The sequence below is a fragment of the Convolutriloba macropyga genome, chromosome 6 (assembly GCF_964194025.1).
Source record: "Convolutriloba macropyga chromosome 6, txConMacr16.3, whole genome shotgun sequence".
NCBI lineage: Eukaryota > Metazoa > Xenacoelomorpha > Acoela > Convolutidae > Convolutriloba > Convolutriloba macropyga.
Genome location: NC_134473.1, coordinates 25,527,935 through 25,600,023, shown reverse-complemented (window position 1 = coordinate 25,600,023; position 72,089 = coordinate 25,527,935). Strand labels below are relative to the sequence as shown.

The 72,089-nt window shown below is 36.0% G+C and overlaps 1 protein-coding gene across 1 annotated transcript; it reads left to right on the top strand.

The window, feature by feature from the left end:
• The first annotated feature begins 29,117 nt into the window (after positions 1-29,117).
• On the top strand, positions 29,118-64,878 carry LOC142340889 (transient receptor potential cation channel subfamily M member 5-like). The gene is made up of 12 exons (XM_075391658.1): positions 29,118-29,668; positions 41,639-41,759; positions 47,950-48,165; positions 52,086-52,224; positions 54,065-54,211; positions 54,661-55,121; positions 58,084-58,212; positions 58,671-58,973; positions 59,346-59,579; positions 62,219-62,418; positions 62,789-63,170; positions 63,886-64,878. Exons 1-12 carry the CDS (start codon positions 29,567-29,569, stop codon positions 64,680-64,682), a joined length of 3,231 nt encoding a protein of 1,076 aa, XP_075247773.1. The 5' UTR covers positions 29,118-29,566; the 3' UTR covers positions 64,683-64,878.
• Positions 64,879-72,089: the final 7,211 nt, after the last annotated feature.

The following is a 72,089-nucleotide window of genomic DNA, read 5'->3' as shown; positions in this document are numbered from 1 at the left end:
ACTGTATGCTACATTATACCATGCAAACTCTCATTTAGTTCCAAACAAAAACCAACTCCTCATTGTTAATCAACTTGTCTGGCTTGGTTTGAGCGCAAAAAAATGACCTATATAGGTCAAGGCATCCATCGGTGTCTGGCAACGGTACTAATTCAATTTGCACACATTCCTAGTAAGGAGCAACCCAGGCTGAGGTCCCAGACCGAAAGCCGATATGTCCAGACCGAACTGAATGCACAAGGGGGTGTCATGCGTTTGTAGAATTTTGGTAATTTGCTTAGGCTGATTTGCTGGGGACCGACTAGCGCCCAAAACTCTTAACAAATAGAAAGGGGTGTTTTGATGGCTCTCGGACCTCTATCGGACGGTTATTTTGTCCCCACGCTGCTCTTGTCGGCTGTAGGAAACTCTAGTTAGAATAATGAATTGAGTTGACTAATCAAATAACATCAAATGAATAAACAAAAAAATGTAAAAGAAAACAAAATCAAATCAATAATCAACCAGAGCTTTATAATAATAAGATGGTTCCCAACTTTAACCAAATTCACCACTAAAGAGCTACTATTCTCTAACTCTACAAGCTCTCAATCAAGCCGCTTGATCTAGATGCGGTTGATTGTTGTTCTCAAGCGTTCTGATTTTCAAGCGCGCAAACCGGTGTTCAGAATTTATCAAGTCAATTCAATACCCTTAACAATGTTTTGTTATCACAACTTCTCTACAGGTCAACTCCTAAGCTACAGCTGTGTTTTGATACTGCTTTGGTAATGTTGTGGTTTTACTCCTTAGTAACTTATCAAGCAACAATGAACAAGAATGATCAAAACAAAAGAATCTGTTCATTTCACATTATAGATCACATTAGGTAAGCCTTTCTTACGTAAAGTTTGTTATGACTTCAAAAGGGCAATTGAATGACCTGAACACCTTCTTTATACATTGCTGACTTATATTCAAACTATTCAAACTAAAACAAAAGCAGTATCAGACTTATGACGCTACCAATTAATCAATCGGTCATCTTCATGTTCCAGCTCATTTCAAACTATACCTAAGAAATATTTTCTCAGCTCCTTTCTCCAAAAATTATAGTATCACAATGAAACTTGGCATATAATATCTATACATCACTCTCTAAAACCTTGCGGAACTAAAGTTGGGCAAAAGAAAAGGGAACTATGCACATTGTCTCATCTCAATGGTACGACTGCCGCTCTAGAAGTCGAAAATCAGATTTTCCGAAATCTACACTCCTCCCTTTTACACTATTATTCTCCCGAATAATTACTAAAGCTGGCATTTGACCTACATCTTAACCGACCCGAATCTTAAAAAAAGTGTTTGGCTTGTCTTATTGATACATCCAGTCTCCCTTATCAGTAGTTTTTGCTTCATGCATACCTTACTTTTCTTTATTAGTTCCAGAACACATCACAACAGACTTTTTCACCTAACGTAAACCTATTAGATCATTTTGTGAACCATCACTAACTACATATGAGTATTAGTAGTACATCAACGCATTACTTTAGAACAATAATCAAATTCACAGCAACTGAATTGGAATGAACAAATGTGGCTAAAACTACAAGAACGATTACGCAAATTAAAAACTTGTCTCCGTTTACAGATACAACACATATAACAACCAAAAAAAGAGGCAACTAAATACAACGTTCTGTCAAGACTTAATTACTCAATAACTGTTTAGTTGAACCATCTAGCCTTTGCATCATTTACCCCGGCCATCTCACCAAAAACTCTCCTTCAAACAATTTAGTTATATCAATCCAATTAAATTGGTTCAACTCACCTATCTATTACCATTTAAAGGTTCATTCTATAAACTATGCAACTATTAAGCCCTACTTAATATTCACAAACCAAGTTTCTGTGTTTAACCACTGATTGTTCATGCACCCTCTACCAGTTACAGTTTTGTAAGAAAAGTATTTACCAATTATTTCACCACATAAACAAACTTTGCACCATTAACCAATCCTTCGCACTAACGTTAGCACTTCAACGATCAATGATTAGGCACAGAAACTAATTTGAAACAGGAGTAGACACTAAAATGACAAGAGGCTATCGTGCTCAAGATTAAAAAAGCGACTTTACTTCCTCAAAAACATTTCTTTCTTCGATGCTTGAAGAGATGTCCTCCCATCTCCTCAGTGGACCGCCATCTCGCATCTGGAGGTCTCATCCTCCAGAAACATCTCCTCTTCAGCTTAAATCTGCTCCATCTCGCCTTCCGACTTGCCTGAAGCCACATTGTCCCTGATGACAACAGATCTCGACACACGTTGAAACAGAATCCTCCCTGACAAAACTGCTCCCTTCTGCTGTGGACATCGCCCTCAATCCCATCATCTCATAATGCAAATCGACTACTGACTGAGGTTCCCGTCTTCTGCTGTACACTACATCACTTGTGCTATCAACTTGTGGGTATCAGACAATAGGCATTGCCCGGACTTCTTCGCTTCTGCTTCCTAAGTCGGTTGAAGACCCCAAAGAAACGGGATAACTTTCTTTCCGAGGACCGTTGCCCTGATAAACACAATTATACGCCACTCCCATTCGGAACCACAGGTCATTGGAGTCTCTTTTAATCACCCACACATTGTTCTGCCTTATCTCTCCCTCATTAATTCTCTGCATTTCCTCTGTTCCCTCGACTCCTGTATTCAATTGGGGGTCCACATATCCGTCCTCCAATTTATCTGAGGAAATGCCATTAACATATCCTGATTGTTCCAAGGAACCTCCAGCTTCACTGTCAAGAGTAGACCGAAAGCCAAACTCCTCGGTTGTGATCACACACAACGCATTGGTTGTCAAGTCTGGTTGAGCCTCCTCTACATCTGTATTGTTAACCGATTCGTCAGTACTAGAGGTTTCCTTGCCTCTGCCTAGTTCAACCTGCTTTCTACTTCTTTCACTCAACTTCACGAACTTCCTCAAGTACCTCTTTGTATACCTTCAACCAAAACTCACACTTCGTCGTTTACTGAACTTCAAACTTGTTTCTCTTCCTGATGACATCTTTAGCAGAGGGGTTTTCTTTATTGCTAAAACCACTCAGTGACCCGCTTCAATCCTCAATTTTAACCGAAGCCTCTGATTGCTACATTCCAAACTGCTTGAAATTTCAAACCCATATTCACATCCCTGCATACTTTCACTACTGGAAGGAAAGTTTGATGTGTCAATCGCACTCTCTTGAACCAATTAACATTTTTCAGACCTTAAAACATAATTCTTAAACACTTGATTGAGCTTTTTAAAACCTGGTTCTTGTCTTAACTTGTCGGTTTCCACCAATGGACATCCTAAAATCTGCTCCTGCTGATCCCGGTTCTTCTGTTTTTCTGCTAAGATCTGTGAGTCATTGGATTTCTCAAACTTCCAAAAACTTTTCATGATACCAAACATTAGAACAAGCAAGAACTCTAACCAACTCAAAACGTTTTCAACCGATGTCCTGAAAACCGACAATTTATCGCAAGATTCCACACGCTTTTGCCTATCCGTGACATCACTGCTTCCTCCTCCTCCCAGATGAAATTGACTGAAAGTCTCTACTACTTGGTTATAGCTATGAAACTTGTCTGTCAACATAACGAGCGACCCAAAAACTGCATCCAACTGAAGGAAATCTGATGTAGCATCCCAATTCACATTGTTATCACGAGCTCTGCCTAGTAATTGAACCTTTTTCTTCAAATCAACTGTTTTAATTTTGTTTAAAGCTGTAGTGCTCTCCTCGCCTGAAACAACCAACGAAGCTTGCCCAAACTCCCATTCCTTCCTGATTGCTGGTGCCTTATGTTCAAACACTCTTTGAAAAATTCTCATTCTCGCCATCGAGAGCAGTTGAGGTCGATCTTATAATTCGTTATTGGTCCTCTTTGTAAATTCCCCTGCCGATTTGCAGTGGTCAAGATTGCAAATCCAATGAGCTTTCTCTTTTGTTGGCTTTGGTACCGTAAACACCTCAGCTTGGTCCCCCAAGACACAACTCCTTCGGAAGCTCTGGAAATCACCTCGAGTTTCTCTTCCTGTTTAATTGAAGTGCAATTGTCAAACAATCTTCCAAGTCAGCAGCTGACGTGCTTGTTCCGCTGTATCCCAGTACAGACATGCATCATAACACCTCGACAATAATTGAATCCTATCTCGTCTGTTCAAATGTTTGGGACTCTGGACTACGCTCCTATCATTTTGAAAGTCAACAACTGCCCGTTTACTAGTTTCTAACTCTGCCTCAAAGACCTGAACCACTGCATTACCTTGTGGATTAACAACTGCACACCCCTTTTAAGTCACACGGGTTGTCACTCCGCTGATCCTGTCTACAAATTTCTCCAGTCCTATTTGTTTGTGAGTCTGTACATCGCCAGTGTCCAGAACTGACGCTCGAGGGGCAAACGGAACCATTACTTTTCTCTGATTTTATTTTTGTTTCGAAAAGACTCCACTTCATCTCTACTTGATACACAACCCCTTCTCTCAACTACACACGGGACTTTTTCATTTACAGTGTCAATCTCTTCATTCCAAGTAGCTCTAAGATAGTCTTCAGCTAGGCTTTCTGCAAAAGGTCTTTGACTGGATTATCTCTCTCATATTGACTTCACTGCCTCCTACTAGAGACAAAACCTCAGGTGACAAGAGATCTAAGCAGTCGCTGTTCTTCTCCTGAGTACAAACAGCCAACTCATTCTTTTCAGAGCGAAACTCAACTTCCTCATCCTCACTGCCCCCATTTCTCTTCAAGAATTTTCCCCTATTCTCTTACTGTAGTCTTCTCGGTTCCTTGCTCTCTATATCAACAAGCATCAAAGTCTCACGGCGCTGCTTTTCCTCAATTTTCTTTGTATTTTGTTACTGTAACTCTCTATCCCCGAATTCTTTTTCTTCATCAAAATATTTGCATTCTTCAACTTCATATCCTCGACGCGCTTCTTCATCAAAACTTTCAGTTGACTCCTTTTTGAAATCTGTAGAAGCAACATTTGTCTCAAGCCATTCACTAGGGAGCAAAATTACTTCCTGTCCGGTTCTTTAATCGTATCGATACTTAATACCTACTTGCTCTTCTCCCAACATACTCAGACCTAATTGTTCTGCTTGCTCCTCACTCAACTGAAACAAATCCACCACGTTCTGGAACTTCCTCATTGTTTCATCTTGGCTACTACATTCTGTTCCCACTAAATCGGAAGCAACTTCACTAAGCTCTGAATTTTCGTCTGAGTTTTCGTTTAAGGAGTATTTTATCCTGCCTTCTGCTTGACTTTTCTCACTCTCCGCTTCTTCTTTCGTTACATTTCTTCCCCTACTTCTACTACTATCCGTATGATCACAGTTTTTCCCCTTTATTAAAGATAGTCTCCCGTCAATGACGTCAAAGTATTGTTCTAACGACATTACCACTTCACTAGTTTCCGAAAACCAGAATCTGAAAGGCAAATCCAAAACCGCTTGCAACGCCCATCCTCTCAATAGACCAAGCATTGATGACATAGCTAGATCCTCACTCATTTGTAACACGTCTGCAATGTCAAGGTAATACAACTTCCAGTCTTCCCACTTCGGAAACTTTTCCGACGAAAAATACTCTACAAACGGGAACGCACTCCAATCCATGTTTACTAAATAGTTATGTTTTTCTTTTTCCCCTCTCCGCTTGCTAATGGTGTTCCTCAACTTTACTCTTCTACTCTATCCAGCAGTCCTCTCTCTCTCTCTCTCTCTCTCTCTCTCTCTCTCTGAGAAGATCCCTTAGCCTCTCACTCTAAGCCCAGTTCTGAACCACTGCATTACCTTGTGGATTAACAACTGCACACCCCTTTTATGTTACACGGGTTGTCACTCCGCTGATCCTGTCTACAAATTTCTCCAGTCCTATTTGTTTGTGAGTCTGTACATCGCCAGTGTCCAGAACTGACGCTCGAGGGGCAAACGGAACCATTACTTTTCTCTGATTTTATTTTTGTTTCGAAAAGACTCCACTTCATCTCTACTTGATACACAACCCCTTCTCTCAACTACACACGGGACTTTTTCATTTACAGTGTCAATCTCTTCATTCCAAGTAGCTCTAAGATAGTCTTCAGCTAGGCTTTCTGCAAAAGTTCTTTGACTGGATTATCTCTCTCATATTGACTTCACTGCCTCCTACTAGAGACAAAACCTCAGGTGACAAGAGATCTAAGCAGTCGCTGTTCTTCTCCTGAGTACAAACAGCGAACTCATTCTGTTCTAAGCGAAACTCAACTTCCTCATCCTTACTGCCCCCATTTCTCTTCAAGAATTTTCCCCTATTCTCTTCCTGTAGTCTTCTCGGAACCTTGCTCTCTATATCAACTAGCATCAAGGTCTCACGGCGCTGCTTTTCCTCATTTTTCTTTGTATTTTGTGACTGTAACTCTCTATCCCCGAATTCTTTTTCTTCATCAAAATATTTGCATTCTTCAACTTCATATCCTCGACGCGCTTCTTCATCAAAACTTTCAGTTGACTCCTTTTTGAAATCTGTAGAAGCAACATTTGTCTCGAGCCATTCACTAGGGAGCACAATTATTTCCTGTCTGGTTCTTTAATCGTATCGATACTTAATACCTACTTGCTCTTCTCCCAACATACTCAGACCTAATTGTTTTTCTTGCTCCTCACTCAAATGAAACAAATCCACCACGTTCTGGAACTTCCTCATTGCTTCATCTTGGCTACTACATTCTGTTCCCACTAAATCGGAAGCAACTTCACTAAGCTCTGAATTTTCGTCTGAGTTTTCGTTTAAGGAGTATTTTATCCTGCCTTCTGCTTGGCTTTTCTCACTCTCCGCTTCTTCTTTCGTTACATTTCTTCCCCTACTTCTACTACTATCCGTATGATCACAGTTTTTCCCCTTTATTAAAGATAGTCTCCCGTCAATGACGTCAAAGTATTGTTCTAACGACATTACCACTTCACTAGTTTCCGAAAACCAGAATCTGAAAGGCAAATCCAAAACCGCTTGCAACGCCCATCCTCTCAATAGACCAAGCATTGATGACATAGCTAGATCCTCACTCATTTGTAACACGTCTGCAATGTCAAGGTAATACAACTTCCAGTCTTCCCACTTCGGAAACTTTTCCGACGAAAAATACTCTACAAACGGGAACGCACTCCATTCCATGTTTACTAAATAGTTATGTTTTTCTTTTTCCCCTCTCCGCTTGCTAGTGGTGTTCCTCAACTTTACTCTTCTACTCTATCCAGCAGTCCTCTCTCTCTCTCTCTATCTCTCTCTGAGAAAATCCCTTAGCCTCTCACTCTAAGCCCAGTTCTGAACCACTGCATTACCTTGTGGATTAACAACTGCACACCCCTTTTAAGTCACACGGGTTGTTACTCCGCTGATCGTGTCTACAAATTTCTCCAGTCCTAATTGTTTGTGAGTCTGTACATCGCCAGTGTCCAGAACTGACGCTCGAGGGGCAAACGGAACCATTACTTTTCTCTGATTTTATTTTTTTTTTCGAAAAGACTTCATCTCTACTTGATACACAACCCCTTCTCTCAACTACACACGGGACTTCTTCAATTACAGTGTCAATCTCTTCATTCCAAGTAGCTCTAAGATAGTCTTCAGCTACGCTTTCTGCAAAAGGTCTTTGACTGGATTATCTCTCTCATATTGACTTCACCGCCTCCTACTAGAGACAAAACCTCAGGTGACAAGAGATCTAAGCAGTCTGTTCTTCTCCTGAGTACAAACAGCCAACTCATTCTGTTCAGAGCGAAACTCAACTTCCTCATCCTCACTGCCCCCATTTCTCTTCAAGAATTTTCCCCTATTCTCTTCCTGTAGTCTTCTCGGCTCCTTGCTCTCTATATCAACTAGCATCAAAGTCTCACGGCGCTGCTTTTCCTCAATTTTCTTTGTATTTTGTGACTGTAACTCTCTATCCCCGAATTCTTTTTCTTCATCAAAATATTTGCTTTCTTCAACTTCATATCCTTGACGCGCTTCTTCATCAAAACTTTCAGTTGACTCCTTTTTGAAATCTGTAGAAGCAACATTTGTCTCAAGCCATTCACTAGGGAGCACAATTATTTCCTGTCCGGTTCTTTAATCGTATCGATACTTAATACCTACTTGCTCTTCTCCCAACATACTCAGACCTAAATGTTCTGCTCGCTCCTCTCTCAACTGAAACAAATCCACCACGTTCTGGAACTTCCTCATTGCTTCATCTTGGCTACTACATTCTGTTCCCACTAAATCGGAAGCAACTTCACTAAGCTCAGAATTTTCGTCTGAGTTTTCGTTTAAGGAGAATTTTATCCTGCCTTCTGCTTGACTTTTCTCACTCTCCGCTTCTTCTTTCGTTACATTTCTTCCCCTACTTCTACTACTATCCGTATGATCACATTTTTTCCCCTTTATTAAAGATAGTCTCCCGTCAATGACGTCAAAGTATTGTTCTAACGACATTACCACTTCACCAGTTTCCAAAAACCAGAATCTAAAAGGCAAATCCAAAACCGCTTGCAACGCCCATCCTCTCAATAGACCAAGCATTGATGACATAGCTAGATCCTCACTCATTTGTAACACGTCTGCAATGTCAAGGTAATACAACTTCCAGTCTTCCCACTTCGGAAACTTTTCCGACGAAAAATACTCTACAAACGGGAACGCACTCCAATCCATGTTTACTAAATAGCTATGTTTATCTTTTTCCCCTCTCCGCTTGCTAGTGGTGTTCCTCAACTTTACTCTTCTACTCTATCCAGCAGTCCTCTCTCTCTCTCTCTCTCTCTGAGAAGATCCCTTAGCCTCTCACTCTAAGCCCAGTTCCTCCTCTCCTATCAGTAACTACTGTTCCTCTAACCTGACTTAAACTGCTTTGCCAATCTTAACTGAAATCTTGCTGCTGTTGAACCAACACTGGCCTACTTTTCAAACTTCTTTTTGCTCTCTCCTTCAGAGTCAAACTCTCAAACTCGTGTTCCTCCAGTTTGAAAAGAAAACAAAAACCGCGTGGAAAACTTCTCTCCCTCAAATCTAATCTCTCTATACTCTACTCTATACTCGCCAAACCTTACACACGCAACTGTCACTTGTCAAATACTAGCTTAACAACTTCCTGTTTTAAGGTCTCGATACTCTGAACTGGCCCTCTTCTTCAAGAACAACCATTTACTAATATTGACAGTCTTGAATAACTTGCTCTCACTTAGCTTTTCTCTCTTCAGACTACCTCTATTTATCATTTCTCTCTCTTTACCTTGCCTCACAAATCTTTTGATCTTGGCTAAGGCCCTGTAACAGCCTTCACTAAAAAAGCCAATACTCTACTCAAACTCAGCCTCACGCAACTTACGCTCTTGACTAAGTCAAAACTCACACTCTCAATCTTCTAGTCTCAAGAAAAACTAAATGTTAACAATACCAACAGTCGAACTCCAACTCAACTGAAAACTGCTCTGCAAACTCGCATTCTTTCTCTCTCTCTCTCTCTCTCTCTCTCTCTCCGTCAAGACCCGATTTAATTCTGTCCACGGATTTCTCTTTCTTGTTCACTCGCTGTCGCACAAGTCAATTCTTCTTCACTCTATTGTTGTTCGCACTTGCAAAGTCCAACATCCAACTACAACCACCACAGCCGCCAATCCACTCCAACCGTCAAGAAGTCTCGAGAAAGCCCACCCAGGAGCGACACTGTAGAATTTTGTACTTTGCTTAGGCTGACTAGCTGGGGACCGACTAGCGCCCAAAACTCTAACAAACTGAAGGTGGTGTTTTGATTGCTCTCGGACCTCTATCGGACGGTTATTTTGTCCCCACGCTGCTCTTGTCGACTGTAGGAAACTCTAGTTAGAATAATGAATTGAGTTGAGTAATCAAATAACATCAAGTGAATAAACAGAAAATGTAAAAGATAACAAAATCAAATTAATAATCAACCAGAGTTTTATAATAAGATGGTACACAATTTCAACCAAATTCACCACTAAAGAGCTACTATTATCTAACTCTACAAGTTCTCAATCAAGCCGCTTGAACTAGATGTGGTTGATTGGTGTTCTCAAGCGTTCTGATTTTCAAGCGCGCAAACCGGTGTTCAGAATTTATCAAGTCAATTCAATACCCTTAACAATGTTTTGTTATCACAACTTCTCTACAGGTCAACTCCTAAGCTACAGCTGTGTTTTGATACTGCTTTGGTAATGTTGTGGTTCTACTCCTTAGTAGATTATCAAGCAACAATGTACAAGAATGATCAAAACAGAAGAATCTGTTCACTTCACATTATAGACCACATTAAGTAAGCTTTTCTTACGTTAAGTTTGTTATGACTTCTAAAGAACAATTGAATGACCTGAACGCCTTCTTTATACATTGCTGACTTCTATTCAAGCTATCCAAACTAAAACAAATTGAGTATCAGACTTATGACGCTATCAATCAATCAATCTGTCATCTTCATGTTGCAGCTCATTTCAAACTATACCTAAGAAATATTTTCTCAGCTCCCTTCTCCAAAAAATAGTATCACAATGTATTTTGGCATATTATATCTATACATCACTCGCTAAAACCTTGCGGAACTAAAGCTGGGAAAATGAAAAGGGAACAATGCACGTTGTCCCATCTCAATGGTACGACTGCCGCTCTAGAAGTCGAAAATCAGATTTTCCGAATTCTACAGCGTTCAAAATTACACGGTCTAGAAATACGAATGCACGCACAATGGTATGGACATAGGTAACTTTGAAGGTAAGATTGTCTGATCATAGGTAACTTCGAACGCACAATAGTCTGGACACAAGAAACTTTAAACGCACGAAAGTCTGGACATAGTGACCCTGGAGCCCACGAAATTTTTTGAATGGAAACGAGAATGCCAAAAACTGATGAGCGCATGTTTGACTAAATACTCCTATAAGAGTGCCCTCTCAATTAAAAGTTTTCTACCAAGAAAAGTTACTTGAGTTCAAATGTTACAAAACGTCGAACGCACGAAAATTTGCATTCAACATTTTGCTCTGATTTAGAAAGTTTTTACGCCCAGAACTATAGACCATTACTGAAGTTGCAAAACAAAATCAATCTTTAATTACTGGGTGACTGGGACCCCCTTCAGCCAAAACTTTCATCGAGCATCTTTTATTAAGTTAAAATGCCAAAACTGCGGGGGGCACTTCATCACAACTATCACCCTAAGATATGTACTTCAAATGAATCCATTATAAAAACGCAGTGTACAACTTATATGACTAAAATTGGCAATAGGTATGAACTTAAACGCACGAAAGTCTGGACATACGCCTCTTTGAACGCACGAAATTCTGGACAAAAATCTGCCACGAAAGTCTGGACAAAGTCTTCCTCTTCGAGCAATTTTGCCATTAGCGACCCCTTGAGCTCATGCCTCTCAGAACCTAATGCATTTTTTGCCATTAAACAATGTTATTTTGCTTGAACAGAAGAAAGATTTTCAATCGAAAATTTTGCTCAAAGCTGTTTCATGAAAAAACGACGAGAATATTAATTTTATGTTGCATTTTGTAGTGTCTTTTATAATTGTGCGAATATTAATTTTTTCATGAAACAGTTGTTTTCTCATGCGCTTGAAAGTGATTGTCTTTGCTTTTTGTTTTTGTTCATCATTGGAACTTCTGAAGGAACGAAAAATTGAACTTAAGCGCTTTCGGAAAAAAAATAAAATAATAATGACATTGATTTCCAAATATAGATGAGTAGCATACAACTGTTTCAATCGAAAATTTTTCTCAAAGCTGTTTCATGAAAAAACGACGAGAATATTAATTTTATGTTGCATTTTGTAGTGTCTTTTATAATTGTGCGAATATTAATTTTTTCATGAAACAGTTGTTTTCTCATGCGCTTGAAAGTGATTGTCTTTGCTTTTTGTTTTTCTTCATCATTGGAACTTCTGAAGGAACGAAAAATTGAACTTAAGCGCTTTCGGAAAAAAATTAAAATAATAATGACATTGATTTCCAAATATAGATGAGTAGCATATAGACAGCTCAGTTTTGGCAAATTCTTTTAAAACCACCATTCTGAAAATAACTAAACAGCTGTGACAGTCAAATTTACGCAGTCGACGATTGAGATATCAGATCAATGTCTAACGAAGTTAGTGTATTCGGTTAACTACACTTTCCGTTAAAATAACTTTTTCAACCACTTTCTCCTTCTAGACTTGTTTGTATAACTTTGTGGGAACTAAGGCTGTATCCTTTAAGTAGAGACTATTTGTTTCAGTGCTTGGGATTGTTAGAAAACCTAAACTATTTGTTCTAAGAGGAACGTAACCGAGAATTTGTTGCATTGTAATAGCTAATTAGTTGCAATTTTCTTCTATATGGAAAGCGTACAATTGCACAAATCCTTAGATCTAGCTGAAATCAAAAAAATATATCCTAGTTAATGACTAATAAGAACATTGATCAACCAATCGTTGATTAGGGGAGGTTAAGTAGCGAAATTGGGGGACAGCACTGATCGGCCAAGCTTTTTCCAGGAGACCGCACAGTGAAGACACTCTGAACGCATGGTAGCCTGCTCATAGAAGACTTGGCATTTTAGGTCAACTCATCTAGTCTGGAATGTTGGACCAAGTAGATATTTGAAATGGCCTTCAGTAAACGTGAAAACGGATGAGCTCTTCAAGCTATCTACTATCTTGTTTTATTTTATTCATTGCTCGAATAATTATTTAATTGAATTGAGGAATTGGTATAATTCTTAATCTTAGAGTCACCACTTTATTCCATTTGATAAGAAAATATCTTGTGAATTAATATATTGTATTATATAGAGAGGAAATTAAATCTCATTCTGAGCACAGTTTTAAAACGCCTCAAAACAGTTCTTTTAGGCATTGAACTCTAATGGTTTGTTATGATCTTTTAGCCCAATTAGGATCAGTAGGTTTGTGAAGCTACTATCCCCTCCGGTAGTTTTTTCGCTATAAAATTTTTTCTTACGGAATAATTGTGGAATTGTGAATAGAGTAAATCTCCAACCTAGCTTTTTAAATTCTATATTGGCTATCACGGGGGATGAAGAGTTAGAACACATTTGTTCTTTAGCATTGACGTACACAAGCCAACACATCGATGACAGAAGAACACTGCTAGGAGAGTTCATTGACGTTTTTTTAGTGAACGACAAAAAGCTTGTCAGACGCAATTGTTGCAGCTCGAATATGACACAGGTGGTACACTTTTCATGAAACGTGTCCCCCATATACTTGCAACTGAAAAATCATAATGTTTAAAAAACAGATTGGGGACATGCTGTCACGAAAGATTATCTGGCCATCTAAGAGCCCCAAACAGGAAGGAAGCCACCGAAAGTGTACATACTTCAGAAATCTCAAAGAAGTTGAAAAGAAATATGCTTTTTGTCTTCCTCGAATTGACCAGATACTGGATCATCTGCACAGAGCTACGATTTTCTCAAGCCTTGACTTGGCCTCACAAATCTTCAATGCCATATTTCATTTGAATAAATAAAAGCGGCTTTGTTTGATAGCTCAGTACTCAAGCATCCGGAATACAACTCACCTTTTTTATCGTGGACATGGATGCAAGTGACAACAATATAGGAGACGTACTCTCAAAAACTGTCGATGGAGTAGAAAAACCAATGGTCTTTTCCAGCAGAGTTTTGACGCGAGCAGAATGTAGTCATCCAACAAAACAAATAGAAGCATTATCAGTCGTCAAGGCAATGAAATTGTTCAAACTTACGTTTGGGGAACTCAATTTCTGCTCAGAAAGATTTATGTTTCGCTAGAGTGGTTATTTAGAAAACACAATGACAAGATGATGATGATCAGGATGCTCCAAAGACTGCAAGTGTTTGTTTTCCAAGTTGTACATAGACCAGTAGATAGGCAAGGGAATGCATATGACCTGTCAATACAGTGCAGCATTACAACCGAGTTAGCTGAAGCTGAGAGACTAGACTTGTTTGGGAGCTGCCCTCCAGTAAATAATGGGCGACGCCTTTGGAAGAGCGAACGAACCAATACGGTCAAATTTCAAGAGGACGTTAACTCAATTCGGCTGGCTCAAAGAAATTATCCACGCCTAAGTCTCATCTTGCAATGGCCAAACTCCGAGAAACATTCAGACCAAAATCCGTTAAAAGACTTGAAAATCGAGAAGTCAATTGCGACACAAAAAGGACCAGATGGAACTTACAGATAGCGTCCTGTACAAGAATTGGCGTGATTAAGGAAGCAATGGAACACAAAAAACAACTTGTAGTTACGCAGGGACTAATAGAAACAGTTTTTGGAACAAATTCACGATTCAATACTCAATTGAGGCCTTTTTTTGATTTTTCGGGAAAATTTGGACAGGGCAAGACAGAGGTTCTGGTGGTCAAATATTAGCAAAGACATTGAACAAAAGAGTGAGAACTGCCCCCGGTGTCAAGCACGCAGTTCCACTGGAGAGAACAGGATAGCTCCTCTCCAAACAATCAACGCTGGGATACAAGTCAACAAAGTGGAAGCTGATATCCTGGGACCTGTTACACGAGCAGAGACAAGCAGTGCGACTTACATTTTCGTATTGAAGGCTAATTCAAGAAAAACGTGGTTCGCATTCCCCTGGAAAAGGCTAGTGCAGTAGATGTCGCTAAAGCAATCGCCGAGAACAGAGTTTTGAAGTTTGGGGATTTTGACAGCATTTACACCGACCGAGCAGCAAAATTCTGCACCTAACTACAACTAAAAGTGTGCAGATTTATTGGAATAGAGAAGACAAGAAAATGTTTACAGAACCCGCAAGGAAATGGCTTGGTCGATGGTCACAACAGTCATTGCAAATGTCATTTCCACTCAAAGCGCAGACAATCCAAGCAGCTGGGACCAAATAATTGCCTATCTCAACTTCATGTATAAAACGAATTTTCATTACCAGAACCAAGAGAAACACGAGCGGTCAAGTATCCGAAAATATTTGGAATCGACGACGAAAAAAAATTAAAAAGAAACAATTAAAAAACAAATTAAAAAATGGAAAAAACAATGAAACTTTATTAAGTCTCTGAACAACTCGTCATAAAAGTTTTGGGGGCATGGAAGCATTGATAATCTTTTAAAGAAACTGGTATTATTTGTCGATAAAGTGATTATATGAGAGAAGATTGTTTGCACAATTTAGAACATTTTGATAGTGTGAGTAGGAGGTTCTAGGAATCTGATTTAAACCTCAAAGCTTAAGGGAACTTTGCTTACTTGGCTTTGCTGTATTGGAATCTAATTGACTGAATCAAATTGTAAGAAATGTTATCACATGACTGACTGAACCAAAATATTGGTGAGAGCATGAAAAGGTGAGCAATCAGAGTGTATTAAAATTGCCATCGCAAAAGTACAGGAAATACGGAGCAAGAGTTAGATCCCCTGGCCCATTGGACATGTTTTAACGGGATACGAATGGAAAACCTGATAAATGAAACCGCAAGGAGCTTTTCGTGCGGCTTGCTGTTGCGGTGGGACTAGCTATTGACCGGGGCCTCAGTAATGCAACACAGACTCAGTCAGAACAAAGCGGGATGATGATGATGATACTTGGAGTACTACCGGTACAATTGGGGAACAAAATACTAGAGATGCCAGCAAACAAACAGATATGGAGGTGTTATAGGCAGCATTTAGACCAGAATTTTACTACCGTTTAATTCAATTGGATCTTTACGGGCAGCGAATGATGGAGTAGTCATTAGAGCATCTGATCAGTTGACAGGAGGTTACCATCGGGGATCAGTAGTCCCAGGCAAAAACTTGGGTGATCTGCAACTGATGTGGGCGCGGAAGACATTACAGCTCCGGTTGTGCAAATTAAAAGGACTCTGCAGTGATTCATGAACGAAAAAATCGAGAAAAATTATTAAACTTTGGTTTTTACTAAGAATTGATAATGAATGAGACCATTCAGTTGCAAGAAGTTCATAACAATTCTACTTGTAGATATAATGTGCCTTCACATACATACGGTAATTTTTTTTACTTATAATTGTTCAAGAGATTAGTCAAGTCCGATGGAAAGTTGTGGAACTGGATTCCCATTTTAAAAAATATTAGGAAAATTAATAAAATTTACTAAATATTTGCAGAAAAGCTAACCCTGCGTTTTTTTCTGATGCTTTTAGTTGAATAAGCAAGAAATTTGAACGTCTAAATAAATAGAGGCACAATAAGCGATTTTTTAAACCAATATTGATCTTTATAATTAATGGCAGTTCTATCTTTGTCTCAACTGAGTGGACTCAGAAACTTCAATAAAGTTTAGAATTCTCTGCTCAATTTAAAGATTATATTTTAAATTTGGATTGAACTCGTTTTTTCAACCTGATATTTCGGGACTTTTTCTCATAAGAATTGTGCCGAAATAAGAATATGAAATTGATTATAGCTTTTTATTATTTGTGACGAATTATAAATACTTATTGATTCTGTACGTTTTCGGAGTTCCTTTTATTTTAAATTTGTGCAAAAAATGGTGTTAATTTTATATGAAATTTTTTGAGATGTGGGATTCAAATGAAGGTATTTTGGCTGCAAATGAGAATTAATTTAACAACAAACTGATTTAATTCTCTTCGACAAGTTTTGCCAAAAAAAATAAAAGCAGTAACAAACAACACTGTGCACATTTTTCTGCATTTAGAGGGATAATAAGGAGATCAAATTTTTGATTGTAATTTTTTGCTATTGAGATACGACCTCAAACGACTCTTAGTGAAATTTCTAGCGCTCATGTTTAAATTCAACACAAACTCCAGTGCCTCTAACAGACTCCTATAAAACAGTTGACATCCTGATACTTTTTTCCAGAAGCTAAACGTGGCTGTGATATATCAAGAAGTGGCGAACTTAAGTTAAAACTTCGGTATATGAATAAAACTTTCTTACCTGATGTTTGGTGAAGTGAAATTGAATAGTGGCTTCTAACTTAAACCGAATTGTCAATTCAATTTTGTTCATACCACAAGTTTATCATTGTACATAAACCATAAATTTGTATGATAGAATCGACCTTCCCACCACCAGATATGATCAGAAACCAACTCTCCAACCCTCCCAGTAGAGAGAAATAACATGTTCTCAGGTAGGGAAAATAAGTGCAAAAAACTGCATGAGTACTTGCAACATACGGCAATGGGAAAACGAGTTCACAACTAATTTGTAAATTAACCCATATCAGTTTATCTATATCTAGACGGTTCTATAAATTTTTATACTGATACGGACTATTAATACATGTGAAATTTTGTACATTTAGGCCATTTTGTATTCAATTATTAGAATAATAAAATTCTTGCTGCTCGTGATCGAGACCACGACAATGGTGTCCAGACCACCAAACGACCGACAAACCTTGGATCTGCAGAATGCTGAATCCTGTACTGCGTGGATGGTGTTTTTTGTGGCGAAAGGTTGACCAGAGAAGAAAAAAGATAAAGTGATCACCGATAGTACGATCGTGGACCTACAGGTAGCAAATCTTTTTCTTACTTTATGCGGCCAGGACGCACTTCTTAAACTTAGGAGCGTTATGAACCCTAAAAATTGTTAGAAATTCCTTTTAAAGAGATCAGACAAGCTATTCGAAACTATATTTCCCCTAAAAAGAGAGTAGAAACGGCAGAAAGGGTTAAACTGCTGTCCGTTGTCCAAGATGTTGGAGAATCTGACGACGATTTTCTAGCGCGCATCAGAGAAGAAGCACATTATTGTGATTTTGAATAGTTAAAACAGTAATCAACCCTGAGGAGGATTTGGTAAAAATTATTTTTATCTCAGGTTTGAGAGACCCTGAGGCCAAATTCAGACTATTAGACGGCATTAAAACGAAACCAACGATGACTCTGTCTGAAATGACAGAAAGCTTACAGTTCAAAAGTCAAGCAATGGCTTTTGCGAGTTCCTCAACAGGTAATAGACCATTTGTAATAAAAGAAGAAGTAGGATAGAACTTCAAAAAGACCGTCAAAAAACCTGGTGCAAAGTTCACTGGTAATAAAGGCAATGGTAACTTGTGTAATAGATGTGGAGGTTAGCCACACAGTAGCAAGCCGTGTCCGGCCTTGAACAAAAAAATTAACACCATGGATGAGCACTTTTCAAATTTGTGCAGTTAAACCCAGCCTAAGTCAAAAAATCTGACCAGGACAACAATTTCTGCGAGGAAGAGGGTATGTTGTCTGGACAAACATCATCCGAAATGGAGATGGGAATGTACTATACAGGGGAAAACGTGATTAGCAAATCGGTGACATGGTAGATCATTTTAGTAAATTACAGTAAAAGACCATAAAATAAAAATGCAAATTGATACCGGCGCTGATATCACCTTGATATCATCATTAATCTGGACTGAGCTGGGTAAACCTAAGTTAAAAGGGAAAGTCAGACGTCTTGAGGTCTATGACGGTCATCAACTGACGCTTCTGGGATCACTATCATGAGATGTTGAGTGGAACGGAAGCAAGTAAAGGCAACAACAACTAGCCGTTGTGCAATCCGACAAAAAAATTGGTCTACTTGGTAGAGACATACTACCCCAACAAGGCATCAATGCAGTGAGTGATGAAAGACTACCTGCAGTCAAAGGATACATAGCGCATGTGAAACTCATACCGGGATCACAGCCAATGTTTTTCATAGCCAGAAAGATACATCTATCTCTCCGAGACAGGGTCAAAGAGAAGCTTAAAACAATGGTACGGCAGGGCATCCTGGAGCCATTACAACGTGGTGGGGTCACAAATGCTTCACCAGTAGTGTGGCGGCGGAAGAAAAATGGAGCTCTGAGACTATGCGTGGACCTGAAAGCTCACATCAATGGCAAAGTTATTTTCGAGGACTATCCAATCCCAGACATGGAGATCAATTTCCATAAACTCCATGGGGCCTCTTAGTTTGGAAAAATTGACTTGTCAGATGCATACTATCAAATTGAGCTGGACGAGGATGCAAACGAAACATGCACAATCAACACATCGCAAATATGCACAATCAACACATCGCAAGATGTGCAGGCTTACTCAGGGCCTAAAAAACTCTTCATCAATCTTTCAGAATTGCATTGAGTCAGCTCTCAAAGGAATCCAGGGTGAGGAAATCTTAGAAGACGACGTCCTGGTATATGGAACAACAAAGCGTCTGTACGAGAATCGAATGCTTCAGTCAAGAGTCGGCTACGTGAAAAAAAATCACCATCAATGAGAAGAAATCTAACTCAAAACCAGTTTCAAGCGTAAATTTTCTTGGTTACTCTGTTTCCAAAGAAGAAATAGCACCCGATCCTAAACATGTTGAGAAAATTAATACTGCAAAACCGCCATCAAATATGAAACAACTCGAGTCCTTTGTTGGCTTAGCAAATTTTTATGGTCGAATGATACCAGATTTTGCAAAAAAAATGCTACCTCTAAACGAAATTCGAAAAGAAGAACTCAGATGGGAAAAGGAAGAGCAAAATGCTTTTAAAAACATCAAATACGAGTTATTTGTTAACCCTCTTGTACAGCCTTACAACTTGACGAAGGAAGCAACCGTGACAACAGACGCCTCAGGGAAAGCTATAGGCGGGGTACTCTCACAAGAAGGACATCCTGTGATCTACGTCTCGAGGAAGTTGTGACAAGCCGAACAAAATTACTCCAATATTGAGCGAGAGGCACTTGCAATTGTCTTTGTTGTCACAAGATTGAAACAATTCCTACTCGGAAGAAGGTTCACTCTACAGAGTGACCACAAACTTCTCAAATATCTCTTCGCCCCAGACGAAAAATTCCAAAAACAGCATCAGCAAGTATTACGAGATGGGCGATAGCGCTGATGGCATTTGACTTCGAATTGAAATATACACCCGGAGAACAGACCCTCCACGGTGGTGCTTTGAGTAGACTAAATATTGATGGCCACGATGACTATGATCGAGTCTGCTTTGCTCTTGACAATATCTACTTGGTCCAATCCGACCTGGTGACTCAGCCAGACATCAAAACTGAGCTGGGATCGAATCAACTCTTTCAAGATGTCATCAAACGAATAAAAAGCGGCATTTAGAAACAGTGCTTAGAAGAAGAGAAAGGATTTGACCAAAAGAAAGACGCCTTGACCATTCATAATGGAATCATCTTTCGAGGAGTTGTACCTTTCATTCCACCCAAACTAAGACCCATGGTGATGGCCAAAACTCATGAGACTCAACCAGGCCAAAATGCAACTGAAACGAACGATGGCTTGGTGGTCCGGCATCAGTCAATATGTTAGTAAAAGTAAGGATTGCCGAGAAAATGGGCCTATCCTGGCGAAAACAGTAACTACTTGGCCGGAAGCTGTAGTTTGGGAAAGACTCCACATTGACTGGGGCTACGTTAAGGATCAAGGTAATATCTTAATCATAGTAGATGCGGGATTAGGGTGGATAGAAGCCCTGAGGGAACTGGAACATCACAAACAGTGAACGTGCACTTGAGTCAATTCTTTGCAAGATTTGGATACCAAGAATATTTGTATCAGACAATGGTCCCGAATTTGTGAGCAGTGACCTAAAGCAATGGTGTGAATCATTGGGGATTAAAGAGATGGAATCACCCATCTACCATCCAAGAGCAAATGGGACTGCTGAACGAGCGGTCCAAGCAGTTAAAGGGGCTATTCAAGCCTGGAGTCCAAGTCCGGTTATGTCATTTGGCGCCTTCCTAAAGCGGGCTTTGAAGACACATCGGAACATTTCCAAGACGCGGGGCAAAACTCCTGTAAAACTGCTACCGGGACGCAAAGTAAGAATTCCAGCAGATTTTGATCTGTGTGAACCATTCCTCCAAAAACCGGCGAAGAGTTCACCAATGGTTCCAGCTCATTTCATTATCCGTAATGGAATGAACACTTCGTTCACTCAGCCGGAGAATTCAAACAAGACATTGATTATTAGTGACAACCAAATTGCACGGCTTGAACTTGACGAAATCACGACTAAATCTACTGAATTACAGTCTGAGAGCAGCAGGGACGACATAGACGTGGTATCACCCATTTCTACTGAGGAAACCTCAGTAGTTGAAGGGGAACAATCTTAAGTGGCCGCGATAACTTCAAGCAGAAATAAAACAACAACCAAAACGATTTGGAAAAGTTTTTCCAACTTGCTTAAAAACCTGGCCATGAGAAATTTAGGCAGAAAGAAAAACAATCAGAAAGATTTGGAGAAGCTATTCCTACTTGCTTATAAAGTGGGGGAGGATGTGATAAACCGAGAAGTGGCAAACTTTTCAGTTTATCTATATCTAGACGGATCTGTAAATTTTCATACTGATACGGACTATAAATAACTGTGAAATTTTTGTACATTAGCGCCATTTTTAATTCTATTAATAAAATAATAAAATTCTTGTTACTCGTGCTTGAAACCACGACAGTGGCATTAAATGCAGCCCTAAAAAATCTTTCAGTAAACAACAGTCCTTTAAGATCTAGAGAAAAAAACTTAGATCAGCTCAAGGTCTTGCAACAACCAGGAACTGAGCCTACTACTACAGCACCAGTTTGACAATTTAATCTCTTCCATTAAAACGGAGTATTTCAGAGCAGAATGGAGAAGAATCTAAACACTCGAAAAGAAGAATTTTACAGCGAGACAGATCTAATACAGCGTCAAAGACGATCTCCCCTGTTGTTTGTGATGGAAGTTGCCACTGCTATAAGGTTACAGAACAGAGGACGCAGTCAGCTACAAGTCTAAGTGTTCTATCTAATGGGAAACTACTTGCAACACGGATACCTTACCTGGAACTACAGAAAATTCTCTCAAACATGAAAATCAGTGGAAAATAATTATAAATTCTCCCAAAAGACCAGTGTACACTACAGGTTACCACTAGTCATGATTTTGATCAGTCCAATTATTGGTTAATGTGATGATTCCCGTGTACTGCGCGGAGCCTATCCACGACGCCGACAAAGCAATCGCGCTACCACAACCCATCGTTAACTCCCCAAGTGCAGCCACACTGAAATAAGAACAAAACTGTTTAAAGGTGACAAGGCGGGAACAAAGGTACGCAGAAATTAACAGCGACAACTATCTATCATGCCCCGTTACGCCACAGTTAAATATTTTCACGAAACCAGTAGCGTTGCTGAGGGCAAAAGATCAGTTATGCTTTACGCCTCTATTTTGCGACCATGAGGATGCGGCATTGAAGACTTGTGTACCAGAATTGACTGCTTTGCCAATTTTGCCAATTGCAGTCTACTTGGGTACTCTATTTATCTTTTAAGTACGGCAGATGAGCAGCAGTTCCGCTACAATATAACGTACTCAGTAGGAAAGAAAATTTGTATCAGAATAAATGGTTTCAAAAGCTGCTTGGTAAACCCTCCATGCACTGAAAACAGCTTCAGCCATTTAACGGATTTATGATGTCTTTCGACCCTGCAGAATGTGTTGACTGGATCAATGACCGCTAGCAGCACTCGAGATACACCTGAAGCACATTTTACTATCCCAAGTGTCATGACAAATCTTCCAACAAACGAGCAGCAGATGCTGATGCTACATGGAATTAGATCAGAGGTCCAAGATATTCCAACGTTGTTCGTAACACATCAACTGATTAAAGAAATTTTTGGCAAAATACAGACGCATTACGAAACGGAAAGCAGCAAAGAATTTCAATTACACCCCTCCTGCAGAACACAATATCAAAAACGGTTGGCCTATTTGCACTCACTTTATGGATGCTGGCACTTATCCTTGCGCCTGTTTGACTGACAAGGAAGTTGTAAGAGGACAACAGAGGAAGAAGACCTATAGAAAGTTGGACAATTGGTCAAATTAGAGGTACTGGAGTAGGAAATCACACAGAAGAAAATCTTAACCTAGTAGAAAGTATGCAAATCGATTACATTCAAGTTGATTACAACTGTTCTACCGCAAACTATGCGATGATGCTGTTTCCTAATTTTGCTCCATACTTTAAGTGCATTGAGTTTTACTAATCTATTGAAAAATTTAGCCCAAACGGGTGGGATTTGGGAACCAAAAGTTTAACTTAAATGTTTTCGGAAACGATTCAAATTATTATTGACCTCGAATTAATCCCTAACAAGTTCTACTTTAGAAGCCATACTAAGAAAATCGTGGCAAAAATTTTCAAGCTGAGGAGAACCCTTGTATGAGTAAAAATTCATTCTGATAAAGACTCCTATATGATAGATCTACCATCAAATTCTCACACATGCAATGAAGGATTAGAAATTCATATTAGGGATCTTTGGTATCAAACTTATGAATCACTTTTCAAAAACTTTTCCCAAAAAAACACTTTTCACTTCACGATTAGGAACCTTTGGCAAAAATAAGAGTAAACAGTCAGTTCCGAATACGGAAAAGTAGTACATAAACGGCTCAATTTTTGCTAATTTTTTTAAAACACGTTTTGAAAATAACTAAATCGTTGTGGCAGTCAACTTTACGCAGTCGACGTGTGAGTTAACAGATCCATGTCACAGTACTGAAAACTTGGATGAAGTTAGTATATTGGTGTAGCAATGCTTTTAGTTTAATTAACTAAGCAATTTTGCAGCTAATTTTTTCTTCCAGAAATGTTTGTAAAACGTAGTAGAATTTATTAGAACTGAGCTGGTATCTATTAAGTTCAAATTAGACGTTTCAGTTTCTGGGATCATTAGAAAACCTAAAATATGTGCTCCACAAAGATCGGAACATAGTACTTTTTAATAATAAGCAATTAATGATTAGTTGCAATTTTCTGCTAAATGGAAAGCGCACAATTGTAACGATTTAGTAACTTCGCATCACACTCTTAAAGATCTAAACAAAACCTGTAGTATTATCCAAAATTAAGTGGATATACTTAGTTTGATTGCTATTTAAAACAGTTATCAACTTATCAATATTAAGCTTAGTTTAAAAAATGAAACTGGAGGACAGCAGCGAGGTCGGGGACAACATCAAGCTGATTTCTGAGAGTATAAATTGGCCAAGCTCCTTCCAAGTGAACCCATAGTGACCTCATAGTTGAGCAATTCTGAGAGCAGGGACTGCCTGCTTGTGGAGGACTTGTCAAGTTAAATCAACCTCTTTAATATGGAATGATGAACCAAATAGAAAATTAAAACGGTCTCCAGTAACCTGAAATACTTGGGCGATGGCTTAGCGTTCTATCAAATTGTTTATTATTTGGCTGGTTGGTGGCTGGGTTGTGGAGTGAACACCGACGAGTTCTTCACGCAATCTACTATCGTGTTTAAGTATATTGGTTGACCGATAAATAATTTCATTTAAGTGAGGACCTGTCATAATTATCAATCTTAGAGTCATCCCTTTATTTCATATGGTAAAAACTTTTCTCAGGATCTTTATTAGTATACTATATAGAGAAAAATTTCAAAATTATTATAACATCGTTAATTTTTTTGCAAGTGAGAACAGATCCATGAAGCCTCAGAAGACTTTGTTTGGGAATTTGATGAAGGGCGATGTTTGATCCTTTAGCCTAATTTATAGCGGTAGGTTTGTGAATTTTCTACCCCATTCCAGTATTTTTTTGCTCTAAGAAATTTTTTTTAGGATTACTGGTGGAATTGTGAATAGGGTGAGCCTCCATCCTAAATATTCAAAATCTTTATCATTTATCTGAGTCACGCAAAATCACCACATAATTGCTAACGTTGGAAAGCGTGGACTGGAAAAAATTGTTGCTAAATGCGCGAAAAAATAAAACTGCTGATTTCATTTTGAAATTTGTTGCTTCTATTATTTGATTTTTTGCGATTAGACCCCACGAATTTCCTACCTGGTACATAAAAAATTAGATCTGGAAATCGCTGGTAATATTTTTTACAGAAGCTGAATTTGGTGCCCTTTTGGCTCCAACCGTTTTCTGGAAGCTTTAGACGCAATATGTATCCAGGTCACCAAGAACATGAGGATCAGTTTCTAATTTTACTACGCTGAAGTATCTTCTATTTATACTTACTGCAATGTGATGGAATATCATTTACTTGAGGAATTTTCTCTTTTACTAGCCTCTGCTTCGTTGTTTTGATATGGTACAATCATATATCTAATTTTTTCGTAGATAGTATGACGAAGACTTCGAATTGAGCAAATAAACAGTTTAGGTTCAACAACGAAAATAAAAGGGTCAGAATCATCTCTTATGTTATGAGAATTTCATTTTCTCTACAAGTACTCCTGCACAGATAGAAAAACATCGTCGTTAACAGTTTTTTTTGCATCCATGCATTGATGCTTTTTCTATGTTGGTGCCGGTTTTGAATGCTTTTCACTCCTTTGGTTTTCCGCTTACCTGTTTTTTTTTTCATTATCAATTTGCGTGATTACGTTTTCAACTCAAAAACAAGTTGATAGAAAACATTGTCAATAACAATTGGTCCATATATGCATTGGAGATCCATCTATGTTCATTCCAACTCTGATTGCTTTGCGCTGCTTTGAATTTCTTCTGCCTTTTGTTTTTTCTTCACTGTATCCTTTTTGCGTGCCTATGTTTTCAACTTATTCACAAGTTTCAACTTCATTTCCAATTTATTAGAGAAATGGTTATTTTGAATGGGAATTTTTTTGTTGATCCTGGTGTTTCTATCGATTTGAAGAAATGGTCTATGTAGAACTGATTTTTTGTTGCCTTTGTTGCAGTGAGAACTGATAATCGGTTTCTAGTCTTGCTTGATCAGGAGCCTAAATTGCAAAAAATGGATCACTGTTTGATCCAGAAGCGAGAAAGTTGACTGTTGCAAGAATGCTTTTCAAACGCAAAAAAGCGCTTTCAGACCATTTTTTACCGTTAGTTTAGAAAGCCTCAAGAAGAGATATCTATTCGTGATATGAATACACCTGCGTTGGTTTGAAGTTATCTCCGAGATCGGATTTTTGAAGAGTACCGAGGTTGAGGTGTCAGACCGAAAGTTGATATGTCCAGACCAAAATGAACGCACTAGGGGGGTGTCGTGCGTTCAAAATTACACGGTCTGAAAACACCAATGGACGCACGAAAGTCTGGACATAGGCAATTTTGAACGCACGAAAGCCTTGACATAGGGTCTTTTGACCGAACAATAGTCTGGACATAAACGCACAAATTATCAATTTAGGAGCGCACGAATTTTCCTTTGGAACGCACGAAAGTCTGGACATAGACAATTTTGAATTCATGAAAGTCTGGACATGGGGACTTTTGAACGCACGATGAATGCAATAAAAATTTTGACAGCACGAAAGTACGGACATAGGCACTTTCCGTCTGGGAGGGTCTGGAACTATCGACTTTCGATCTGGCACCTCAACCGGGGTAGCCGAAGACATTTTCAGTTCTTATCAACTGAGAAAAAGATTAAGTAGCTAAGGTAAAAAAGTGCTTTTAGAAAAACGGAAACAAATTGATTGCCACTGCAATTTCTGGTTAGACCTTATTTTGCTCTCCGGGAGTTATCTGCTGAAACTTTGAGACTCAAAACACATCAAATTAAGCCAATTTTTGATGAAGTTTGTTTTTGAAATGGATTACCTGGGTAGGGTGTCAAAGCAAAAGAATTCTAACAATCGTAAGAATTTTGTTAAATTTGGCAAATAATTTTAAGACTGGAGTGTTGTGCGGTAAATACTAAATTAAACAATTTTGTTGAAAACTTCGGACCAAAACCGCTTTTGAGCAATTACTACTTAAAAACTGGCGTTTTGTGAAGAAAAGAAGAAAACATTTTTCACCGTTACTCACCGCAGTTTTTGCATTACTTTTCAACAAAATTTGGACCTCAATTTCAGATATTGGATATTACATGGCCAATATTCGCAAAAACTCAATCTCAATTTTCATTCTGTTATGCCTTTTGTAGAATCGATTGACTAGAACGTGACTCCACTCTTCACGATTCATATGCCACTTTTGACGGTAGAAATTGTGTACGGAAAACGTGTAATTTATAGGTACTTACATCGTGAAAATGTGTACATAATGTCACGAATATCCACGGATACATCTAACCTATTTCCGCATCTTTGAGCGTGTAATTGGTTTGTAACTTTGTTGCCCGACCTAATGTTTTTGTGAACAATGGTATGTGCTATCGCAAAACTGCAATTGGGGTTTCTTTCATTTTGGCCTAATTGATTCAGTTATTTGGAAAAATTTACCTATATTATGAAAACTAAAGAGTTAATGCGTGGAAATCAGTGACGAAAGGTTTTCCCAAATTTACACGCTAGCCCCAAAATCACGCTTTGTTAAGGGCAAATATGTCCAATTTTGCAGCAATCTTGATCAAAATTAATCTAATGTCAATTGTTTTCGTACACGTTTACATTTATTGTCCTAAAACATGGGTCGTGAAATAGCTCTACGAAATCTAATATGTATTGTTATGCTTAATGAATTAACTATTCGTCACTTGAGTCACAATTGCTTATCAGTTGTAAGAATGGGGCAATTGTGGTGCGATTGCCAAACTTTAGAAAATGAATTCGAATTTCAATTTTGAAATTGGTTATTCGCGATGCGAATAACTAATCGGCTCTAAAGCTTACTTTTGAAAAGCAGTTGACTAGCTTGACTTGGAACTGATTTAATTGAGCAGAAATGACAATGAGAACTGAGAGTTAAACAAAATTAAAATTAAGAGGAATTTAAAGAGACCAAAAGTTATTCATACATGAAAGAAGAAATCAGTTTTGTTTACACACATGGACAGACAATTTCCTGCCACCTGTCTAGGAACTTAACAAATGTTAAATGCAGATCAGATGAATGATGAAATTAAATGAACTAAATTAACGGCCCTTGAAATTGGGGAAAACTAAACAAGAACTAAATTCGCTAAGTGATATTTCTAATGATAAATATCCAATCCGTATGATATGTATACTCGATTTGGACACGTAATGGACAAGGTGAGTGAAAATAAATTATCAAACAAGATGGTCAGTGCTTTGAGCTGAAGTTATTTTTGAGTGCTATTTATGCAAGCTGGAGTTGCACAACGATGTAAATAAGATTTCTGTTCTCGATTGATTAGAAAATCGCTATTCTGTAAAAGATGATTAATGAAAAAAATGAGGGCATCATCTGATGTGGTCTCGAGAGGGAGTGGTTTGAAAATTCCTTGACCCGGCAACCCTAAATCTGAATGGAGAGACTTCGAGGCTCTCCAGTTTTTAGGGATGTATATCCTCAAAAGGTGAATTTCTTTCATCGCAATCGGTTTCGACTCGGATGTGCGGTCTTGCTGTATCGAAGTTTAATAGTGACTATATACCACCGACCCGTACTTTGGTGCTGCCACCGCAAAATTTCCAAAAAATTTAATATTTATGAAGTGAACTAAATTTTTAATTAATGTGATGATCCGAATTCTTTCTTAAACAAATTGTAAGGCATGCTTGCATGATTTTTATTTAATTAACCTTTTAGCTACACACTTATTTCACGTGTTTCAAAGAAACCATAGCTGAAGGATGGCTAAGGCGTAGATATACAAAAGGCGATCTAATTCCTAAAATTTCCCTCTCTGCCGTAAAATTATTTCTCTAATATTTTGAATTGGAAACTGTTTTGTTGTCTCTAATCTGCTGCATCTACTTAAATTCGCGGTCAGCTTAAACTGTCATTCGCATTTCATATTTGCTAGATGTTGCTCTGCTTGTGTTGAGTTTACAACTAGATTTAAATAGTATTTGTCGCTATATCAAAACCGATTCTCTATAAAATAAGAGTGCTAGGGTTATGATTTTGATAATTTCCAAATAAGGATTTTGCTAATGACGCTTTTCGGTATCCTGCAATAACTTTTCTATCGACATGATGAAAAAACAAAATCAATGTCTTATTTACTGAATTCTCAGCCACTGTTTTGTTATTAATAACGCATTAAAATTCACGGACGATCTTAAAGCAGGCAGGATATTAAATAAGCAAACTACAGGTGTATAGTAATACTGTACCGTCTTTGTTTAGTCGGCCGCATACCATCAAATACAAATGTTCTTTGATACAACAAAAATTGTACAAAGTAACACGTTATTAATTTTTAACGTATCTATTTTAAAAATTCAACTATTTTGTGAGTAATCTCTTCTGACGCGCAAACTAGAAGCGTCTTTTTCAATAAAACCAGCCGCGACGAATAAATTTTGTGCTCAAGTTAAACATATTAAACTATCAAATACATGGATAATTGAACTAGAGTGTGTTTATTACAACAAAAATTGAAACAGCAGTTTATATTGAAATCTAGTCATAACTTGGTTTTATTTTAAAATTAATTCTAGTTACTGTTGTCTACAAAAATTGAGCGTTTTTAGCGCTACTTTTCGTGGCAAAAGAGGCGAATAATTTTGATAAATTTGAATAGCTCAATGCCAAACTCTTTCTTTTATGAGACTGGCAATGCTATCAATTTTTAATAGAATATAAACAAAATGAGCGACTGCGTCTGTTAATTTTGTGACTATGGATTTGACAGACAATGCCAAAAAAGTCATCTTCGAAAGTGTCCCCAAGCTTCTGAACTGGTCATGTGCCAGTGGCCGGAAAAATACTTATCACTCACAGGTGAGACTTGATTCTATGGTGCCTAACTCTTAGCGAGTGATCAGAAACTCATTTACCGTGAGTCTTTTTTTTACTTTCTTCGAAGTTTAATTCAAGTAAGCAGTATCATAAAATGTTGTTTTAAGAAGTCATTTCAATGCCTAGCACTTTAACCTATGATTGTTATTTTTTTGCAACAAGTAAATTAAAATTATCACCATATGGTTAAATATACTTGAAACAAAAAATACTTCAAATCATTCAAACAAAATATTAAACCTGAATCAATTTTCATAAAGAATCACATTATAAAATTTTCTTCTGATTGTTTTCTTCCTGAAAATAAAAATAACTTTTAAAAGCTCCGGCCTTACTATTCAAAGGATTTTTTTCATATAGTGAGAGCAAGAAATCAAACAACGTTTCCTTAAAAACGTTTTCATTTTTTGCCAACCGAAGCCACTGTGCTAACTTATTCCAATTTTGTATGCATTGACGAAAATCGAATTCATTCAAAATTGGTTGTGACTTTCTGTTTAATATTGAATTATTTTGTTCGAGTGCTTTGATGAAGACTCAGATACCCAAGAAAACTATCAGAATTTTCTGGTCTGGCTATATCATAATGAAATTTGATTGGGGACATATTTGCTATTATTAACTCAGCTGCTAGGATCCTTGTCTGAGTTAGCAGACATCTTGGTGTGTCAAACTTTTTGCGCAGAAAGCCTATATTTAGGTTTTTTGCAGATAAATTTTGGAAAAAAATTGCCGAAAACAATAAAGTGAAATAAAAAGTGATGTTAACAGAAGAATGCGCGCTTTCATGGGACTTTGAGGTTTTATAAGGTATTCTGATCTGATAGCATGACCCATCTTTTATTCAGTTGCTCATCGAAATTCAGGTTCCTGTCAATTTAAATACCACGATATCTGCAACAGTTTTGTGTTGTAAGAACTTCGTTTTTGTAGACAACAGATCCCAAATCAAAATTTTTGCGCGCGAAAAAAGTCAGTTCGTTTTTGTTTGTATTCAAATTAGTTTGTTCAACTCTGCATATTCTTCTGTTTTTTGTAAAATTTCCCTGACGTTCTATGAAAGCTACTTTTTTTTCCACAACAGACAACACTAGTATCATCTGCGAATTGAATTATTTTTTTCGTGTTTATATTAGATTTAAAAAAAATTTAACCTATAAAAGAAAAATGAGTTGTCCTAATCAGCTCTATGCGGCAGAAAATGATTCATAATTTCACAATTAGAGAACATGCCATTGTGTTTTATTTTTGGTCTGCAGTTGGCCAGAAATGAAAACACCATTTTTTTCGCTTGCGGAGAAAAACCATATTTTTAAATTTTTGGAGAAAAATTTTTTGCGAAATGGAGTTAAAAGCTTTTGGAAGATCTAGAAAAACAGCAACAGTTTCTTTGTTTTGATCGAAATTAGACAATACTGTTTCAACCAGTTGTAAGACTGTCCCTGATTTTTTTCTGAAATCCGCACTGCTCTTTAATTATATTTTTATGCTTTTCAATGAAATCCGTCATCTGAGTCAGGAGGCAGTCAAAAATTTTCTGCAAAATTCGGAGTTACAGAATTTGGTCGAAAATTTGGGCTATCCAAGTTATCACTTTTTTTGAAAATAAGTGTTACATAGGCTATGTTAGTTTTAGTCCGGAAAACTTTCTCCTGAGTGCACTCATTTAAGATAAATTGTAGATTTAGGCCTATAGCTAATTTGCAAGTCTTTATCAGACTAATTGACATTTCGCAGGGTCCTGCTGCTTTGTAATCGTTCAGTGGGTCAATGATTTAAAAAAGTACTTTTCTAGTTGATCAGGGTATTCATAAGCAATATCTGACCATTTGAAAAAACCTTGATTAGCAAATGGTCTATTTAGACAATTGACGATATTTTTTGGATCCCGTGAATTTTCACCCTTATCTAATCTGATTTGATTTACCTTGACACTTTTTTCACTCTGACTGATCTTCCCTTTATTGAATTTTCATAGTCCTTTATTTGTGTGTACTTTTTGGAAGAAAATGATACAAAAATTGTTTGGCGACTCCCTAAATCTCCTATTAACTAAGTTTCTTACAAGCTTAAAATCTTTGAACGTCTCTCTGTCAGGTATTTTTTCTCCACTTGTTCTACAGAAAATGTTTTGGGCAATCAAATGTTTCAATTCTTCCGTTCAACAAGACTTTGAAATCTCGAAACTTACACCCGCTTTATTTACAGTCTGAGTTGAAGCGTGTTTTTCAACAATTTTTTATAAATAAATTTAAAGTATCGATAAATAAATCAAAATAAATTGTTGCCATTCTAGCATTGGTACATTTTCCACATTCCTTCAACGGAAAGACATCTGTTGAATTCATTCAGATCGTGAGAAAAACATCTTGTCGTTATCACATTGTCACTCTCAGGTTTCAATGAGAGGTTTGATCCAAAGATAACAAGGGATTTAAGAGGGGTTGTTGTTAAATGTAGTCAGTTATCGGATCTTTCGAAATGAAACAGTGATCAATAATTGCAAATTTTTCATCAGTACATCTGGTTGCATCCACTAGATTAACAATTTTTAATCCTGAAAAAAACGCAAAATTGTGTAGTTTAATTTTTCTGTCTTGTTCAGATAATTCAGGTTAAGTTGTAATTTCCCAGCAAAAAAAAACGTTATCTGCTATACTATATGCCCCAGATAGTTCGGTACTTAATTGACCACGAAAATACTCCACAAGACGTTTGTTCGATAATAGGAAACGTCAACAAGTAATTTTTCATTCAGAGGTTTGCTTACTTCAACCCAAAAAAAATCTCGCCAATTGTTTCAATGCTTAATTTAATACTGACGGTAAAGTTTATTGGAACAAAAATACCTACCCCTTACCCTTTGAAGCCCCTGTTTTGCCTAAACTACATTTCCCAAAGAAAGTATGCAATGCTGTGAAAAAATTTTCAAATTTACAATCAGTGTCCAACCAGGTTCCAGTTACAGCGACAAACGTTTTAATAAGTTTTGTTTGCAAAATGTTTGAAAACTCAATGTTTTTCAAGCTTTGGCAGTTAATCAGGAAAAAAAGGCGAAAGTTTTGATTCTCTTTTTTCTAAGAAACTGGAATACTCAATCAAATTTTCCAGTTTAGGCCTGGTTTCAATTCACTGTTGGCTGACAACATGAGACATACAAGTTAATAAAAAAAGAGTGAATAAAAAATTAACAACTCTTAAAAATTAACAAACATTAGGCTTGTTGGAATAATGCTTTTCAAATGTTGGTTTATGAATGTCAGTATGATTTTTCCAATAAGTATAATGAAAATTAAAAATATCAAGAAAAGTTGCCTTAAAATTTTTTTTCAACAAACTATCAGCCAAATGTATAATTAGCAGCGAGTCTTATTCAAAAGCAACGAATGAGTTTTACCACAAATTTATTAGGACCCTCGAGATGATATCAAACTCCAGGGCAAAACCAAGTAGTCGAATAGATTTGAGACGGCAATAACAATCGTATGGTACTGTTCTTAATCATCTCCCGTTGCGATTAAAACAGTTGCATAATTTACGTCATATTTTAGCTAATTAGAATATCTCTACTGACCAATCATTTCTCGCCAATCTTTGTATAGAAACCGAGTTTGAAAAAGTGCGGACAGGATAGCCTAATTCTGAAGCACAGTTTTGCCACTGCTTTAGATTTTTGTTGCCTTTGTCGAGCACCAACAGTTTTTCATCGGTAAGTTATGTAACTGTTGTTATCGCCATAAAAATTGATTATAATGTGTAGAAACCTAAAAAAATTATCTTTGTTTCGTGTCAAACTTAAGGAATGTATCTTTTTCTCAAGTGCAGTCAAGTTAACAAGACATTTGGCAAATTAGCCGATGACGTTTGTCAACTGAATTTTTTATGGAATAGGTTCTTTTAAACCACTCAGTTTTTGAATCAGCTTGCGTGATTAGCAAATTTTAATTATTAATTTTTTTCCTTTTAGATCATCAGTTTTTCTGTTATCATCTCTGCGCGGTCAAATATGTTTCTTTGTTATGACAGAAACTTCCCGTCAAAACAAAAACTCAAAAACCTTAATAACTACATTTTCAAACTTGTGAAAATGTAATAAAATCTTGGAAGAATATTGCCGCGCCTATTTTGCTTCTCACAAAAAATTTCGGAAGTCCGCTTACTAAATCGACATCAATACTGAAAAATTTAAAAGCAGCCTTGAAAAAATAATACAGTTTTTTTCAATCATCACCGTTGTACCACATACATAACTCGCGATTATGCTAGAGGCTGTATGCAAATTAAATACATTTTACTGAATAAACAATGTACAATTGTTTCTATTTTGGGTAATCATTGTGAACTCCAAGAAGAGTGGAGTCATTTTAGAGGTGTCACCCAATGAGAGGGGACCTTCGTTTTTGGAAGTATTGTCTCACCCAACGAGCGGGGAGATCGTAAATAATTTTCAAGAGTTCAATGAAGATTAAAGAGAGAAGAAATCTGAATTTTAAGGAGAATAAGACTGATGTTATAGAGAGCGATTGAGGAGAATGAAGAATTCTTCAACAAAACAAACAATTCCTTTTTTGAATTTTTTAATGAGCAAAAACTTTTGATTCCGAATCAAAGTTTGATTTTAAAGATTTGTATTAATCCATTACTGAATCATTACAATACCAATTCTATTAAAAAAATGTACCATTGAAGAAATATTGTGACCAGATCATTAACTCAAAAAGTGTTTTTTTATGAGTTGGTTTTAAGACCTTGAGTATGAACGTTGCATTAAGGCAAAAAAAAACTGTTTAAGGTAATGCAATTTTTCTACAAATTTATTTACAATTTTAAAACAATAATTTTCAGAAAATTATGAACTGCAGATAGTTAATAATCAAACCTTTGCTGGTTGAAGAGTTTTTATCCTGAACTGACACAAAAGAGATCATGATCAATTTTTATAAATATGATATTGATTTCAAGGGATCTCAATAAACAACTCGTAAATTGTTTCACAATGGAGCTGCTCGAAATAGTTTAGTTCCAATCCGAACTCCATAGTTATATCCTTTTCAGCAGAACAAAACATGAGGTATTTGCTTAGCGAAAAGGATACATTTCGCTTCAAGGAATCATACAGTGATGCTTGCTGATCTTCAATTTGAGTTCTCTACAAAACCTCAAAAAATGCTTTTAAGTATTTTTACTTAACAGGTCTTTCTTATGAGCCGTAAGAACGAATTATCTACAACTCAATTTGAAATTTCTCAAGTCAGAAAACTTTTTTTGCTCCTGTTCAGCTGCAACCTTCATTCCACCAAATACATTACAGACAAATTTGAATATTTTGTTCTATAGTTGATGTGTAATATCTATGCATAGTTCTGCTGACAATTTAGTAATCGAACTTGAAATGAGGAATCAGAAAAAAAAGTTAGCATTCTTTTCAGCTAGGCTAAAGATTTTTCTAAACTTTTTATACTTCAAACCAAGACGTCAAAACAAAATTTGCTGCTTTTAGCCATTAATTCAGTATTGGTTATAAGCATTAATTCTTTAGACAAGTTCATGTTAAAGTACGTAGGAACGAAGTGGACGAAAAAACTCAATTACTTGAACTGTTCTCCACTGAATCAGAGTATTTTTCTGCTCCTGGTTTTCAATTGCACCCTTGTTCCCGAAATGTGGTTCTATAGCTGACATTTATTATTTTTCCATATTTTTCATTATTAAATTTTTTTAAACAGAAAATCTACCTGACATAATTTTTCATAATTAATTTTTAAAGTTTGTTCTGAATTTATTCTTATTTCACTAAGAAAAACATTTGTTTTAATAGATATATTTATATGGGCGATTTTTTCAACGTAAGATTAACTTTGTTATAAAAATTCAAACAATTTTACCCTTCGTTCAATGAACAAGAAAACGTTTTTGATCCTGATTCTCGACTGCATCCCTTTATTGATAATACTGTTTACTTAAATCTCCGGATGTTTTTCCACATCTGATATTAAATACTATTCGATAGATATGTTTACAGCGCTTTAGTGTTTGAAATTCAGACCGGAAAACAATACAGAGTATTTAAGTTTTTAAGCTAAAGGGGTTTTTCTAAATTTTCTGTTTTTTAAAGTAGTGATCACAGCTTTCAGAATACTGAGTTTGGGCAAAATAGTCCAATTGGGTTACTGATTTAACAGCAAATGCTTTTTTTATATAAGGTAGCAATTTATGTCCCTACTTTTGATTTGCAAGAGACCGCATTTTGTAAAATCAATGATGTTACAGAAGCAGTGGTAACACACAATTTAGTCACTGTTCATCAGAATTTAAGTTTTTTTAAATACTGGTCCGTTTCCGGAATACAAAATTGAAACAAATAAATGTGATCTTTCTAATGAATGCCCAAAACTTTGTGCCAAAACAAATTTAAATAACGTATTTGATACCATAAAATTAGCCTAGTTATAAACAGTTAAATTTGAAGACGTTAAAATGAACTTTGTTCACATAATGCAAAACGAAAACATTCACTCGAAAAAAAACCTTAATTATTCAATTGAGTTTAAAAGATTTTGAGTAACAAAATTTTTTTTTCTTGTTGAAATTCAAGAAATTTTGAAGTTTAAGATGTTCCTAATAAAGCTTTTCGTTGAAAAAGACAGAGAAAAATTTAACTGTCTTCGCTGCTCGCAAGATCATAGTGTTAAAGAATGCACTGTTGCGAAAGAAAATGCCAGGTTCTCAAATTGTGGCTGTGCTCATGCGACAGTTTATCGAGGGTTCCCAGCATATCAGCACAAATAAGCAGAGGCCTCGAAAAAAAAAATGAGAGTTAATTCTCAGCCGTAGCCAACAAACTGAAACCTAAAGCAAACACTGAGCTCACGCCATCAACGGAAAAATAGCTGTTCTAGTAGCTGAAGTTTTGAGCAAAATACGAACAGTTCTTAACACTATGTCTTACAGTGATATAATAAATAGTGTCTCTCACAGCGCCTCACGCATCTTCAATGAAAAAATAGATGGCTAAAGAATACATGACAGCATTGAAAGCGGGAATACAGCTCCAGTTATTTCTATACAGTCAAAAAATCTATAAAACAGCCAAAGCTTTTTGGAAAATGGATAAACTCAAAATTTTTTAATGGAACAGTCGCGGCCTAAACAACAAAATAGGCGATCTGATTCTATTTTCAGCAGAAAAAGACATAGATGTAATTTGCTTGATTGAAGTTAGGAACTGGAAGAAATCATCCCCTCTCAACAACTACATCTTTGCGACGGAAACCTGCAACAACGGTCATCATGGCTCTGCCATCTTAGTGAAGAAAAGCATTGTTATCAAGCGGACAGAACCAGTAGAAAAAGAAACCGATAGCAATGTTCGAACACTTGAAACACTAAAGCTTTGCCTTAAGTTGCCCCTTTTTAATGACTTTTGGGTAATAACTGTTTACAATTCCCTCGGAAAGCCGCTGTCGACCGAGAAAGTATTATCAGGAAAGTTAAAAAATGTCCGCGTATGCGGCAATTTCAACGCTCCTCACCACAAACTAAACTGCTCTTATGGTTCTGAAAATGATGAAAAGCTTCTAAATGTTATTGACGAGGGTACTTTTAAACTGCTAAACAACGGTTATCACATATATCAATCGTTTGATGGAAAATGCAAAAAGATGTTAGACCTGCACTTTTGCGATAATTCACTCCTCACGCATTTTAACGACTTTCAAGTATCAGAAAATCTAGGCAGTGATCACAAAATTACAATTACCCGCAATGAATCTAACAGAAGCCAAACTTTTCCAGCTAAAATCAAAAATCAACTACAGAAAGTTTGGAGAAAATGCACGAAATTTATACAGATCATCAAATCTCTGGCCCGCGAAGTATCCAAAAAAGATGAATTAAATCAGTTCAGCAGCAGTTTAGTCAAAATAATACAAAAATCTCTCGAAGACTCCTGCATCGACAAGAAAGAGTTCCTCTACAGTGTTGAGACACAAAAATTGATAAAACTGAAATGAAGAAGGCGAAGAGAGCTCAAAAATGCAATTGGCGATCACTTTATTTCTTCAAGAACGGAGATAAATTACCTACAGAAAGAAATTAAACGGTCCATTAGGCGGTCAGAAGAAATAAAAAGAGCAAAAGTCTTGGAACGTGCTCGTGATAAGGGTAGCAAAGGTTTCTGGAAAGCAAAAAAAAAAGAACTAACAAATGAAAACGAGCCCAAACAAAAAACAGCAGAAAACCCAAACCTATTCCACAAAAATGGCATGGCGGTCACAGACAAAGAGAAAAATGAAATTTTTAAACAGCTGCTAAAAGACACAAATAAAAATTACGAAACAGAATCATCACTAATTTTTGAATTCTGCGACAATGTTGAAATTGAAACCAAGGCAATGATAAAAACAAATGTAGATTTCGAACAGCTTGCCGTTGTGGTTACAACAAAGGAGTTTGATGAAATCTTAAAAGAGTCGAGAAAAACAGGCCCTGGGCCGGATAAAATTTGCTACAAACTCCTTAAAGAGTTGCCTAAGAATGTTAAAGCCCTTGCCTGTATCCTCATATCTAGCTCCACTATTAACTCGTATGTTCCAGTTAAATGAAAAGAAGCCCAGAGTAAAATGATACCAAAGCAAGACGAAGACCGATCGAAGGCCGAAAACTACAGACCCATTAATGTTACAAATTGTATAGCCAAAATATGTGAAACTGTTGTGAAAAACATTGTTATGGAACATTGTGAAAGTCACAAAACATTTGGCGAGACTCAAAGCGCTTACAGGAAACACCTCTGTACCACAGTCAATCTCATTAAACTCACACAGCATGTCAGTGAAGCTTTCTAGTGGTCTGAAATGGTTGGTTTCGTATGCATGGATGTCGAAAAAGCGTTCGATGCAGTATGGCGCCTAGAACACGTTCGCAAATTAATTTCGATTGGGTTAAATAATTCAGACATAATGTGGATAATTCCATTTTTATCGCAAAGGAACGTTTTTGTGAAGATAAACTCCACTGTCAATGATTCAGCCCGACAGCTGAAGTACCTCAAAGGTGCGTAATTGCTCCTATACTCTTTCTCATATATGTCAGTCGTTTGCCACAAATAAAAGCCGACATCTCACGGTTCGCTGACCATTTTGCACACTACTATAGGCCACAATCCCCCAAATTATTTCAAAAATATCTCCAATCATCATTGAACAGTCTAATTAATTGGTGCGACTCACTGGAAATTAAAATAAACCTAAACAAAACTCACTACCTGATGTTTAAAAATCCCTCAAAGAAAGAATCCTCACTTGACCTCAACATAAAAGGAGTATCAATTCAGAAGACACAATCGATAAATTTTTTGGGCATCACTTTCACTTCACACCTCAAGTGGAATGAACATTGCAAAGATTTAGTACGAAGAGCGAACAGCTGGCTATTTCAACTCTGGAAGCTTAGCAATCTGAACATTAACGAAGAAAGTCTATTTTTCGTTTACAAGTATTGGATCCGACCCTTACATCTGTACTCAAATGATTGCTGGCTGGATCATTCACATGCCCTTGTCAATAAAATACAAAACGTGCAAAACCAGGCCCTTCGAATTTGAGTTCGAAAACCAAGATGGTACCAGGTTCAAAAACTGCACGACGAGGCAAACATGAAGCCAGGTCAGGGAAATGCAAATTGAACTGGCCAACGGATATATCCAAAGGGCAATACAACACAACATACTGTCTGTAATAGAGCTGATAAATAGGAAACGACAGTGCCCGCTCAACTCTTGCAAAGGCACTATCGATTATCTCCAACACCAAATTCACTAGCGGCACACACCATAGACTAGTGGCTAAAATGAATGCTCAAAATATTCACCATCCAAACAAAAGGAGGATCAATCCCGGTTTAATCCCGGAAATTCAATATCAAAGATCATAGTTATTCAAAAAACAGAAATGGTCTCAATGTCTGAAGAAAAGCAAGAACTCAGAACACAAAAAGGAAAACTAAGAAAACTGGGGAAAAAACCGAGAACGACTACAAACTGAAAAACAGGGAGACAAATAATGCAAATGAAACACTGGCAGTCGGATAACCAAATGTAGTTGTCGAATGGCACAGTTACGAAGATCACAAGAACGGTTTAATAAAGCTCACACAACAACGGTTCGAGGCCAACTCCAGCAACTTTGTGTTTATGTTCTTGGGGCGTTTCTCTCATACAATCAATTGCCTCTAGTTTCTAACGTATTAAAGAAGAGTAATGTGGCGCAGTGGTCAACAAAGAGTGGATCATTAACGAAAGAACAAACATTTGTTTTCTACGACCAGGGTTCGAGTGCAGCTCAGTTGCCTCCAGCTTTCCTTATTTTAATTATTTGTTTTCTGCTATATTAACAATTTGAAAAGCAACAGAACAATCAGACGTGTTAAGAGTATTCGGCCAGCCGCTCGCCTAGTCGAATCGGGGCCAAATACAACCCAATCTTTGTCATTTTCTGTCCATCTCTTTCTTTTCTTTTTATCTGTTCAGCCAGCCACTCGCCTAGTCAATTTGGGGCTGAACAGATCACAGCTGTCACTATTGTCTTTATGCGTAAATAATGACCAACTGTTGCGCCTTTTTTTGATGCCTTTCACTTCAACTTTCTCATTATTTTACTATTGTCCTCAACTCTCCAGTGTTTTTAAAAGACAACATCAGTCAATTCAAAAACAAACAAAAACATTTATTGTGCTGCGCGTGGTTTGGTTTCAGTGGTCTTATGGTTTAGGTTAGCGTAGCTCTTTTATACAACAATTTTTTAGTTTTGTCAATTTTTTAAGGCTTTTTCAAGTCAGAAACAACGCTTGTCTTTTATATTTCTCCCTCTCTTTGTCTAATTTAACCGTTTCTGTCATCTGCTTAATCTTTTCAAATTTGAAACAGAATTATCCGAAAACATAGCCAGCGATCTAAGCCCCAGATAGATTTGCATCAAGCCGAGAAATAATATATTTGAAAGAAAAGCTGAATTTTTGTAGCATTGAACATGCCACTTAGCGCGGTTTGCTAATACAACATCTGAACTTCGGTTCAAAACTGTCGGAATCAGTTTGACAATCTCCATTTTAAATTTGCGACGACTTGAACATTGAAAGAACAAAGCTTGAAAACGAAAAACTTACCACTATATAAGTCAACTTAGTGCAGTGAACTAGCACCTAGAGGAAAGAGAACTTCAACACGAGTGGGATCGAGTCCCACCCACGCCCATTGAGATTTTAATATTTTCTAATTCGATTTTATTTTATTTTTTTTTGTTTTATCATACTTACTTGAAGAAATTACACAAGCCTTTAACACAATTCCCACGAGGCTAGTCAAGGAAATGATACATTTTCATTTTTAACCGTCAATTTCAGCCAGCAGAAGTCCTCCACGGTACTTGAAACGGCTGAGTGCATCTGAGGCAGAGGAAGTCTTTTACTACAGTTAGACAGAACATTCAGTTTTAACAAGAACTTCCCAAACTCAGTTTTATAAACTCAAACTCTTCTTACTGTGTATGTAACTTCATTCACCTCTGGTTGTACATAAATTGTATTGTATATAGCTCTATGGAGAAAAATTTAACTGTCTTTGAAACTGTGAATTAAACTGTTAATTAAAAACAGCGCATAAAACCCAAAAAAAGTTTAGTATGTCGCCGAAGAGTCCAGCGAGTATCTCCAAAAATAAATTTTGTGGTCTTTGAGGATTTTTTGGTGTCGTTTTTAATCTTTCCCTGATATCTCGCAGAGCGACTGCGTGACATCGGGTTGCTCAAGAAAGTTACCGAGAACCAAGATCAAACCCAAGATCTAAATTTCTGGCTGCTTACAATTGGTATAGATAAAACTTCCAATAGCGAATACATATATATGGTAAAATGTTATTACAATTCAAATGTTCATTTTTCCTTATTTGATTTCTAGAAAGCATTCGTGCGAGCAGTCTTTTCTCATCGTGATGATAGCCATCGCACGAGTTCATCTCTCAAAAATCAGCTGGATGTGAATGGGAACATTGATTCCACGGACGCGTCACAAGTGACCAGTAAGTTGTCTGGATAAATAAGTCATGACATTGAATATAGTAAGTTATAGATGTAAGGTATATTGGTGCGCGTTTAAATTGCAAATCAGCAATCATTATTGCGGATGCTTACACCAACTTCCTCAAAGTATATGTTTTGGAACAGAAATCTTGATAACCCGAGTCCCTCCCAGGATGAGGTGTCCAGATCGAAGTGACCTCTGACCAGATCATCTTCGGGCGCACAACTGAGTATTGTGCGATCGAATTCCATGGTCTGAAAAAGTCTTCAAGCGCAAAAACTAACTAAACCCACAACTATAGTCTTCGAAACGCATGATAGTCCACGGGCCGAGGAAATTTGGCAAAATTATGTAAGATTAGCAGTAACTAAAGCTGAGAAGTTGAAAAGTTCACCTCAATTATCTTACATTGCGGTGAATGCGTTAAATTTAGAAATATAAATTCACCTCGTTCACCGCAAAATAAATAGGAAAGTTGAGATGGATCTTCTGACTTGTCAACGCTAGTAATCGCTTATCATACAAAATTTTGGCTTAAACCTATAACCAATTTTGCGTTTCCAAGCATCGACCTTACCAAACTTCTGCGTTTTTGAGCGCAGAACTCGACTGTATTTAGCGTTTCTACTCCAAGTCCTGCGTTTGTGAGACCGGAATCAATGCATACCTGCATGATCGTCGTCTCAACCATCACTATATCATAAAATTTTAATTTCTTTAAGTATTGTTTTCTGTTGCAATTGGACTCCGGCTTCCAGTACCTTACGTGGTTTTGAATTGCTTCAATCTTTTGGTGTCTCTAACCATTTCTCAGCGTTTTAAGCATTAATCTTAAGCATTTTTGCGTTTCTCAGCGTATTTTTTTTAAAAAAATGCGTTTCTTAGTTTATAGCTTCCCCTTCAACGCGAGTGCACATAACATCAATTTTGAGATATGTAAACAAAATCTGTTGGACAACCGACGTCAGCAGCTTCTTCAACAGTTCTCGGTGCTACATATGAGATCAATTTTAAGGCAGACTTTTCAACCATTTGTTTCGGTACATTCAAAACTGCTCCAAGAACAAACGATACAAATAGGGAAGAAAGGCCTGCCAAATATCAGAAACTATTTTTGATCAACCGGAAGATGTTGGCATCATATTTCAAAATAAGTTGAGGTTTTATCCCATCCTATTCTTTTGTATTTTGAATCAACAACAATTCCCGACAGTACCCTAAAATAAACAGAGTTGACTTCATTGACAGAGAAACATGTTCATAGCGGTGTTTCCTTTTGTTCCAATCCACTCATCAGCTAAACCTCAATCTGCAACAAGGACCAGGAATCAGCTGATCCCGTTTTTAGCTGGACAAAAGTTGAACACTCATCAGAGACTATTTCGTTCAGGATTTGGACGTATATTTATAGTTTATTAGGCAATTGGTTCCAAGGGAAAAGAGCTGGGAATCCTTCAGAGCGAAAGATTTGTTCAGAACAAAACTGAATGAACATTGATGATAACGTGGATCTTTAAATTCAGACACTGAGAAGTAGTTGGTTCAAAGTAAATAATGACTTTGAGAACTACTACAGCTTTATCTTTTTGTTTGGATTCAACAACTGTCCGTCTGTTTTGATTTTTACGGAGTATCTTTTGATGAATCTTTTGGTGGGAAGTAACATTGTTCCCAAATTGATTGGCATGGGGAAAAGTTTATCGGATTATCTTGGCCTGCAGTTGTTGGATTGTGTATTTTTGGTGGGCCAAACGTCACCTTTCGATAATTTCCTCAACTCTCTGGAGCCACAGACGGAGTTGTACAAAACCATAATGTAAATAGACAATTTTGATTGAGCAAACCTACTGCAAAGCTCCCCATGATGCTAGGAAAACTACATGGATCTGCAGGATAATTGGAAAAGAGAAAAGATACCAACGTTTCGCGTTTTTCTCACGTACTAAACAACAAAAATGTCGAGCCTATACTTGAGACCATGAAAGAACTATTTTGCCACACTGGCAACCAAGTAGTTAAATTGAAGCTGTGCTGTACTCTTCGCAACTTGACAAACTGACTTCTTCATTTGTCAAAAATTGCAGTTTTTTGTCCATTTAGTGAAAAGAATGAAAACTAAGACAACTACATTTGAAAATGGCTGACTTGAGGAACCTAAATGATTCTTACAAGCAAAGCAAAATATGTTCAAGCGAAGGTAGAATATGCCGGCAACATTTGCAAATTATTCTTTGCAACAGATGTCAGTAACCTTTTGTATGACAAAATGGCTACATGACCAAACAAAAATTGGGTAGAATTAGCTCGAATGTTATTTACTGAAGGGATTTTGTAAACTACTGCAGAACAGTTTCGGAAGCGATGGGAGGCTTCTTCCATTTCTTTCTGTGTCAAGAAAGATGGCAGCTTATATTTAAGATCTATGAAAATCGAATGAAGCAACAGGAATTCCACGGTGGTAACTGAAGTACAAAGTAGCTACAGGGGTTGAAAATGAGCGACAAAGTGCTCTGGGAGTTTCAGTTGAAGACGTGGAGGACTGACGACATAAAGGTTTTAAAAATTTAATCTCTGCACACAATCTTTTCACACAACCAATATAATAAAAATGTGATCGGAACAATCAAACGCAGAGACGTGTTCAGTGCTGTCAATTACAATCTTGAAGTCCCAGAGGAATTAAAGCATTTCTTTGGCGATCTTCGATAAACTTTCAAAAAATTTGGAAGAGATGATACTGAAGAAAACAATTATTCTCTACAGAAAGCAAGCAACAGCTTTCCAGAACACGCAAAATGGATATTTTTAGAACTTAGATTGCATTTATCTGGTTGGCATTTAACTCCCGGCTTTCTTTCGAGTCTATTATTCAGAATATTGTTGATGCCAGTTGCAAAAGAGAATTTTTTTGCAGGGGTGTACACTCACTATCTCCACTTTGGCTACAAATATTATTACAAACTCACCGAAAGGAAATTTGATAACCTCAAAATGGCAGTCAATGATGGATCAATTGGCCAACATATTCTAGCAGATGTTCGTTTTTTAAAACTTGATGAGGTAGGGTGACTGGTTATCAAGAAAAAAATTAGATGTTCGTAGAAGGCTGCTCCCTGCTTCAAAACATACCGCTGCTAAGACGAGCAATCACACACTTTGATCACACACTTTTAAGAGTCCCAAAAAGAACAACGTTGAACAGCTAACCAAGTGAATAAAGGTTTTATTTGATGATGAAAAGTTTTATTCAACCAATAGCACTTTTCGAGCTGTTGACAGTCAGAAAATTTCCAACTGTGATCAAAAAAAGATTGTGATGTCGTATTTCTATCAGATATGTAAAGTTGTGCTGATGGAAATCAAATAGCTTTGATAGATGAGTAACTTTCACGCTTTCTTTATTTTCATTTTAAAAACTGGAATCTCTCAAAAAAAATTGTTTTGCAAAAATTGAAGATCTAGTACGCAAACATATAATTAATAAATGTATTTTACAAATTCGTCTTTTATAAGGATAAGGTTTAACATTGTGCACTAAATTTTATTTATTAAAAGTTTTGGAAGCCATCATTACACACTCGGGCATTTTTTTGTGATTTCAGATTTTCAAAGTATGGATTTTTAGAAAAATTTAAAAAAACGTCTGCAAAAACCTCTAAAAACGAAAATCGTTTGAAAACACTTTATAAGATAATATACGAGGCAAATAAATAACATATAATTAATATCAGCTTGAAAACAATTCAAATATTCAAACATTTTCAGCGGGAGCCTGTTCGCAAACTGTAAGAGCTGTCAATTGCTTAAACTTAGTAGATTTCATCTCTGCATCATCACTGAAATAAACCAAATTTATAGACTAATTTCCTAGTCAACTCAATCACCGAGTCCCCTACAATAATTTTAACTGACAACGGTTCATTGTTCACTTTGAAGACCCGTAAAGTCTCTGCAGAAAAACACCCGAACAGTTTTACAGAAAACCGCATCTGAATGTGTGCGATTGTTTCGCATGTTATGAAGAAGTTGATAGTACGTACAGAATGATAAAGAGCACCTGGCAAAAAAAAATTCTAATTGAGAATCAGTGATGGTTGATGAATGAAAAGAAAGTGTTGTTGAAGTTGCATTTTGTCGAGAAATTACTTAACGCAACATAAGAAATCTTTTGGTGTACATCGTTCTAGGTCTGCTTATTTTGGATTTCAGCAAAAATTTGCTTCAATTTTTGCTAATTTTTTGGTCATACTTTCTGACATCTTCTGAGAAGACCTTTTAAAATGTAATGGTTTCATTCCTTCATAAAATTGAAGTCCTACGCAAAATCACTACAATTGAACGATAGGTCAATGTAAAGCCAACTAGTTTTGTGTCTGATGAGATGGAAACAAAATACTAAATTCGAAACGAACTTGATGACTTCAAACGGAGAAAAGGATAAAAACAGTTATTCTTTTAACGATTAAATGACAATAGTAAATTTTGTTCTGATTCAACAATTGTGACAATACTGTTACGAAAATGTGATGATAGTAAGACGTATTTTATGACGTATTTGTAACGATTAAGTGACTTATAGTTTGACGCCCAAGGAATTTAAGCTCATAAATAGAATAAAACTCATTACACATGTCATTGAGTTTTATTGAAGCTTCCTTCCCTCCAAAAATTAAAAAGAGAACATTTCGTGTTGATTAATTAGTATGACTAATGCTTTGGTCTAAGAACTCATTCGCACTAGAAAAGATATGAAAAAAAGCGTTGTAATATTTAAAACAAACTTTTTTAATCAGCTAATATAGTCCAAATCAACTTGAAAGCTCAATTATATGGTTCCGAAATTTCTTTCTCTCTTATGACGAGGTCATTAAAACTGATGGGATCACATGTTAAGTTTCTTTGTTCTAAGTAGGATATTAATAAATTTATGTCGCTAAATTTTTCAAAAATGCTTAAGAGAAACATGGGTAAATTAAGTAGAAATAGGAAACTTTTTGATGAATATTGGGTAAAATTTGTGTAGAATTTGGGTTAAATATTGATGCTTTTTCATGTTTTGAGTCAAATCAAAAATTGATCAAAATTTGTGTAAATTTTTGTAAATTGCGCTTGAATTGGGTGAAAATTAAGTGAAAAATGGGTTGAATTTGGGTAATTTTTTCAGTAAAAAATTCAGTGGACTGTGTGAAAATTGTGTAATTTGGGGTTAAATTAGGGTTATTCTGCATTTTTTTTTTACAAAATGGGGAGAAAAACATGGAACAAATTGGAAAAAGTTGGGAAAAGTTTTATGTGATATAAGTCGAAACCTGGTAAAAATTGGGAAAAATCTTGGTAAATTTTGATCTTTTTTTGTGTAAATTGGGTAAAACTTGTTTGAAATGTGGATATACTGGGATATTTTTACGAACATCTTGGTAAAAATGGGAAGATATTGTGTAAATTAGGGCTAAGTTGTTGATAAAATTTTTGATAAAGTTTGGGAGAACTTTGTGGTGAACTTGGATTAAATCGTGTATAACGGAAAAGTTTTTGGGTGAAATAAGTCAAAGTTTGATATAAATTGGCAAGATTGTCGGTAATTTAGCTGAAAATTAAGTAAAATTTGTTTTAATTGTGTTGAGATAATTGTTCAGAAATTTGGTTAAAATTGGCTATAATTTGCGTAAATCAGCCTCAAACTTGTGCAAGGAACGGCAATTTGATGAGTTTAAAAATGTTAAAAAGGTGAAAATTTAAGGTCAATTAGAGGGATAAACTTTTGTTGAATGTTTGGGAAATTTGGAGGGAATTGGATAAAATTTCAAATAATAAGTTTATTGTCAAGTGATTTTTTAACAAGTTGATGTGATAGATGCTGCTATCTGCGCATTGAAGGGGAACTGAATTGTAGAGGAACGGATTTGTTTGAATTGTTAACATCTGGCACAAGGTCAATCAAGCGGTTAAAACATAGGTACGTCCTTCAGAAATTAATGACAATATGATATATCTGATCTTTGTACATAGGCTCATCCTAAATTGTAACATCTTGAATATGTTCACTCAAGCGGTTATTAAATAGGTACGTCTTACGTCTTTGAAAAGTCGATGAACACAGGGTATAACCTAATTTTTATGCATAGGTACGTCTTTTTGCATCTAGGGGGGCTTTTTGAACGAGTTTTTTACTGTTGCTCTTTTTGCAGCTCCATGTCGGGATTTCGGCACTGTTACCTTCTCCAAGAGTGGGAACACGGCCGACTTCGTCAGGGTCGCTAAAGATTGCACTAAATCGGAGGATCTGCTCGACTACGTGTGCAACTACAGCTCAAACAGGGCTCAGATTGAGAAGCTTGATTTGGTTCTATCTGTCCACGGGTCATCGACAGGCGAAAAAGAAACCGACTGTCTGGAATGCACAGGTTAGAGGATTTTTAGTTGAATCATCCAATAAAAATAGTCAAAATAAAGTCGGATCCATTCGTTTGAAATAATCGAACTTTCCAGAAACGCCAAAAATGAAATTGAGCAACAATGTGATCACTTGAATGTGAAAGCGATCACGTGATAGCCGAAAGGTAAGGTGTGTGATTCAATAATGGCAGTAATGTTACCACGTGAAAGTCTCAGACGCAAAAAAAGTGACCATAGTCACCAAAAAAGAGCATTCATGATCACCAAATGAACAGTCTGAGATGGGAATAATTGAAAAAGAACAGCTGAGAACAGGCTACTGTTAATACACTGCAGAATGAAAACCTAATGCTGCTCCGCTGCGATTACGCAGAAACACATAAAAAAGCGGTTTCCTGTTTTCGTTTCGTTTGTTTTGTTTTCTATGGTGACCGGACAATAGATGAAAAGGACAACAGGTCAAAAACAGCAAAGTTGTGACTAGATTGGAAGCTAAATTCCATTCTCATTGGGTGAAATTAGTCTTTAAACATGAGCCGTCATGAGATTACCTCATCACGCCATGCATCGCGAGCCTTGACCATGCCTAGCTGGCCCGTTGGGCTCGATATGAATCATTCACAGAGGAATATGATATCAATACCGATTATGTTATGCGCCGTATTATAAGTTAGTGCTTATATCTCACCAGTCAAAAAGCAAAATGATCAGTTTCTTTTTTTATCTCTTAACCCAATTTTTGCATTCGATCCGTTGCCATTTCGATCTATTGTCCTGACTCCTTTTTTATACGTTTTAAATTCGAACAACAACCGTCAAATTTTGTTGACTAATTTTTGAGTCGTTTGTTCAGTTTATTTTAACGGGACCCTTTATGCAGAACACCAAAACTCGTCGGCCAAGAATATGAAAACTGCTTATATTACATAATAATATTTTGTTTTTGATAAGAAAACACTGCGTAAATGTTTAATGATAAAGCAAAACTGATCAAAGGAAAAAAACAAAAAGTGGTTGAGAACAAATGCCATGATTCAGGGTCCGTACGATAGATAATTACACGAAGGAGCTATTTCACAGAATCACATTCAGAAGCTTAGTGGTCGTCTCTTAGTTTTAGTCTCATTTTCAATACATTTTGATGATATTAAAAGCGCAGTTAATGAATAGATTAAAATACGTATGTTGAGCAGCATCAAATATTAACCGTACCTTAAGGAGAATCAAACAAGGATACAAAGCCATCCTCAGATTTTTATATATGTGCTAGCCAATAATATCTTCAGTTATGAAGAATATATATATATATATATATATATATATATATATATATGTATATATATATATATATATATATATATATATATATATATATATTTATATATATATATATATATATATATATATATATATTGCAACAGTGCTACATACATCACAAAAGGCGAACATTTTTACAGCTATACGACACAATTCTACTCTGCTATTGTCTTAGTATATGTCAACATAGTTAATCAGCCAATCAGGCTATGCCAACTGGAAAACAGTATAAATCAGCACTCTAAGACAAGGAATTTGTACTATAAGCAATTTTTACAACTCAGCAAGGATACAATCCACTGGCTGGCGATGCAAGCTCAGCAGCAGATGAATAGCTGCGAATAACAATAAGCTCAACTGAGCGCGTCTTCTAAGTGCTTTGCGATATAGCTTGAGCAGTAAGAACTAAAGCTTAGCTTATTGGCTCACATCCGTAATACATACAATTATTCGCTATATTAGAGAGTATTGAATGTAATTAATAGCTAGTTTCCCATTCAAGGTCATAGGATCCACGCTAATTTCTATTCTAAAATCTGGTGCAACGGGCAGCAAAAATTTCACACCTTAAGGTTTTAAGACTTTTCGTTTCCTGTTACTACTATTTTCTTCTTTTTATTGTCCCCGGAGCGATGTTTAGCATTGTTTTTAATGTTATCAATAGTTATTATTTTAGTTTTGGCTTGCGATGTTCATTTTATCAGTCGCATATTTTCCGTTATAATTGAAAACGCCAAAAAGAGCGTCGGTCTTGTTTGTTTGCCTAAATTAGTTTTTGCTGAGGCAGATTTTGCCCACACTTTGGTTTCTGAAGATTATTGTTTTAATGCGGAAATATGCGTGTCCACAAGAGACAAACAATTGGACGCAAAAAACGATACAAGAAGAGAAGGAGTTGTGTGTTTCAACAGCTGAAGAACTCATATTAACAAACTGAAAGTTTCATTTTTCCCACAACTGGGGTTAGATGTTGCAGTGTTACATACAATACAAAACTCAAACATTTTTAGTGCTATTTGGTTAAATCTTATTCTGCTGTTATTGTCTTATATTTCGACATAGTGAATCAACCAAACAGGCTAAGCCAGCTGGCAAACAGTATAAACCATAACTATAAAAAACAGTGACTTTGTAGTAGACGAACTTTTCCAACTCTGCAAGGATACAATACACTGGCTGGCAATTCAAGCCCAGCAGCAGTTAAGCAACCATGAAAAAAATTAAACTCAGCTGAACGCGGCAGCTAAATGCTTAGCGATATAGCTCGAGCATTGCTTAGCCTATTTCTTCAAATCGGTACGTGATTCAATTATGCGCTATAGTTGATAATGATGACTGTAACTAAGTATTTCTTTCCAAAACAATATCTCATTATCCACGCTAGTTTTTGTTCTAAAACAATTCCCAAATTGAAAGTCATTATCGTTAAGGCACGGCTAGGTTTCTCTCGCAAATTTGTTTTCCCAAGGACTATACTCTCACAACTACTTTAAATTAATTGATTCTAGAAAGTGGTTATATCTGATAGGTTTTTTGAAGTTTAAGACTATGAATTTACTTAATTATTTGTGCCATGATCTGTTTCGCAATTATTACGTTAAAATTATCCCATTTTCTTTTGGAAGAAAAAGAGGATTGCTGAAATGATCCGAAAGTTTGTTTTAACTCTGTTATTTTTGTTAAAGAAGGACAATATATAGTTTAGGCGTATTAGGAAGGGAATGGGTACGGGGAGTAATTCTTTGATAATATTCCATTCTGGGTACGGCGCCATTTGTTTTGCTACCCCGGCGGATATTTGGACATCATAGAGACATACTATAGCATGTTTTTTGCTTTTCTCGGACATATAAATGACGTTTACAATTTAAGGACGCTGTAATTTTTTGAAATTAGGATAAAATGTAAGTACTGATATAAAATATAAAGTACTGATGTTAGTAACTACTTTTTTAATTTTTGAATTCGTTCTTCATACAGAATGCTGCATCAGTTCATTTGTTTTGTTTTGTTTTTGTCTTCATCGGTCATTTTGAATTAAGATCCCAACCTGGGATGTTTGTACAATCGAAAGTACTGTATAACTTTTTGCATCCATCAATAATGTCAACAAATTGCAATTTTCATTGTTTGTTTCTCCAACAAGTGTATTTCCGTGGAGGCAAATAGTGTGGATAGATGACAAGGAGTGCGGTAAATATCAAATATTAGAGCAAAACAAATTCAACGGAATATGTCTGATGTTTCTGAGATTTGTGTTCTATGGGCTTTTTTAAACCACGTTGAAGTTAGCAATAAATTTATGATTGAAGTGTTCCAAAAATTTAACAAAAGGGCTCCATAATCTTGAAGTAAAATGTGTCAACTGGGGCTATATGAAGTCGTTTTGCATAAACTGATATAATTTGTGATTTGAGCTGAACCCTTGTTGACCAGACCGACCGATCAAAAACGGTCAAAATGTCGTGGGATATGACAGTTTTTGACCGGTTTTAAGCGTTTTTGCCCGATATGATTAGGAAAGGATCGTTTGTGATTGTTTTTGATCGTTTTTGATCGTTAGATTTAGGAATTGATCGTTTTTGACCGTTCTTGCTTCTTTTCCTAACAGATCTGAACAAACTGAAGGATGCTTTGGCGACTATTCTGGTTGTTGCAAGTGGGTGGGTTATCACAGAAGGAGTTGCAAATGACAATCTGTTCACACAGTTGGAGGTGGACCGCAAGGAACTGCACGTCGATCCCAGCAGGTAAGTTTTCTATAATACAAGCACCAGTAAATGAATTCAAAAACGGTTGCTTTATGTTTTTATTACCAGACTGCTGTGATTTTGTATCGGTTGGTATAGCAGTACGACAGTATAATCATAACTGTCTCACTTCCCAATGATCGAAGTGTCACATCTATTCCACTTGTGCCCAACCAACTCCCATTAGCGATTCCCTATGACTACACAATGATTTAATATGTAATCATACGTGATCTGTAACAGGGGGTGCATAACGTACTTGTGGAGGGGAGGGGGCACAAAATGAAAAAGATTCGAAGTCTATAATAAAACTATCTACTACTGAGTCGGAATTGAAACTGAGTCAATTACGGTTGCAAACTAAAAGATCACACAACTGCTTTCCTACACTATATATTAATGATTTCATTTGGCTCACAGGCCGTGTTTTAATGCACTAAGCACTCGATACGTCAAAAAAAGTCAAATCTACAAGTAACCCCCACTAAGGCAGACCCTAAGAGGGTTCCATTTACAGTCTTAAGGATAAGCGAGGGAGCTGCTTATCTCTGCTTGCTATAGACGCTATAGACGTACCTAGCTCTGTATTCCTATCACTAACCGACTCTGTCTTAATACAAACCCCTTGAAGGGTAACATCAGTTGTAACAAAACAATAATGGTAGACCGGAGTCATATAAGTACGCATAAAGATACTACTATAGCTACTTTGTCTAAGAAAATGCAATACAGGATTCAGTCAAAAAGAGCCGACGTTATGAAGAGCCGATGTTAAAAAGTGCCCAAATTTGACCTGATCCAAAAAAATCCAAAACCGAATTTGTATTTTTTTCTTAAATTTTTAAACGCTATCTTTTTCCCAAAGCAAACCCAAGTTTGCTTGAGTAAACTGATCTCATGTTCGGTTGTGATAATTCCATCTCAAGTCCCATGGGCCGCTAAGACATGGCCGTGGCCCTCGATAATTGCAGTATAACAAATTATTTCATCCCGTCAGATTTATTATTGTAAATAACTAAAAATTAATTTCGAAATTATGCGTTACAATTATGGTTCAAAATTTTCTAGTTACATTTTATGCGTTAAATTTAATTGATCAAACAAATTAATCATTTATTGTTAGTATTAAAATTTTTACTCTTTTTAACGTCGGTTCTTCTTAATTTAATCTCTTGTTGAAGTCACTGCATTACTAGTTTTAATTGTGGGTGACGTGTAAGAGAGCCGACGTTAAAGATAGCCAAAATCTTGTTGAAAATATTAAATGATATATTGAGAGACGTTTCACAGTCAATTAAAATTGCTTATGAAATAACACTACATAAATTTCAACCAGTTATAACTGAGTGTTTGAGAATGAAAATTTAATTTTTTGATAACAACAAAAATCGAAATTGGTTTAATAAATAATTATAGGTTAATTATCGCGGGCCACGGATATGCCTCAGCGGCTCATGGGACTTCATATGAAACTATCATAACCAAACGTGAGATCCTTTTACCTAAAAAAGTTTTCACGGTAATTGATTAACTGCTAAGTAATTAAATACAACTTTCTGCTTTCGTCTTTAAATCAAGTCAGATTTCGTTTTTAAAGAAAGTCGGCTCTTTTTTACGTTGGCTCTGATACGGAATCTTAAATTTAAGAGTACCCAGGCCCAGGTTTCACAGGCATTTGACGACAACCTCATAAGAATAGACCACAACATAGAAGGTCAGTACATGAGAAAAACACGAATAAGTGTTACGCGTTCAATTTTTTAGCGACGTAATTTTTATTTTAACCCAGTTTTGTTGTTTTCCAGAAAATGTCATGTACTCTTTTTCTTTTGTTGCCCAGGTCATTCAACTACACATCTGTGGCATTTGTGTCACACGACAGTGTGAAGGGAAAAGACATTTTGCGTGGCGAGGACAGCACTGATCTTAGACGGTATCCTGCCAAAGAACTGGAACGTCTTTCAACGCAACAGTCATCTGTTTCAAAGTGAGTTTGCCGTGCCTCCGTCTCAGTCAAATACTTGAACTTCTGGCAGAATAATTTGAAGGATTGATAAAAAAGGGGGCTTACATCTACAGTTAGTCCCATAAATTTCCGAACCAAGCGAACGTTTTGAAAAACTCCCGACATGCAACTCCCGAGATGTCTGCATGTTTTAAATTTGAACTATGACCTTTGAAACGTTCGATAGCGTTGCAACTTTATGAGACGGACTATATGTGATAAGTCACTATGAAGCCAAATCTGTTGGTCAAAGATAAAAAATCTGACCTATTCTTAAAAAGAAAACCAATGAAAAGATTCACCCACAAAACAAAATTTTAGAAATTCAAAATTTCCAAAACTTCTGTCATAATATAAAATAGACAATATAGTAATCCACAGTGAACACAACTGTACGAAAAGAAAGTGACAACAGAATATTTCTTCTTCAGATCTGACAACTACCTACGCGAACTGTCGGGCGAGGACACGCATTACGTCATCATCGATTCCGCGTCATCTTCAGAAGAAGAACGAAAAAACTCTGTCAATGAAGTCCGATCGTCTTTTGAACTTCACTTGGTTCAGAGTTTCCGGCCGATCATTCCTATCATCAACTTATTTTTCGGAGGCGGGGTCGCAGACGTCATCAATTTAATGAAGAAATTGGAACTGGGTTACAGCGTCATAATTTTATCTGGTTTGGGTGGATTTTGTGATAAAGTTGTCCGGTTTCTGCGGAATCCGACCTCAAATGAGTTCACGTCAGATCATGCCGCAATTTGGCAGAATTTGGCGCAACTGCAGAACTCTGAGAAGCTACATGTCATTGATTTGCAAGTCTCTAAGGACTACGAGAAAGTTTTCAGTATTGCTTCAAAATTAATGTCGCCTGAGAAAAGAATTAAGTTAGGTGAGCATTTTCTCGACTCATAAGCAATAGCAGCAACTCCTTGAATATTTATAGACAACGTTATTATCGCATATGCCTAAACCAATAGGAGAATAATTTTAACTGTAAATAACGGCCTAATTTAACTCAAGAGTGTTTTTTGTCCACAAAATTATTTCCATTTTCTCTCATATCTCTCAGCCTCGGATGACCATATTTTTATGGTCAAGAAATACGGTAATAGATAGAAATCGTATGACAGTTGTATATTTTCTCTAGCTTCGCCCCATTTTGCTATCTCCGCTAACTAAATAACATTTTGGTTTTCAATACTTATCTCAAGACACCATGATCAGGGACCTTTTTTGCTATAGAGACGAAGTGTTCGGAGAGCAGAGATTTGCAAAAAAAGAAAGAAGCGACCACCCAATCGTTCACGAGGAATGCGATTTTTAACCTGCTAGCCCCCAGTAAAAATAATTTTAAATTTTTTCGACAGAAGTAGCTATTTGAAATCTTTGTTGCCACTTACCGAACTCAATACTTGCCAACACTTTGTCATTATTTTTTTGAATTTCAGAAAATTTTAGTTTGTGCAATAGTGCAAATTAAATCTACGGAAAATTATCAGAAACTTATCCTGCAGGAAAATTGCTATGTTAGTTTTTGTTTTACTTTACAGTTCATATCTGAAATAACTATAAAAGGATTTTATAAACCCATACTGAACTTCAGCTTTGCTTCAATATTGCAAAAAAACATAGAATAATTGAAACTATCTTGAGTGTCACGTTACCATTTTTGAAAAGAAAATGTGTTTTTCAAACTTCTCAAAACAAATTATAAAAGTTTTCTAAACAATTCGTAAAACAAAAGAAAACTACACTTCTGAACTTTTTAAAACAAATTTTAGATTTTTGAATGAATGTTGCACCGCAAAAAAAGTTTCAAAAAACTCAATTGATCTCGATAATATTAGGAGGTTTGGTTTCAAGCGTGTGGTTAATTGTCGTTGCAATCTTCATCTGCTCTGGCTGTGGCTGAAAGTCAAGCATTACGTCAAATTGGTCGAAAATTGTGACAAACATAACAAGTTGGTCAGTTTAATTTTTTGAAATGGAACTGGTAGAAGAAAAGTAGAAAAAGTCTGCAGATAGAAATTGAAAATTTCTAGATTTAATTGAAAAAATTTTAATTTTTGCTTTTTGTTACGATAAAATGTAAACAACAGTTTATTTCAACAAAAAAGCCGATTTTTATTTGTATGTAACATTTTGGACCGTTAAACTCAGAAACAGAGAAAATAAACCGATCGGTTCTAAGCATTGTCCCCAAAATTTCAATTTGGAAAACAAGAGTTTTGCAGTCAAATGTAGGCATGAACACCCTAGCTTAACTAGTAGGCAGAAATTGCAAATTGTTGATTATCACTGCTCAGTTTTTGTACCCCATTTACACGTAAAATTTTTGAATGGAATTGGTAGGTGCTTGTGCAGTCACTTGTTTTCACGATTTACAGGCCAACCTTGCAATTACAGGAAATATTTATTGGTAACTTTATATTTTTAATCTTATATAATTAAAATCAGCACTCGCATAAATGTAGAGTTGGGGGATAATAGAAACAAAACCTTGTTTTTTTATCTCAATGCAACATAATTTAGGTTAGTATTATTCGATGATCCCAAAGTTACTAGTTTTGTTTTTTGCGAATCGCTCTCCGCTTTCATAATTAAAGCCATTTTTTAAATCTTTATAGCGTTGCTGAAAAAATAAATGTTTTAATATTATTTTGCATTAAGTGCAAAGCGTATAGAGTTTGTTCATAAACGTTTTAGCAATTAGGTGAAAAGATAAGTTAGGTTAATATTTTATTTGAAAAAATAAAATCCTGGAAATGGAATTAATTGTTGTTCTTACAATTTATGTTTTGCAAAAACATTGTACCATGATGAGATGTAGTGAGAGAGTGGTATAAACTGTTAAGTCTAGTCGACAATTTTAATTTAGTTGATTTCATCGTATTGTTTGATCTGACATTCTACAAAACCTTTTGTACGGCGGGAAAAGGACACAATTTAAAAATCCTGAGTTTGCATATTTTTTTATATCTGAACGAAAACTAAACTAACCACTTGGTTAATGTTACATGTTAGAAATTTATTAATCAAACATTATTATTTTCTCATTCATAACAAAGTAAGGTTCGGTTTTCTTAACATAGTTTAATAAAAATATGTTTGAATCCTGCAACCCTTCTGTCTATTGGAACTATTTCGTGTCGTTTAAGCATTTCCGCTGTAACTTTTTGTTTAAATTTGGTCTTCGACGTTTCTTTTCCAATTGTAATTGGAAGTGTGTTCCATTTCCGAATAAAGTTACAAACAATTAAACCATTACTCCATTTTGACTTACATTTTGGTTCTAAGAAAAGGTTATGGGTTCGTTTGTTTGCAATAATTGGCACGTTTTCTAAAAATCTGAAATGTTTGTTAGAGCGATTTCTTGTTTGTTGGAGAATATTGAAAAACGTATTTAATGACACCCATGTTATTTGGAGCTCTGCTCGAAGCATTTTAGTCTCCAGAAGTAGATCTCTAGCAGTATCGTATTTGGTTTTCATAAAGCAAACTTCTATGCCCCAGTTTGTCTGTTTGTTAATTCTGTCAATAGAGTAAGATGGTAAATTTTGAAAAAAATCTCACTAAAATCTATATGAGACAAAACTAGTGATTTAAAAAGATTTATTCTTGTTTTTAACGGTACCTGATGACGAACCAAATATAATGATCTGATTGCTGAACTGTTCTATCTCCAAACCAACTACAGTTTGGTGAAAATAGTGATCAAAACAGTTTAAATTATCACCACTTATCAATGCCACATTACGGAGCTCTTGGGCTCTTTATGCGCCGTTGTTGTGTTGTTCGGAGTGGTTGTTTTATAGCACCAATTGGGTAAAAGAGGTAAATTCTATTTTTAGCGGTATTTGACACTGTGGAAGGCACCTTGGGAAAAATTATTGAGGAGATGGTTGATGACCCAGAAATGGACTCTTATTGCGCTGAGGCATTCAAAAGTGCCCTCGTTGACCGACAGTTTCCCATCATTGGTAAGTGCTAAAGATAAGACACACTTAAGTCCTTTCGATCACACAAAATATAAACTCTTCACGAAGATTTGATCAATCAGCATGAAATTATAACAAATAAGAGACAGCTGGGACAATTTTACTTCTGCGTTCAAAAAAGGCCGACAGTCAATTTGTGAAGGTACATGTGATATTAAAATTTTAATCACAGACACTGTGTGATTTAATTTTTTTTAAATTTGGAGTCTAAGTACTCTTCGGTTATGATCATCAATATAATTTGAGTTGAAAAACGGCTGAATGATTCAGCAAAAATGCTACGTATGCCTTTAACCACACTAGTATTGCGTCCACATCTCTCAATTTTTAACTCATATTCTCATGCCCAAGACCAATATCCAGCCAATTTTCTGATCTTGAAACTTTTACCGTTTTATGAAAACAAACAATATTGAACATATGATGTATTTCACATGCAGAAGGCCTCATTTCTTCTGGATTTGACGTTGCCAGTGTGTACGACCAGCTATTTCTACGCGATATTTACGTGCGTGTCACGGCTCAGAACCCCGCCATTCTCGGGTTCATAAACGGCTACATGCCAATAACAGAACGCAACGACCCCACTCTTCTTGAACTGAATCACTTGGAACAGTTACTGAAGAGTCTTCTAAAAGTGTCTTCATTCAAACATACAGACCTCGATGTCTACCAGCATCTGTTCATATTTTCTGTCATCCAACTGGAAGAGAATATGAGCGCGTATTTCTGGAAACGATGCAGTAAGTTACAGTAAATTTATTTCATATACTTCTCTAAGCATTGATTGCGACCATCTGTTCCTGACTGTACGATTTTTTGGCAATGGAGATGTTCTATATATCTGCTGGTCCTTATAATGGGATTTGAACACTCATGCAATTAACCACCTTAAATACAAAGTTGATGCAACACTAAATGATGCTTATTGGAGTGAAACGCGTTTCATTTTGTTCAACAGTTCATAGTAGAAAACAGACAATGGTCGTGTAAAAATAATTCGCTTTTGAATAATTCGATGGCAAGTAGGCCCTGTAAACAAAATGAATCCTCAGGAGGCTCAGAAATATGGATCTCTATAAATATTGAGGGTAAATAGCCTTTTTGCTTCACAGATGAGCCGATAGCCGCTGCACTCTTCGCCAAGCTCCTTCTTAACGAGATGGACAGTTCCGCAGAGTTTCGTCAGAAAGAGACCACTTTGAAGAAGATAAGTGAAGAGTTTGAAGTGAAAGCGTGTGAGTTTCTGAAAAAGTTTGCAGATCAGGAACCTCAAATGGCGGCTGAGAATCTAAAGAGTGAACAGGAATGGTGGTTTAATATGAGACCACTGGACCTCGCTGAGAGAGGTAACGCACAAATTCCACAACAAAAATTAGATGAAATAGAAGAATCTGCTTTATGAAACAATAGGCATCAGCCTGAAGTTCTGGGGAGAAAAATTAATCTATTTCACAGTTGATTTTTCCGAATAGTAAGTATCAATTAACTTAAGGTAACAAGTTCAAACTAACTGGATATCTTCCGTCAGCGCCACCAGCTTAATGGCTGCTTTTTATTTGGAACCCGCAAAAGAACGTGCCAATAGAATTTGATTTCTATTGAAAAAAAAATTATTCTGAGAAGGTCCCCTTTTGATGTTTTAGGTTGACTATAACTTTTTGAAAATCAGTCCTTCTCTCAAATGAGTTAAGCGAGTCTACAAAACGATAAACTCTCTGAAAATTCAAAGTTATTAGATTTGAAACAACTTCTTTCATTTGCGAGCTTAATATGTTAACCAATGCTTTAGGTGGTATTCGACTCATGAACTTAGCAATCACTTTTATCCATTTTTTGTTCTTTCCTTTTTCTAAAAATTCCATTCCTCTTGTAGTATCACCTTGGAACAAATAGAAAAAACAGTTTACAACTAAATGTTCTCTCACAAGCTGCTAAAACTTGGTTTTAGTTCATTTCGCCTGATATATTTCACCCCGGATAAATTCACATTTTATATGTTCACCCTCATTCATTTAATCCCGTATTTTATTCATTCAGAAATCGGTTTAACATCGATAACGTTTACCTATTTCGGCCTCCAATTGAATAATTAGCAAATCTAAAATTAAAAAAAAACGCAAATAGCACAAATCTTCCTTTCAAGGTCTGATACTTTTTCATTCTTTGTTAGATTTTTCATTGTTTTTGAAATAAATGGTAACCTCAAAGTCGGCTGTTATGTTGCTGATTGCAAGACTCAATAGAGAAAAAGAAGTGCTCTAAAGTTCCATTCACTTTTCGATTACATTTAATGGCCTCATTAGGGATTAGATGAGATAACTAATTTGCGAATTGATAAACTTCTTTACAGTTACATTGTGTTCATTTGCAGATTTATTTCAGTGCGAAATAATGTAGGGGTTATATTTCTATTATTTGAGTTCCACTTTTATCAAATTAATGCGGGCTGTTACAGATCACACAAAACGGGATCTCGTTATGTATGCCGACCTAAATTGATAAAGAGTTAACAAATCGAAGGCAAAAATATATGCCTAAGGCCTGTTTGTGCTATAAGTCTCAACTTGAAGATTGGGGGCTGAAAGAAAGGCTTAAATTTATAAAAGAGTAAATACACAATTACAGGCTAACTAATTACTAGTTGAGTGGTAGTATCGAGATGAGCTGGGGATTCTTATTGATGTGTTGTAGAGCCGAAATAAAGTCTCCTGATTCTGACGTGAAATTTCCGCGGGACGCAAAAACTTGTTTTTTGTATTAATTTGAAAATACAAGATCTGTTATCTTCCAGCTTAATAGATTTGGTAATTTCCGTTTTCAAGAAAAGGGAAGGGTACTGTTGTCTACAGTATCACGAGTTGCAATAAAAATCTTTTTTCCCACTTCGCTGAGAACAACTTAACAAATTATTCTCATCTCCATTTGGGGCGATAGGGAGCGGAAAACTACGAACACGTTCATAGTGAAACAGTCTCCTAATTTTCCTGTTTGCCGAGAAATTGATAGAGTTAACTCTGCTCATCTCATGAAGTTGTAATTGTTCTTGCCTTAAAAAATAGAAAAAAACTTGAGCTTTTGTGCCTGTTTCATCCTTGCGTAGGCGCCTCAATTTTTCCTCTTCTGCTCTTGTAACATTGAAGTTTTTGGGGGAATTTATTGCTTTTCATCAGATGCACCTGCATTGTTCTTAGTAGTTCTCCTGGGTTGCAAATGTCAGTCAAAGAGCAATATTAGCGGCGCCTACTCATATTTTGTTCTAGTTCTAGTTTGAATTTGGTCCTGGATAATCCAGGCCTAAACTGCGGCTCGTTGATTAATTAAAAAAGTAAAGGCTCAAATGCTAATATATTGTTAGCCTGAGCGCGCGTTAATTTGTTTGGCGGGTGCTTAGAATAGTGATAATTAACGCTTAGATGTATGAGGCCGATTTGCTTTGCGGGATTAATAATCCGTTCTCTTATAGTAGCTCTAATACTACAATTTGCAGGCTCACATGCAGCATTTAGAATTCTAGGTAATTGGTGTTTCAAATATATATTAAAAGCTTAAAGATCTGCTTATTGTCAAAAGCAATCATTTGGGTAATTTCATGAATTCTTCGTATTGTTAATATTCAAATTAGGGTCTGCCAGACTTCCTATGTGATTTTTACGGAGAATTTGACTTCTCAATTATTTGGTATAAACTCGCCTTCAATGAAAATGTAAACAGCTGAACTTCAATGTTCACCAGCAGATTAAATTTATACGTGACCATTTTTGCAGTCTTTTGGAGGCACTTATCGACGTAATCAACAATCATGCAATCACCTCCATCAACCCCCTTTAATTTAGATAGGTGACATTTAATTACGTCGATGTCGTAGTCGCTTCTGTACAACTCCTGGGAATCGTTAACTAATTGTTTTTCAGTTTCAATTCTGATCCAGTTTTTGGATTTTCGGTTTTTTTAATATTAGTCTGATCGTATGAATAATCCTTTTCAGCTGAGTGCAACGTTTTCTTCTCTCAATATGCTGTGAACAACCTACAAAGTGAGTTGTTCTATGGACGCATTCTGTCTAGCGCTTCTTGGCTCCGAGTACTAGTGTGTGTGGCATTGATCATTCCCACATTATTCTACCTACCATGGAAAGCCAATCACAAAGGAGTAGTCTATCAGATGAAGGGAATCATTGCTCAACAGGTGTGTCCCGAACGTCGAAAGTTTGTATCATGTTTTCTTGGCATCTTGATTACTAAAAACTTTAAGCTCTCTCCTGTTCTCCATGAACAAATGTCTTTGCACAAGACTGCGTTATCAAGTTAATGCGTGTTTTTACAGCGGTAATGATACATGACAAATAAAAAAGTTGACGAGAATTTTTGAGAGAATTATTGAGAATCAGGTTAAAAGAAAGTTTTAAAATTGCCAATAGAATCACTAGTCCACCTCTGGTAGTAAAAATCCATGACAAAAATAAAGTTTATTACAGTGGACAGGGGTCACGAAAGCCTCAAGCAATCCAATTCAGACCGAAAACCTGCACATATTTTCTAATAAATCTTTTTTTCAGGTCATTTTCGACAGAGTGGCCAGTCGGAAACAGAAACAGACGTCAATAGACGACAAAGTGAAGAGACGTCTTCGCTATGCTTTCGGAACCCTTTTCTATTCCGTGTACACGTCACCCATTGCCAAATACATTCTTGACTCAACTTACCAACTGGGGTTTGTTATCGCCCAGAGTTACATGTTAACAGTTGTGTTCGAAATTAAAGAGAGCTTGTCATTAATTGAGTGGGTTTTGTGTGGTTTGAGTGTGACTAATCTGTTCAAAGATGTCATGTCTTGTTTGTGGTATGAAGAGACAAGATGGAAGCATCGTGTGCAACGATATTACACTGCCAATAAATGGCTAATGGTGTCCTCTGTCAGCAGTTTGACCTTCATATTTGGTACGTGTATTATTATGCGTTGAACTTTTGTCCTCGACGTTCATATTCGCTCTCAAAAGTAACAATTAAGTACAAAAAAATTGCTATTTGGAATTTGAAATAACGTGAGATAGACTTGTCTTAATCACAATGTTACTAAAATGACAGAAATGTACATTTTTTGAGGTACTTACTTTTAGCTACCAATCTCAAGTCTCGTCAGAAATCATAAACGTATTGGTGTGAGAGATCACCATCGCATTCAAAACAGTAAAAATCATTACAAAGTGACAATCTAACATTGTCCTACTTAACCCCAGTCCAGGAAGTATCTTGGCATCTTATGAAAATTAAACTAATTTACTAACCCCCACCCCTCACGCATTCACGTACGTTAACAAAGAAGCTTCAGAAAACTCAATCACAAGCAAAAATATGGACAAAAATGATCTGCAATTAAAAGATAGGTTCTTGAGATCCGTTTAGGTAGTAACAATTTTTGGTTTAATTTGTTCTCTGGTCGTAAATTAGTTCTATCTATCCATTAAATCTATCTAAAAATAAAAGAGTCAACCCGAGTTGAAAATAGAAGTTAATCTTGTAAGATCTTGTAAGATTTTTGCAAGATTCTTACAAGGCATTGCTAAATCTTACAAGATTATTACAAGATCTTACAAGATTAGTTTTTTTCTTACAAGATTCTTACAAGAAAACATTTCCATGCTCTGTTTTATAGCCACAACTCTTCATGCTTTTACGTATGATAACACAGAAGCCTCTGAATGGAGTCAAGTTTTCTACATCATCAGCATATTCCTCAATTACGGAATTCTCCTTCGATCATGTCTAATCTGGAGCTACGTCGGACCTTACATCATAATGATGGAGCGAATGGCCTACGATTTAATAGTATTCCTAGTGGTCGTCATAATCTTTACTATATGCTACGGAATCTGTGTTCAAAGCATCCTATTCTCTAATCAAGACAGAACTACCTGGAATGTCATGTTTGGAATCGCTTTAAAACCCGTATTGCACATTTTTGGAGAGAACTTTCTAGAAAGTCTGGCAGAAAGTGGCGATTGTGACGGCAGTGCAAACAACCTATTTCAAAACTGCAAACTGTCGTTTCTGAGACCAGTTGTGGCGTTGATTTTATTTTTAGCTTACGCCACGCTCGTCAACCTAATGCTGGTCAATTTACTTATAGCAGTATTTACGAACACGTACACACTTATAAACGATAACCTGGACCAGTACTGGAACATGATCTTTTACAGAGTAGCAGTTAAGTATTACAGGAGGAAAAACAACTACCCCGGGCCAATTTTTGTGGTTATGTTTGTTACCGAATTGTTCGTGTGTGGTTTCCACAAGTCCAGGAAATGTATCAAGCCGCTGGAATCATTTAGTGAAGATGAAGCCGCTTTGAAATTGGAGCAAAAACAGAATCAGTTCAGGGCCAAAATGATGGAACAAATGACGTTTCACAACTATTTTGTTCTCAATGACCAAAGTAACTCCCAGTATTAGATTTTATTTTTGTAGGTATATTACTCGAGGTTGCTTTTAGTGAACTAGTTTGTGAGCAAAAACTGAATATTTTTATCTTCCAAAAATTCCCTGTATGACACGCCGACTTGGCGAGACTGGTCAAAAACGGTAAAATTTTTGCGTCATAATGGCTTTTGAGCGTTTTCCCTCAAACTTAACGGTCAAAACAAAATTATTTCTGATATTTTTAAATAATTAATAATTATTAATTATTATTATATTTTTGGACAAAATTAGAAGCCGTTTAGCTATTACCACCTGGCCCAGGTGTGAGATATTCGCAACCTCACTGATCAGAAGAACATAAGCCGAAGAACACTTGAGTTAACGAAAGACCAAATTAGCCAAAATAAGCGCTAATCAGGTAACGTTTGGTTCGAAAACAGGGGGGACTAGAATACAACTAGAGGACTTTACGCATAAGAATTTGTCGGCATCGTCATTTTCCTAACCGAAAATGGCGAAATCCCAATACTTCTTGTTGGTGTCAAAGTTTATACTAGTTTGACATAGAAAGAGTGGATAACTTTGTTTCACAGACGTAAACTGTATTTGGTTTGCTGGTTTCATAAACATTAGAAAACATTGCCATTAGTTTTTTGATGGTATTAGAGGTATGCAAACTTCCGCATCACCGTTCTGTAAACATGAAGAAACTTCGGTAAGCTTCCTGGTGAAAGTAAATGCTTTTCTAGATTTTAGTTTCGTATACGTTTAATAACATCTTTCAATGGGTCGGAAAGTATTAACGTATTAAAAGTAGCGTTTTTAGTACAGTAAAATTTTGGGAGAACTTTTTTAGTTCATGAAACGTACAATTTACTCATTACGTTTTTGGAAATCCCGGAGGTTCTGTATCTTTTATCTTTTAAGATCTAACAGCTTTCTTAAAAAGCTGTCTCTTTTCTCACAAAGTTTTATCAGCATTTATTAAACACTGCAATGCCTGACTAATATTGTGTTAGAAAATTTTATCAGCACATATACAAAAAATAACTCATATATTTTGAATCAATAACTAGCAACAAATAGTCTTTTTTTCATAACATCTTATACCAAAGCTTTCCATTTTTGAAGAACAATTTGTTGTGTTAGATCAGATAGGACATAGGTTAGATAATTATCTGGTAAAACAACAAAATATTAGCTTACAAAAAATATCAAAATTTGCAGCATTCAAAACAACTAAAAATTGACTTTCCAGAACAATATTATCTACTCAACAAAAAAAACCTCTGGGACATTAAAATAGCATCTAATATTGTAAACTTTTAGCACTGACACAAAATTTTTTATTCTACGGGCCGACCACAATTAATCATCTTGGACATTGTCTGTAAAAGTTTTAATCGATTTTACAAAGCAATAATGTCTACCCTTGCACACTCAGCACTCTGCAGTGATATATTTTACTAGTTGAAAACAACGGGTTTAAAGTTCTGGAGCACATATAGATCTATAGGATACTCCCAAAGTTTTACAAGATTTCTTATAAATTCTGACAAATTTTGACAAAACTTTGATTCGCATTCCTGTCAGATCTTAAGCCCTCGAATCTCCACTAAAATTTTTTAAACATAGCAGTGTTCAATTGTCGGTATTTTAATCGTATGTTAAAAAAATATATTACTCGTTGGAGTCCTCAGATGCTTGGGCCATATCAATTGTCACTACAATGACCGCAAAACAAGCAACAGGATTTTTCTGACGATAACACAAAAAAGTTCAATGCTGGACAGTTTTTCAGCATCATCATCGAAATTTTTACTTATAGTTTTTATAAACTGCTACTCTAAAACAATCACCACTCTACTTTTTTGCAAAAATAATAAAATGCATAGATCGTTTCAACTAAAATTTACGAAGAATAAATTCGCGCAAATAATAACAAACTTTTGCCATTTTTTACTCAACAACAAAACAACCCGATAAAAGTCTTAAATGCACCGTGTTCCGGACAAAATCCACACAGAGAGAAAATGATCACAAGTAAAACAATCCCCGGTAAAAAATTTCAAACAGAGAAGAAAACTTGTGCGCGTTGGCACAATGTTCCGACGCAGCTCACTCATATTTTTTATCAATTTTTTATCTAAAGGAGAAAACTTTCCAAAATGCATCATTTAGTTCAAAAGTAATTGTTGCATGAATTCAAAAATGCTCTAAATTCAAACCACTAAACGGCTTAAATGACAACTAATAAAGTGAAAATAAATAATAAAAAAGTCAAATTTGCATCACATTAGAACTAAAATTAATGATTTAATTTGTACTTCAAGAGGAAAGATATGAAACTGTACATTTTGATGGTCAGTACTGAGGAGACAACTAAAAACCAAAAAAGAAGCGTATTGATAAAATACCTTCAATTTTTTTGAAAACAAGTTGTTTCAAAGTCTTGAATAAAAATAGCTGTCTACCAAAACATAATAAAATATATTCCCTTGTACTTCCATAGGAGACCTTTGACATCGGTCGTTATCCAGAACATACCATACACCAATTACAGAAAAAAATGCGCAATTTTGAACCTCAATTACAATTTTGCAAAAAAACGGCGTTGAATCCGTTCAAACAGTAATCTGTTCACTTAAAAAATTGAACTTGTTCGTCGAAGTTAAAACATTCCATTGTTTCCTTCTGTGAACAAAATCTTTTAAAAGTCATAGTAACCATAGGTTTTCAAATAAAAAACAAACACACTTAATAGAGCAACTTGAAATTCTTTAGGAAGTCAGTTGGACATGGCTTTAGCAGTAAAAGTCAAAAGACTACAAAAGAGCAAATAATACTAGCAGAACTCAAAGTTTGATTAAAGTTTATATGCAAACACAGTGTTGAAGCCATCAAAATTACCTTTCCAAAGAATTTATAAAAACAGGTTTACGTTGCCTCATTCTTACGTAATTGGAAGCTGTGCAAAAAAGAACCTTGATTTGAAAACACTCCAGTCTCCTTTCATTTTTGACCTTTTCTTTATTTTAACGAGGAAGAGACAGAAAATTTTTTAAGTTTCACCTTTCGTACAAAAGTATTTGTTGCATGAATTCAAAAATTGCTCTAATTTGAAATTTGAAATCACTGGACGGCTTAAATAATAACTAATAAAGTAAAAGTATATTATAAAAAAAGTCTAAATAGTGTCACATCAGAACAAAATTCATTAAATTAACTCGTACTTCAAGAGAAAAGATATGAAACTCTACCTATTGATAGTCGGCAATGAGCAGACAACATTTAACCGAAAAAGAAGCGTATTAAAAATACTTTTAAGTTTTTTGAATAAAAAATGCTTCAAAGTCATGATGAAAATTAGGGGTCTATTCTATTTCAGCTCCTCCAGCTTAGTGCGCATATTTTTTTAACCACCAGGCGCACGTGCTATTTTCTTACATAGTAACGTTTTATATAACAATATATAATTTGTAACTGGGGGTCATAAAAAACAATGGGGGTGGCGAAACAGAATAGAACCCAAATTAGCTGTCTACGAAAACATGGTAAAATACGTTCCTTCGTACTTACATAGGAGACCTTTGAGATCGGTCGTTATCCAGAACATACCATACACCAAATACAGAAAAAAACGGGCAATTTCCAACTTCAATTACAATTTTGAAAAAAAAACGGCGTTGAATTCGTTCAAACAGTAATCTGTTCACTTAAAAAATTGAACTTGTTCGTCGAAGTTAAAACATTCCATTGTTTCCTTCTGTAAATAAAAGCCTTTAAAACTCATAGTAACCATAGGTTTTCAAATAAATAACAAACACATTTAATAGAGCAACTTGAAAGTCTGTAGGAAGTCAGTTAGACCTGGCATTAGCAGTAAAAGTCATAAGACTACAAAAGAGCAACTAATACTAGCAGAACTCAAAATTTAATTAAAATTTATATGCAAACACATTGTTGAAGACATTATAATGAGCTTTCCAATGAAAAAATTAAATAGGTTTACTCTGCCTCAATTTTACGTAATTGGAAGCTGTCCGATATAGAGCCTTGATTTGAAATCATTCAGGTCTCAACAGAAATATTTCAGAAAGAAAGCGCCGCAATACCATCTGATTATAATTTCGATTTAAACAAATACAAAATTAGACCAACGCCAACCATAGTTTTCCTGCTTATTCATTAAAAAGATAATGATTCAAATGTTTTAATGAAATCAGTTGATAAAAAAGACAACATCAAAAAGATCACTTTTATCGATTATCGATTATTCGAAAAAATTTGCATAAACCGGTAAACTTTTATTTGAAGATAATTCCGAGTCAGCCGAAGTAAATTTAGCACTCTTTGGATTTTGAAAACGTTGTGTTAGTTTTTCATAGTTTTATACTTTTGTCCAAGCTTTAATTTTACACTTTTTGAAAATTTGGCTAAAGAAACAAATGTGGTGCACTTTTTGACTTAAAAAGGCTGAACTGTGAAATGTTTGGTCAAATTAATCAATCGAACTGTTCAAAAACTCTGCTTTGAACATAACGTGAGAAAAAAAGTTACAAATAAAGGTGCATTTAGCGCCGGATATTCACAAAGCTTTCAACCACTCAGCGGACAACAACTATCACTTTATTTTTTCAAAAATACCAATTTAACTAAAAAATCATTTTAGGTAAAGAATATACGCTTAACAGCCTTTCTGAAGCAACTTTTTAGGATGAATTGGACAATCGTCCACAATTTGCTGAACCAAGAAAAAACTGTTAAGCGTACAGTTCTTCCTTTATAAATTATGAAGACTGCATGAAAAAACAATCTCAATAAACAATGGACAAAACGCATTCGCACCAATTAGCAAATAGAATCAATTAATTATCCATCATGCATTATTACGTCGCAAAGGTATACCGCAGTTTCCGTCATAGAAAAAGTTGCTTTTGAAAAAAGATACTTATAATGACGAAAAATAAGAGATGAGCTTTGTATCTGTTTCTCGTAAATGATGATTCCGCAGTTTTTGCTGAATAGAGATACTTGCTCAATTTAGGTATCCATTTTTGCACTGAATATATCTTTATCCACAGCTGCGCCTAATTTAATGCGCGCTTTTGAGCATGTAAGAGTGGTTTAAAGCTTTATTAAATGAGCATTTTAAAATTGTTTTAATGCTTTGTTAGTTAGTCATATAAAACTGGTTTAAAGGTTTAATAATCAGGCATGTAAATGCAGCTTAAAGCTAAATATTATGTCATAAAGAAGTGAGCTTATCATTTTTCACTCATAAAAACTAAGATAGAATTGAAGATCAGTAGTTTTAATTTTTTTTAAATCACAGCTTTCATCTTTTGAAAAACCTAGAAAATTTGTTCTGGAGCGATAGTTGCGTTATTTCTAACAACTTTGTTATTATTCATATCATGGAAAATTGAATATTTCTGGATAGCTGCTAATTCCTTTACTTTGTCCGAAAAACATCTCAGGGTGGATTTTCAATCAAACAATAAAATAACTCAATTCCTCAGATTTCGTGCCTCAACTTCGTATAAAACCAAAAATTTCGTGAATATCTTCAATTTCGTAAATTCATAAGTTGCGTAGATACCTCATTTTTGCAAAAAACTTAAATTGTCTCCAAAAATCTCTGCATTAATATAGCCGTGGTAAAATTTCTCACGCTCAGGTATTCCGAAGAGTGTCAACGTGTCAATTATCGCCAAGGATGAATTGGGTACGTTTCAGCAAAAAATAAATAAACGTCTCTCAACGGACACTTTTCAATAGCCACCTGTCAATAAAGAACAGTAAACAGACGCAAGAATTTTTATTCAACATTTCTTTAACGGAAAATCGCTCTTTTTTTAATGTTTATCTTTTAAAAAAATCTGTTGATAAACGCAAAATTATTGAAACAACTCAATTGATAATTTTTTTGTTAAATTTTATTGGAAACCACTGACTAATCGAAAATAGCAAGAAAACAATTAATCGATTCGTTTTGCTACAGAAAAACACTTTCATTTCATAGATGGAAAATTATTCACATCAGCGAAATTTCTGTTTGTATTATGATATTAGTTGCTATCAAATAAAAATTCTTAGAGGGTGAAAAATAGGAGATAAAGCTTGTGCCTGAATTTCGCGGTACAATTTGGACACTCTTGTGAACACGGGATTCGCATGTCTTTGAAATGTTGGCGATTTTGCTAAACAGTTCATTTTTTGCATATTGTTACAGTTTCACTGAATTAATTAGGAAAAACGAACAAGAGATGTGCAGATCAGGCAGATGTGCCCGTGAAGATTTAGGTGTACCTCTGCGTCGTATTGATCATGCATAAAATAGCTTCAAGCATATCACGAAGCGTTCATTTAGCTAAATGATGTGGTTTTTGACCAAGTGTTCTATTTTACTTTAATTCATGTCAGTTTTTTTCACAAAAGAACATTAAAAAAAGTATTAGGATCATAATTCTTATAAGTAGAAAATTACTAATCATTTGTTTATTTAATTTATGTACGGCAGTCCTATGTAATTTTTACACTTGAACAATTTCCTTTTTCTTCTTTTCTTTGCGGAAAATAATTTCTTTTGTTTTTGCTGGTGAAAAGATCATAAGACAAAAATAAAGAAATAATCAATTTTCATCTGTTCGTATTTTATCAATAATATCTCGGTTTTAGGAAATGGGCTAAAAAAACAATTGACAAACTTATTATTTTGCTATTCTAAACTTGTTCAATTTTTGTTGAAAACTTTATTATTGACAGAACAGACTAATATAAATCGATTGACAAATGAAGAAGTTTTTTTGTCAGCTCAGCTTATCGTTCAATAAACAGAAACTTCCACTGTACAATCGAAAGAAAAAGACGCAAGTACAGAGTTTATACAGTTATAAGGATTTTCAGTACATATAAGCACGAATGGTGAAAAGAAAAAAAGAATAGTTGCGAAGACTTTTAGCGCAGTTGCTTTCCCAAAGATTTTAGTCCCAAAGAAATCGTCCCATCAATGATTGATTCAGCTCTTAAGAGTTTTTCCTTTTCAATAAAATTGCTTTAGCTCGCCCATTCAAAACATATGTATAGATCAAAATTGGCTTCGTAAAGAAGGCCAAGTGTGCCAGAAAAGTTCCATGCTCAAAATAATAGACTGTTGAAACGAAATCTTATGACCGTTTAGCTTTCTGCGCTGTAAAAGGAATCTTTAACAATTCGCATAGTTGCAATAATGTACTCATATGATCATCAACGTTCTCGGTTGTTGCTTGATGCTTCCTTTATTATTCCGAACCAACTTAGTGATGGAAGAACTATATGCTTAACTGGTTCTTTTAGTTTGGTCAATATTGGCCGATCGATATATTCGCCGTACAGAGATATGCGTAGAATATATGACTAAAAAGAGTTGTCTGAATTCTGTTTCATCCATGGTGCTGT

Excerpts from the sequence above, each read along its gene's own strand:
- LOC142340889 (XM_075391658.1), top strand. The coding sequence starts at position 29,567 with ATGGATTTGACAGACAATGCCAAAAAAGTCATCTTCGAAAGTGTCCCC. Across the intron at positions 41,760-47,949 it reads GGACGCGTCACAAGTGACCA|CTCCATGTCGGGATTTCGGC; the intron begins GTAAGTTGTCTG and ends CTCTTTTTGCAG. Across the intron at positions 62,419-62,788 it reads AGGGAATCATTGCTCAACAG|GTCATTTTCGACAGAGTGGC; the intron begins GTGTGTCCCGAA and ends TCTTTTTTTCAG.